This window comes from Pistacia vera, unplaced genomic scaffold, assembly GCF_008641045.1.
Source record: "Pistacia vera cultivar Batoury unplaced genomic scaffold, PisVer_v2 Contig838, whole genome shotgun sequence".
Taxonomy (NCBI): domain Eukaryota; kingdom Viridiplantae; phylum Streptophyta; class Magnoliopsida; order Sapindales; family Anacardiaceae; genus Pistacia; species Pistacia vera.
This window is the reverse complement of record NW_022196710.1, coordinates 187,847-259,597: the sequence shown is the minus strand read 5'-3', so window position 1 is coordinate 259,597 and position 71,751 is coordinate 187,847. Positions and strand designations below refer to the sequence as shown.

Sequence of the window (71,751 nt, the reverse complement as noted above, 5' to 3'; positions counted from 1 at the left end):
AGAATTAAACCTTAGTCATCTAAGAGTGTTTGGATGTGTTGCTTATGCACACACTAGTGATGGGAAATTGGAGCCCAGGTCCGTAAAGTGTATATTTTTAGGATACCATGAGGGCACTAAAGGTTACAGATTGTGGGATAGGATTGCACCAAGGGTTAAGATCATTATTAGCAGAGATGTGATTTTTAATGAAGGGGATTTCCCTTGCAAGTTTGCTAATGTTGATGCAAGTTCTCCAAGCAAAAATGTAACATAACCAAGCACTACACCAATTGAGGTGGAGGCAACCATCAGGCAACCAGAGAATACCCACACTGAAGGGGATCCTGCACCAGAAGAAGGAATAACACCTGATGAACCTGACCAAAATGAGGATGAAACAGAAGAGGCACAAGGCCCCTTGCAGGATGATTTGCAGGATTACCAACTGGCAAGGGACAGGACCGGAAGAGACATAAGGCCACCAGCAAGATACTCATTTGCAAAGCTGGTTTATACAGCCTTAATGGTAGGAACTGAAATTCTGAGGAGGGAACCAGAGTCATACTCTGAAGCAATCACCTCAAAGGAGAAGCATAAATGGTGGCAAGCAATGACAAAGGAAATGAATTCTCTACAAGTAAATGGGACTTGGTCCTTAGTCCCTAAACCTAAAAACCAGAAAATTATCTAGTGTAAATGGTTGTATAAGATTAAAGAGGGTGTAGATACTAATGAACCACCTAGATACAAAGCTAGATTGGTGGCCAAAGGGTTCACCCAAAGGGAGGGCATAGACTTCAATGAAGTATTCTCTCCCGTTTTTAAATATAAAACCATTAGAATGATGCTGTCTGTAGTAGCTCACCAAGACCTAGAGTTAGAGCAACTTGAAGTGAAAACAACATTCCTTCTTGGGGACTTAGAAGAACGAATTTACATGGCCCAACCAGTAGGTTTTGTAAACTGCCTTAGACCTGACCATGTATGCAGACTGCATAAGTCCTTGTATAGACTTAAAAAGTCACCCAGACAGTGGTATAAAAGGTTTGATACCTTTATACTTAACCTAGGATTCACTTGGAGCAAATATGATAACTGTTTTTACTTTGCCTTGAAAGATGCCATGCCTATTTACTTGTTGCTTTATGTTGATGGTATGCTATTGATTAGTAAATCAAAATCAAAGATAACTGAACTAAAATCTAGACTTAGTTCTAAATTTGATATGAAAGACCTAGGAGTGGCTAAGAAAATATTGAGAATGATGATAAACAAAGACAGAACCAGGAATACTCTAAAGGTTCATCAAACACCATATCTGCAGAAGTTAGTTACCAAATTTGGAATGTCTGATTGTAAGCCTGTAACAATGCCTCTTGCAAATCATTTTATTCTGTCTAAGTCTCAATGTCCAAAGAACTCTGCTGAAACCATTAAAATGGAGACTGTCCCTTGTTCAAATGTGATAGGGTCTGTGATGTATGCAATGATTTGCACCAGACCAGATTTAGCTTTTGCAATTTCTTTATTGAGTAGGTTCATGTCAAATCCAGGAATCACTAGATTGCACTGAAATGGGTACTCAGATATATAAACTGTACTGCATGTATAGGTTTAGAGTATTGTAAAAGAACATCTACACTTGATCTTGTGGAGTTTGTGGATTCAGACTTTGCAGGTGACAGGGATAGCAGGAAGTCAACCACTGCCTACTGCTTCACCCTTGGAGGGAATTGCATCAGCTGGAAATCACAACTCCAGCCTCTAGTTGCCTTATCAACAACTGAAGCAAAGTATATGGCACTGGCAGATGGTTTCAAGGAGGCTATATGGATGCAAGGATTATTGACAGAATCTGAATTGACTGACACCAAAGTGACTATCTTCTCAGACAGTCAAAGTGTTATACTGTTAAGTAAAATTCCTATCTACCATGAGAGAACAAAACATGTGGACATGAGATTTCACTTCATCAGAGACCTAATTACCAAAGGGCAGATTGAGTTAAAGAAGGTTCCCACTGAAGAGAATCCAACAGATATGGGAAAAAAATTGTCAGTCCAGCCAAGTTCAAGCATTGCATAAACTTGCTATTCTTGAAATAATCAAAGCATCACCAGAGCTATGAGGGAATAAGTTGAGGCAAACTACACTAAAAAAGGGGAGTCAGTAAGAGAGTTGGTTTCATGTCTTCAAGGTGGAGATTGTAAGTGTGAAGACCGAAACGGTGCTGTGTCACTTAAACCAATATGCTGTCATTTCAAGTATGAATCTGGACCATCAGTTTTGAGAAGATACAACGGCTGTGCTTAGTCCATCCTGGTCAACGATATATAAGTGAACTTTTCTTTTTAGTCTTTAGGCTTTTGATTCGATTGAAACAGGGTTAGGTTTTTGCTCTGCTAGGGTTCATCCTTTGTTCTGAAATCTTGGATCTGTGTAACGGGTTGAGTGATTGATTTGTCATTCTGTTTGAGGGGTTTTGTCTCTCGGTTGGCTGGGATTCTGAGTGTATAGTTTCCTAGGCTATTAGTTACCAGATAGGGTGATTTCGGGTTTGATTGAATCTTTGTGTCTGTAATCTGTAAACTGATTTCCAAATAGTGCAGTGAGCTTCGACATTTCCAGAGCTCAACGTGGACATAGCCTTCCCAATCTTGGAAAGGTGAACCACGGTAAAGTTGTGGTGTTCTTGATCTTTTGTGGTTGTGTGTGTTATTGGTTATAATCTGTGTTTTGTGAGTGTGTTATTACAACAATATATTTATCTCATCTCATAATGGTGACGGAGATACCAGATATGTCAAATGTGTTTAGTATTAACAAAGCAACTAATATAAAGGAAAAGAAAAATTAAAGAATATTAAAATTTAGATTCCATACAATAAAATAAACAACTTTGCCATCCCAAACCTGAACCCCCTCGTCATTCAAAAAAAAAAAAAAAAAAAATGGGATAAATTAATATTGAATCATTGAGCCCAACATCTCCCCTTACGTACTGAAATGTTATCGGATTCTTTTGTAAAATATCATTTTAATCTAATATGATAAACCAAATGATATTTAACATGATCCATACAAAATTTAAATAAAAACGTCTTTACTAAAGAATTACTCTATATCCTAAATAATTAATTATGTACATGCTCTATGAAGCTTAATTAATTTTATCACTTTTTTGATCAAGCTATTCTTTTATTATTATTATTTGTAATTAAAGAATGAGCTGCTACAGCTTTTAAATATTTAACCATAGGTCTTATATATTACTATTTTTTTTTTTTTTTGATAGAATAGAGTTAAATATACTTCAAAATAAGATGATGTACTATAAAGAAAAGCAAATTATCTTGCAATAAAAGAGGAGCAAAAAATACTTAATAAAAGAGAAGCGAATTTGCAATATAAGATTGATTTTTCCTTTCTCCTTTATTTGAAACTTCCAGATTCAAAATGCATGCCACTCCACCCTCTTTCCTAGCCAGGTTTTGATAAGAATTAAGAGATTAGTTAAACTTAATCATAGGAGATTAGCAAATTAAAATGTTATTTAAAAGAAAATTAAAATAAATAAACTTGCCAAAAACATCTCATGGTGAAAGTTGATGAACTGGTGGAGAGGAGCTTCATTTGCATTGTAAATACGATTTGTCACCGTCACTCTATTTGTTGGCCCCATGTACGACATCTCCTCCCATTCAAACGACTCAACTACCTGCCGGAACTCCTCTGGAGACAACATGTTGAATCCTCTAAACAAGATTGCATTATGGTTTTTTAATAAATCACTTAGCCATTTGTAGATGCAAAAAATGTACCTTTATAGAAATAGGGTCTGATCCCGTGAGGTTGAGGCTACCAGCAATCCACTACACCTGTACACGCAAGGAAACAAGCGTGAAGCTTATGGAAAACATCGGGGTGGTGTTTGCCGTAAGCACTTCGACACTTAAGTCAGCAAGACTGAAAGAGACGATTTAATGAGATTTGGGGAAAGAAAGATTACCAAGAGTCTTGTTGGACGTTAGGGCCACAGCGAAGGTGTAGAATTCTTGAGAGCCAGAATTTAGGAGTAAGGAGAGGTAATTTTGAGTAGTCGAGATTGATTATTGGCGATCGATCCCCTTACGAGAGGGCATGCCTCTGTTTATATAGTGAACCCAAAAGGGTTGGAATTCTAGTAAAACACTGAGTCCTATTTTTGGAGATAATCCCTATTAGGAAAGAAATAGGATTTTTGCCTTTATCAGATTAATTTTACTAGTTTGAGTAAGATTCAGAATCTCAGCAAAAGAGGAAATAGAATAGGATTCTGATTTCCTATTTATGGAATGTTGTGGGCTAATGGGCCGGAACCCAGTTTAACTTAACTTGTAAGATAGTCCAACTCATGGAATAGGTAGTTCACAAGGTGACTTTAAGCGTAGGCCCATTCGAAATTGGACTAAGGCTTGGGGCCGTGACATGTTTATTTCATTATTAGGCCTCGTCAGGCCGAAAATAATTTTTTGCCCATACAGTTAGCCTCTCACTCTCTAAGTTAAAGGGAATTTAGCTTAGAGAGTATATTTAATCAAATGAGTGCAAACTAAGCGGATCAGCACTAGTAGCTCATTAGGTCAGATGGATCGTTGTCTAGAGAAAGTTTGCTTGACCAACATGAGTTAGGAGGAGTTTACTCGACCAATCTGAGTTGGGAGGAGTTTTTTCAACCAACCTGAGTTGGGAGGTGAATGCTCAACCACCCGGAGTTGGGAGAATCATGGAGGTTCTCTCGATCAACCTGAGTTAGGAGAAATTTGCTCGACCAACCGGGGTTGGGAGAAATATGAAGACTCGCTCTGCCAACCTGGGTTGGGAGGAGTTATCGACTTGTAATAAAAAACCTAGGCGTTAGGTTATATGGTCGAGTCGGCATGACCAACTTGTAGTTGAACTCTCAAGGCATTGGGCCTTGTGACCGAGTCAGCATGACCAACTTGTGGTTGAAATTCAAGGCATTAGGCCTTATAGTCGAGTCGGCGTGACCGACATGTAGTTGAAATTCAAGGGTCAAGTTGGCATGACCAACTTGTAGTTAAAATTCAAAGCATTAGGCCTTGTGGTCGAGTCGGCATGACCGACTTGTAGTTGAAAATCAATGTATTAAACCTTGTGGCCGAGTCGGCGTGATGATTTGTAGTTGAAATTCAAAGCATTAAGCCTTGTGGCTGAGTCGGCGTGACCGACTTGTAGTTGAAAATCAACGTATTAGGCTTAATCTTGTATGAAGCTGGTCTTTGAAGCTGGAGGTTGTTCACATGAAGCTGTCGATGTTTGTTTGAAAGTGACTAAGCCGAATGGAGAAGTAATTTATGGTGTGCATCTGCAAGACCAAATGAAAATAAAACTTAGATGGAGAAATGACATGCATGTATTGCATTTATCAACAAGAAACCGAGTAAGTCAAATGGAGAATAAGTCTTAGGGAGAAATAATGTGCATGGCAGCATGACGTGCATGTGTAAGATCAAATGAAAAATAAAACTTAAATGGAGAAATGAAATGCATGTATCAAGTAATAAGCCGTATGGAGAAGTAATAAGCCAAATGAACTTATGGCTGAACAGAATGCTAATCATAAAGAGAAGTGCTAGTCTTACAAAGACAAATACAAAGGAGGCATACAAAGACAACCCCTACCCTTGATCTTCATGATTTCTCTCTCTCTCTCTCTCTTTCTCTTTTTCCATTTTTTCTTTGTTTTTTCCTTCATTTTATAGCCTTCTTTGTATAAGTCTGTGTAAGGACATCATTTTTCAACCATAAAACCGTATTTTCATTCTTACGTTGAGCTGAGTGACGACTTTTATAGTTGTTACTTGGGCGTACTTTTGTCACATGGGGTGATTGGGTATGTGTCGAATGGAGTTATTTGGACCTGTCCCAAGTATAAATAATGTGAGGGATTATATCCTTGTTGTGAGGTAGTTTGGAATCCACTTGGCTCGGCCCACTATATCGCGTGGGGAATGTGTGTTGAGTCAAATCAAGTTGACAAAGAAAACCACTTCCAATTTTTTATTTCTCTCATTCAGTTGACTAAGCCGAGTGGAGAGAGTTCTTGTTGTAGTGTGATCAAAGCCGCATGGAGACAAAATTAAGTGGGAGTTGTAAGGCCAATTGAGATGAATATTCACGTGTTGCCCGCTCGGCGGACCGAGCCGAGTGGGGCCATTGTGCATTCTGCAAAGCGAATTATATTTCTATTGAATTCCAAATAAAACTCCGATCAAAGCATGTGAGCACAAGTTTGGAATATGGGCTCATTGTACAGGAGGCCGAAAATAATAGAAAAAACTCACCTTTCTAGAATTTTGCCACATGGCGTTTTTAACCAAGGTGCATTAAATGCCATAAAATAATGCTTTGGCATTCATTCAAAACCTGTCATTTTTTTTTCTTTTTCTTCTCTTTTTGAGTTTTACTATTTCCAGCCGAAGTTGTGGGTGATTTCTCCTGATTCTTTCATTTTGTTTTTCTCTATTCTTTATGTGTTATTAAAACCTTCTATGCTACTCTTGGATGAATCTGAGGAAATTTTTGTCGACTTTTGAAGAAGAAAATTTTGGCATTCTTTTGAGCAGTTTTTTGATGGATGCTAGATAGAACACGAGATGAGCAATTTTTTAAGGACCTTTAGTATTTGGAAGTGTTTGGCTTTCGTGGTTTCGAAAGAGGATTTGGGAGGGGAATGGGATGTGGTAATTCTGAAGGGGAGTCAGACAGTCAGTATAGTTGGGCATTTCACTCTCGGTTTGACTTTGCTTCGAACGAGCTAAGTGGTATCTTGGCATTGACGGCAGGAAGTCAAAACTAGTTAGTGTATATTTTTACCACTTGCCATGGACTAAGGGGATTCAATTCAAGGTTTGTGGGATTTGGTAATTCGACATGGCTGCAACATTACCATTCTATAGATAGACGCTTGTGCCATATTGGCTCTTCAGAGCATATTCATTGTAGATGGAGGCCAAAGATGGAACTATTACAAAGATCAATGTGTAGACGTATGCACTAGTCGCAACTTGAAGGCCCAAAGCAGTTGCCCTTTTCAGGAAAAAACATAGCTTCAGATTGCGTAGCATTTTTACAGTTGTAGGATTGAAATATAGCAGCATGATGAACTGTAGATAGTTATTGATTGCATATAAAAGTGTTGGAACAGTGAGAAGAACATTGTTACGGGCTACCTGCAAAAATGTGGATATTAAGAGGAGGGGCTTTTCTCCAACTTTTTGACGCTTGGCCAGCAACAAGGAAGACATTGAGAACGCGTTGCTTTGAGGACGCCCTGTTCTTGTGTCGATCATCAGCCCTCGATACAGATTTGGTAGTGGGGGAAACCAATCTGGAATGGCAGACGTTGCATTCTATTTTCCCATTTTTACTGATTTACCCCAGAAGAATCTATTACTCTATACAAAATTGAATCAAGTTAGTAATAATGCTCCGAGATTGAGCTTTTTCGTAAATTCAAAGCTTATTGGTTCGATTTGATTTTGAACTATGGTGGTTTAAAATGTGAGTAGGAGAGAGAGAAGAAGAAGAAAAGATGCGAAGAATATGTAGACAAAGAACGAGAAGTGTGAGTTGTGTTTTGATGCTTCAAGGTATCATATTACATGTTGAATAGATATAATATGCATAAAACAGATTAGGATATGCCGAATAGATATAATATGGCATATGAACATATAAACAAATAAGGAAAAGTAAAAAAAAAAAAAAAAAAAAAAAAAATTTCTTATCACAATGGAACTTTATGATTAACGATGTCAGTCGGAGGGAGTTCTGTGCCTCCTCTCATGTTGCAAGTTGTCGTAGGCAGATGATTGTCAGGGCCTCACTGTATTGCCCACATGGAGGTACGTAATTTAATTTATGCTCTTATACCTTTAGTTGATTTTTTTGCTAAAGTTATTTTAAGAAAATGTGAAGAAAATGCCTTAAACTTGCATTAAAGGTAAAATAGTCTTTTCACTCAAAATTAGTTGAAAAAGTGGGGAGTGAAAAGAGGTAGAATTTCATGGAGAATGTATTAAAAATGAGGGCATTATGGTAATTGACTAAAGGACATAGATGAAATTTTAAAGAAAGTGCAAGGGCAAAATGGGAAAGTATGCATATTAATATGAGATATTAAGAGTTCAAGCAAAAAGACCCTATCATTCTCTGCTCCCTCTCACGCCGCTTCACTCTCAATTTCTCACATCTCTTCATCAAATTTCCAAGGGATTTTGGTTGGATTTTGGTAGAGATTTGATCCTAAGCACCCAAAGGGTTTTAGAGAAAGAACAAGTCTACCAAAGAAAGAGATATTCTAGTGGAATTACTCAAGTACAAGGTAAGTAAATCCTACCCTAAGTATGATTTAAGTTATGTTGTGTAGAGAACTTTCTTTATGCATATATATGTATTATATGTAAAATTGTTGATGGATTTGGTGTTGAATAATGATTAGAACCTATCCATGAGAAGTTGTGTTGGTGTAGTTGTTATTTGATGAATGTTTGGATGAGATTTGGAAGAATTGAAGTGAAAATTTTGAAGTGTGTATTTTGGGCAAATTTGGTGTTAATTATGGAGGAGTTTATTCCAAATTTTTGGTGGCCTAAAATAGGGATAGAAGTGTAGCCAAATTAGTGTTAATTTGTGCACATGAATTGTTTGATGAAATGCCAAAGAGAAGTGCATGTATGAGAATGATTATGTGTTACTTTGGGATGAGTTTGTAGATTGTAGAGAATGACATGTTTGCATTCCATAATGCATAATTGCATTTAAATATGTGAATTTAGAAAGAATTATAAGCATGAAACCATCAACATGCATACATATTCATAAGAGCATGAAAAAGCCCTAAAATATGTTAAAAAGAAAATAGAAAGAAGTGAGAATATTAAAGATATTCAAATTTGAATTTTTCTTTAAAGAAGTGTAAAAAAAAAAAAAGAAGAGAAGGTTGTTGCGATGGGGAGTCATGAGTGACATAGTCCCACATGCACGCCGCCTTCAGTGAGTGGCCTCAAAATTCAGAAAGAAGAATTGTAAAGTCCGTTAGAAGTGTGTGTGTATGAGGACTGTACCCAGAATTAGAGAATTCACTCACACGGCCAAGGCTTCAAATCCATGCCTCAACCGAGTCCGATCGGCAAGAATAGAAAGAAAGAATAGAAGGAAAGAATAGAAAAGAAAGAAAGAATAGTAAAGAAAGAAAGAATAGAAAGAAAGAAAAGAAAGAATGGAAAGAAAGACTAGAAAATAAATAAATAAATAAAGAAAAAGAAAAAGAAAACAGAATAAGAAAAATAGAAAAGAAAATGCATAATTTATGCATTTGTGCATTTGCATCATGAATATGCATAATACCATGCTCATTATCATGGGCAGTGAAAAAATTAGAAAACAGAGAAAGAATAAGAAAGAACAAAGAAAGAACAGAGAATACTCGGGAAATGAGTTGTAAGGAAAGAAAATTCAGGATTTAAGCAACGGAGAGAGAAGGGTAGCATAACGGGTTTACTTACTGAGCCATTAGTGCTCACTCCGTTGTTTTTAATGTTTTGCAGGTAATAGGTGAGTTGCGATCGCTCGGAACGTCACGCAGTGGAAGGGTTGGGCTACATTGTCAAGTTGCTATTTTTGAGAACATTTTGTAAATATTTGTATATAAAGAAAAATTAAATATGGGTCCATACTTTATTACTCGTATATATATGTGTATTTTCTTATATATATTTTTAATAAGTTTTAGTGATTATTTTACGAGTATACTAGCTAGAAAGAAAGCATTACACTCATAGTGGGCGCCAAACTTTAGATGCAAAAAATCTACCTTTACGGAAATAAGGTCTAATCCCGTGAGGTTGAGGCCACCAGCAATCCGCTACACCTGCACATGCGAGGAAACAAGCTTGAAATTTAGGGAAAGAAAGATTACCAGAAGTCTTGTTGGAGGTTAGGGCCACAGCGAAGGTGTAGAATTCTCAAGAGCCATAATTTAGGAGTAAGGAGAGGTCATTTTGAGTAGTCAAGATTGATTATTGGAGATCGATCCCCTTATGAGAGGGCATGCCTCTGTTTATATATTAAATTCTAGTAGGACACTGAGTCCTATTTTGGGAGATAATCCCTATCAGGAAAGAAATAGGATTTCTTGCCTTTATCAGATTAATTTTACTAGTTTGAGTAAGATTCAGAATCTCAGCAAAAGAGGAAATAGAATAAGATTATGATTTCCTATTTATGGAATGTTGTAAGCTAATGGGCCGGAACCCAGTTTAGCTTAACTTGTAGGATAGCCCAACTCATAGAGTAGGCAGTTCACAAGGTGACTTTAAGCGTAGGCCCAATCGGAATTGGACTAAGGCCTGGGGCCGTGACATGTTTATTTCGTTATTAGGCCTCGTCAGGCCCAAGACGATTTTTTGCCCATACACCATTCATATTTCTCTTTTATCATATCTACTAATAATTGAGATGTTCCATTAGGATTTGGAGGATTGAGTGTCTTTGGAAATACTAAATCCTCAAACACCTTCTCTTCTTTCAATTTTCCTTCAATAAACTCCATTATGTCTCTCTTTGCACACCATGCATCCATCCTTTATATATGTATTTCATAATCAATATATCATATTTTTAACGAGATACCATATTCCAAATTTATCACTCAGATGACAACTTTCACACTTTATATTAAATAGTCCTTCGAAGTTTGAAAATTGTATCATTAATACCTTTATATCCTAACTTTGTTATGTTGTCATTAATTTGTTGTATATGAGTGAAATGGTACGTAACTTTGGTTTTATAAGAAAGTATTGGGATAAAATGATAATGGTTAGTCTTATAAGAAAGCGTTTTGTAAGCCTAACGACAATGTAACGGAGTTAGGGCAAATGGATGTTTGTGAGAAAGTTTATAAATTTTAAGAGTTCATTTCATAAGGAAAATGAGTATTAGTGATAATTTTTCAAGCTTTGAGGTCCATTTGATAAAAAAGTTATGAAATTTATCATCCCAGTGATAAATTCAGAAACTTTATGGATATTCCATGATATTCTCCTCATTTTTAATTGAAGGAAAATAAAGTATGCTTTTAACACGACCAGCTCAAGGGGCAGGCAGGTGAGCCACATGCCTACGGCCCCACAAAAATAGGGTCAAAAAGGGCCCAATTTTTCTACAAATTTTTTTTTTTTGCATATATTACAAAAATGAAAATAGCGTATAATTTCTTATCTTGGTCGGCCCAAGGGGCCCAAAAAAAAAAAAAAAAGCAAAAAAAGCCCAAATTTATTATAAACTTTTTACATATATTCCTACCCAAAGTTTAACGAAATAGCAAGTTTGTACCTCTAGTTTCATATATTCCAATTTACACCCCTAAATTAACACATTGAATTTCTTTTAACAATGAAAGGCTAAAATGGTCGTTTAAATGCCTCAAATTACTCACCCCCAATTCAATCCCAAAATTTGACATTCACATAAATCATCTCCGCCCCTCTTTCGCCACTAGCCATTTGGAGCTGATTCCCGTCGATTTTGGTGAGAAAATCGACCAAAATCATCACTTTGGTTAGGAAACGATCAAGTCATGGCAGCAGAAAACAAAAATTATTCACAACATGGATCGTTCCTTAGAACCAAGATCATGGCACAAATTTACAGTTTATACATTATATTAGAATCTGTAGAAAAAATCAGTTTAGAGTTAAGAAATCATACGCACGTTTGGAGGCTCCTCCAACTTGTCTTTGAACGGGTTTCGCTACCGATCCAAGGGTAGGATCGAACCAACGGTAGTCCACACGAAGATAATCCCAAGGAACTAAAGAGAGATTTGACAGATCCTTTTTAGCCTTAAGAACTAAGAACAAAATCAATAATATTTTGATTCAACACAAAAGCAATCTGGCGTGGGAAGAGAGAAAAAAGGGGCTAGAATTTTTAATCTTAATGATTGAATGAAATGTTATCTTGAATTCACAAAGTGTTGCACTTATATAGTGTGCACAATGCCATATTCTGTAATAACTGCTTTCTACTAGTATACTTTAGAACATATACAATAAAAACATATATAATTAGTATATGAAAATAGTTGGGCCCAAATTTTTCTTTACTTACAAAACATAAGTCTTTACATATATCAAAATAACGAGTACAAAAACTTAGCGACAGTGGACAATAATGCCAATCCTCCTCGCTTGTCGACGTCCTTCCGACCGCTGCTCACCTATTTCCTGCAAAAATATGGAAAAACAACGGGGTGAGCATAAAAATGCTCAGTAAGTAAATTCCTTAACTCTTCTCCTTCTTAGGTTCTTTCCTTACTTAATTCCTTCTCTTTTCTTTNATATATATTGTAAAATAAGTGCATAATAGTAGTTTTATTTGCACAAATGTGTTAGAATTATAAGGATGTATTAACCATGTCCATGTCATTTATAAATTATTTGAGCTTCAAAATATCTCATTACTCGGGGGTTTCTCAATTTCTATTGAATTTTTTAGACATTTAATTCTAATATCATTTAAAACTTTCAACAAAATTTGCCAACATCAAAAGGGTCATTTTGGACATAAAATAGAAATATATTCCCGCCAAAACCAACTAACTCGACTCCCTATATAAATCTCTGCAAATTTCATCCTTTACCTCAAAATCATCCTTCAATGGCGATCAAGATTCTGACTCTCCTCACTCTCTTCACCTTCCTCTTCTTCTCAACATCCGTAACTTCCATCTCCACCCACGACCTCGACGCCCTCCTCACTCTCCTCCGCGCCAATGGTCACTCTCTCTTCGCCAACGCCATCTCCACCTCCGACCTCCTCTTCGACCTCCTCTCTCTTCCTTCTTTAACTCTTCTTGCCCCTACTAACCCTTCCCTTTTTGCCCTCGATATGACACAGACGCCGTCGTTTTATCTCTCCACTCTCCGCCTCCACGCCCTCCCTCGCCGCCTCTCTTGGTCCAGTTTCCTTCTTCTCCCCAACGGCTCGTCCCTCCCCACGCTCTTGCCCTCGCGTCAGTTACGTCTCAACCGACGCGATGGAGCCAATGTTGTTCTTGTTGTTTCTACCATCGGCGGTGGCGCCGTTCAGCTTGTCATGCCGGGGTTGTTCTACAGCAGCCACGTGGCTGTTCATGGCTTGGCCGGGATTCTCACATTTCGCTTCAAGACCGGCGGCGGCGGCGAGGGTGGTGGTTCAGGTTCTCACCCGAACCGTACAGTTTTCTTACCTCCGGTTACAAGATTTCCGTTTACTCCGCCAAGAATTCCAGAGATTTTGCCGGCTAACCGTACCAATAACCATTCCTCTCCTGTTAACTGCACCGTTCTTTCTTCTCTGGTACCGACAGATCATGTCTCTCCGGTTAACCGCACCGTTGTTTCTCCCCCGGTGCCAACAGACATCAGTAACCACACATATCATGTCTCTCCGGTTCTTAAGCACACCGTTGTTTCTCCTAGAGTTAATCATTCCACGGTCTCTCCATGGCCGAATCCTTCAGATTCCTCTCCAGCTCCGGTACCAGGTCTTGATGCTAACGGTGCGCCGAAATTGCGGAAAAATGGTGATGTGGCGACAGGAATTTCAAGTGAATTTGTAGTGTCCCCGGGAGGAGTGGAGAACCAGACAGAGTGGTAAAGTGAGGATGTTGTACGTGGAGAAATGTGAGGCGTTGGATGAAGTGTGATGATGATTGTGTGATTTGCAATGTTATGATATTGGCGTGAAATCAAGTGATCGTTTTTGTTGACTTGAATGAAATATTCAACTTTGGCAATTTTATTTGCATAATTTGCTTTTGCCACTTCCTTATTCTATTGATTGATTTGTCATTTTTATTGTAATTTATTTTTGCAGTTAATTTTAGATGGCAAAAACGGCAGATCATGGTACCATACTTTGAACCAAAACTTACACTATTTGATTTATTTTTGTATAAAAATAATTATCGAGAAAAGTAAGAATTGTATAATACAGTAATTTTGGGATATAATTTTTAATTTCATAAACTAATATTTAATTTGTAAACTTTAGGCTTAGTAACATAATCTTACCAATTGTAAGTAATCACAAAAAAACTAAATTCATGTTTGGGAAAATTTTGATGTAATTACGCGATTTGTTTGATCCCAAACATGACCTTCAATTTTAAGTAACAAAAGTAAAAAATTTTACCTTATGGCCTGTTATACCAAACTTGATTGGTCTCAGAAAAATTCGTAAGACCCCTGCTAGGATTTACACAGTAGAAACTAATATTTCTTACTTCTCATTCACAAAAGTTGTAACTTGTACCAATCTTTTCCTAGGTACTCACTTGTCAGCCTGAATTAGAGATTAATCAGCATCAAATCCTCCATCAAACGCATCACCATCTCCGTCTCCATAGTCATTATCATCCGCTTGCCCTCGTTCAGCGTCTCCCGGATTACTAAAGAGCGCATTAGTTTCATTATCGTGTTGCCTATCAACATCCATCGGTTGCGCTCCCCTATCTTCTACCTTCGGCTTTTGCTTCATAGACTCCAAATTTTCATCACTGAAAATCGAAATATATGGCTTCGAGACCTGTAAGAGCAACTTTTTTAGTCAAGACTACAGTTAATGTTATTTTCCTTCAGCATGAATAAGATGGACTTAGGTCCAATAGAACGATGAAATAATTAAGGCAAAGTTCATGTTAATTAAGAACATGTCAGTAACCATTAAATCTGATATTGTGATTACTTGCACTAGATGAAAATGACAGCCAAGAACACTACACTATTCACCTTAAATAGATTGTCTCGCTTTTCAGCACTCATCACTAGGTTCTTCCAGTGCTCATCATGCTTCAGCGTCGATGCAGAACCTACCACCTGAAGAAGCAACCGAAGGTTTGCTAATCAGAAAAGGTTAACTTCATGATTTGTCAAAATGCCATTTCGAAATACTTTCTCTTTGTTTGCTATAAAGCCATACCAGTATAGAAGACTTTGCTCTGGTAATCCCAACATTCATCCGACGAAAATCTGACACAAATCCTATGCTTTTATTTTCATTTGCCCTAACACATGAAAAGATTGCTACGTCTTTCTCCCGTCCCTGAGAAAAGGTAAAAGAAGTTTAAATGCTTAGCCAAACTGAGATATCTGTATAAAATTGCACAATCAGTAAATGATATCCTTAAAAAATTAGCCCCAGTGACAGGCTATGATTCATGGTTTTTGTGATAAAAAGGGCGGGATGGGGTGAACCAAATCTCTGACGTTTTAGGAGGTAGATAAACTTCCAAAATAGTAAATTACTATTATTTATATGAATATTTGAAACTTTTAATATGTATTTCTTTCCAACATTCTTTTAATATGTATTTCTTTCCAACATACCAGCAACACAGAGGTCTTAAAACAAGCTGAATTGTATCAAATTCTTCCAGGTGGAAAAACATGCAATAATTTTGAAATCAAAGGCCATCTGTCTCACTCTCTCACGCACAAATAATTCACTTTTTTTAGTATGGTCAATAGTGACGCAGGAGCATCCAAGTTAAATTAGGAAAGGGTTTCAGTTTTAGTTAAACTAGGAAAGAATTTCAGTTATTTTGTCAGTTTTCCTTTTTATTTAGGATTTCTATTTAATAAGAAATTGGGGATAGTTTTCAGTCTAGAATTAAGATTTGTCCTAACTAGTATAAATAGGACAACATAGTCAATTTATTGTATCTTTTTGAATCTATGAAAAAAGGTGAATTTGAGTGGTCCCATTCTGCACAAAAGCTTTGAGTGTGAAAGTGTTGATGACTGAAGCCTAGTTTTTGCACTACCAGATTTTGAAAAGTTTTTTGTTGTTGAATGTGATGCTTCACATGTGGGAATTGAGCATTTCTAGCCAAGATGGAAAGCCTCTAGAGTTTTCAGTAGAAGTTGTCTGATTTCTAGGAGAGTTTTCAACTTATGACCTAGAGTTCTACGCTTTGGTAAGATCTATTCACCATTGGCAACGCTATTAGCTTACTGAGAGTTTGTGGTTTATTCTGACCATCAAGCTTTGAGGTATTACAATCTCAGAAAAAGCTTAATGATCGACATGTTAGGTGAGTTCTTTGCTCGATAATTTAATTTCTTGCTAAAGTATAGTCTGGATAGTCTAATGTCGTGTTGATGCCTTAAGTAGGCGATCTTTACTATTATCAGTTATGACACTCAAGTCACAAGTTTTGAGGAACTAAAGAATCAGTATGGTTCTGTCTTTATTTCTGCAAGATAATAGCTATTTGCAACGTTCCTCTCAAGCTGAAAAATATCATATGATTGCATGATGATTATTTGTTCAAAGGTAACAATTATGCATTCAGAAGGGTCTTTAAGGGCAAATAATTAGAGAACTTCATGGAAATGGTTTAGGAGGACATTTCAGTAGGATAAAACTTTCGTAGTGGTTGCTGACCGTTACTATTGGCAAAAAATGTGAAGAATTGGAGAAATTGCAAGAGATGCCCAACTTGTTTTTTTAGGCAAAATAAGTGCTCAAAACATAGGTTTATATACTCCTTTACAACCAGATGCACCTGATTCATTTGAGTATGGATTTTATTCTAGGACTTCCAAAGACAACAAAAAGATTTGATTCTATCGTGGTTGTGTAGATCATTTCTAAAAATGGCACACTCTATTCCATGTTCTAAAACCCTATGCAACCATATTGCTGAATTATTTCTTCGAAGGTTGTGAGACTACATGGTGTTCCAACTTCTATTTTTTCTGACAGAGACGTTAAAGTTTATGAGCATTTTTGGAGGACTTTATGGAGAAATTGGGATGAATTAAGTGTTTCTAGTACCTACCACCCCAAACAATGTCAATGAGTTGTAAATCGTATTTTGGGAAATCTACTAAGATGCCTTATTGGGAACAAAGCTAAGTCTTGGGATTTAGCATACCTCAAGTTGAATTTGCCTATAACAATTTTGTCAATAGGCAAAGAAGACACCTTTTGGGCTGCTTATGGGTTAAAGCCTCAACATGTGCTGGATTTGTTCCCTTTGCCACAAGAAGCCAGAGTAAGAGATGAAGGAAGCATTTGCTGATCACATTCAAAAATTCATGAAGATGTTAGAGCTGTCCTAAAAGCTGCAATGAAAGCATACTCTTTTTCTTGCCAATAGCATCGCCGTACGCAAGAATTTGAAAAGCTGATCAAGTTCTTGTGCATTTGAGACCAGAACAATTTCCAAAGGACTTACCACAAGCTAAATCTACGAAGTTTGGACCTTATAGGTTGAGGAAAATCAGTTCAAATGCCTACTTAATGAACTTCACCTAAGATGCAAATTAGTCATGTCTTTAATGTTTCAGACTTGTTTCCTTTTTATGGATTCATGGGTGTTCCATCTCTATTAAGCTCAAATTCAATAGCTGCCACTTGCAAATGCGATGTTATTGAAGAAGTGTTATATGTTAAGGAATTTTGATCTAGACGAGGCAACCCATATAGACGATTCTTGGTAAAGTGGCTTGGTAACCACAAGTGAAAGCACTTGGATTTTAAAAAGAGCTGAAACGAGTTGATCCAGCCTATTTGAGGAATATTTCAAGGCTTTCCTGTAAGTCGAGTTTTTTTCTAACCCGAGGAGAAGATGCAAAGGAGATCCAAGTTAAATTACGATTTTAGTTAAATTAGGAAAGAGTTTCAGATTTAGTTAACTAGGAAAGATTCAGTTTTTCTCAGTTTTGCTTTTTATTTCGGATTCTGTTGAGTTGAAGACATGAAACGGTGCTGTTTTGGCCATAAGTGGAGTGACGTCGTTTTGGGAGCTGCTGAATTAAATCTTGGCTGTTGATCAACTGCAGATCCAATGGCTGAAAACCAACAATCTGGTCAACACTATATAAAGGAACAAATTGGGAAAAAGCTGAAGGTTTTTCTTCTTCGTGAATTTTAGAGCAATTGCTGAAGGGTTTTTTTTTCTCTTGTTACATTCAATCTGTGTAATCTTGGTGAGTGAGTGTTTAGTTTTTCATTCAAGTGAGAGGGGTTTTACTCTCAAGTTAATAGGGAATCTGATTGTGTTCTCTAGGTAGGATTACGGGAAAGGTTGTGTTGTATTCTTGAGTGAGTGATCTTTGATCTGTGGTGTAAACTCTTGATTGTAATTGATTAGTGCATCGAGCTCCTCTGATTCCGGAGCTCAACGTGGACGTAGCCTACCCAATCTTGGATAGGTGAACCACGGTAATTCTGTGTGTATTGTTGTGGTTGTTTTATCTTGATTGTGTGTTAAAGATTAGGAAGATTTACATAACAGTTCGTTTATACGATATTGAGGATGCTCGACAATACGCTTTAGCAGCTAAAAAGCGAGTTTCCTGTTATGGTGCGAGAAAACCCGTATATAGAACCAATTGGCAAAACAATTTGGTACCTAGACGTGGGTATCAAATAGGCTAATGGGAGTGGAAAGAGACTGCTACAACTAATAACCAACAAGGGTGCAACCAATGTTGAAAGGAGTGATAAAGGGAAAAGTATTGTACCTTATGGGGGAAAAAATAATTTTGGTTCACTTATAGCTAAAGGAGGTAGCAATTCTCAGGTCTGATGTTTTACTTGTGGAGAGAAGGGACATACTTCATTTGCTTGTCCACAAAGGAGGGTGAATTTAGCTGAGTTTGAGGAAGAGTTAGAGTTAGAGCCAGTTTTTTATGAATATGATGAGGAGATAGAGGAAATTGATGTTCATGTGGCTCAAGGTGAGTCTTTGGTGGTACGAAAGGTGATGACGACAACGATAAAAGCTGAAGAGGAAGATTGGAGGAGGCATAACATTTTTCGTACATGTGTTGTTTGTGGAGGTAACGTTTGTGATCTTGTCATTGATGGAGGAAGCATCGAAAATATAATATCTAAGGAGGTTGTCGACAAATTAAATCTTCCTATAATAACACATCCTCATCCATACAAAGTGGGTTGGTTAAAGAAAGGGCACAAGATACTGATAACTTCTCAATGTTTGGTGAAATTCATCATGGGGGGTAACTTGGAAGATGAAGCTTTATGTGACATTGTACCAATGGATGTGGTGCATATTCTTGTTGGAAGACCTTGGTTGTTTGATCATGAAATGGATCATAAGACAAAGCCTAATACTTACTCATTCTACAAGGATAATAAGAGGTACACTTTGCATCCTCTCAAAGAAAAGGCAAAGCAATTGGCAACTAAGAGTTCTACAACCAGCAAAACAACTAGGTATTTGAGTGTCAAAAAGTTTAATGCTGAGCATGGTGAGATGGGGATCATGTATGCTTTAATATAAAAAATAAAAAATTTTGGAGAGTGACCAAGTTGGGTAATCACCCCAATATCCCATTGAAATCCGATAGTTATTGAAGGAATACGAAGAGGTAGTCAGTGAAGATGTGCCAAAAAGCTTACCACCTTTAAGAAGCATTCAACATGCTATTGATTTGGTACCGGGAGCATCTTTACCCAATCTGTTTGCATATAGAATGCCTCCTATGCAGTGAGCTGAGATAGAAAGACATGACAATGAGTTATTAGAGAAGGGTTTGGTGCATGAAAGTAAGAGTACTTGCGCTTGCCCAGCTTTATTAGCCCCGAAGAAAGACGGTTCATGGAGAATGTGTATGGATAGTCGTGCTATAAACAAGATTACAATCAAGTATCACTTCCCTATTCCTCAATTAGAAGATATGCTTGATCAACTAGCTGATTCCAAGGTGTTTTCCAAGATTGATTTGAAGAATGGGTATCACCAAATTAGAATGAGGTGCGGAGATGAATGGAAGACAGCCTTTAAGACACCAGATGGGTTATTTGAATGGTTGGTGATGCCATTTGGCCTTTCTAATGTGTCAAGCACATTCATGAGGGTTATGACGGAGGTACTTAAGCCTTTCTTGAATTCTTTCGTTGTAGTGTACTTTGATGACATTTTGATCTATAGTCGTACTAAGGAAGAGCATTTAAAACATTTGCGACAAGTTTTGGAAGTACTTCAAAGAGAACAGTTGTATGTAAACTTAAAAAAATGCAGCTTCCTACAGTTAGAAGTAGTAGTTCTTGGGTTCATTGTGTAGGCAAAATGTTAAAAACCAGATCCGAAAAAGGTTCGTGCAATTACTTAGTGGCCAGCTCCTCAATCCTTTAAAAGTTCAAAGTTTTCATGGTTTGACATCTTTTTATAAGAGGTTCATTCGGAATTTCAGTTCTATTATGAGTCCTATAACTGAATCTATGAAAAAAGGTGAATTTGAGTGGTCCCATTCTGCACAAAAAGCCTTTGAGTGAGTGAAAGTGTTGATGACTGAAGCACTAGTTTTTGCACTACCAGATTTTGAAAAGTTTTTTGTTGTTGAATGTGATGCTTCACATGTGGGAATTGGAGCAGTTCTTAGCCAAGATGGAAAGCCTCTAGAGTTTTTCAGTAAGAAGTTGTCTGATTCTAGGAGATGTTATTCAACTTATGACCTAGAGTTCTACGCTTTGGTAAGATCTATTCACCATTGGCAACGCTATTTAGCTTACTGAGAGTTTGTGGTTTATTCTGACCATCAAGCTTTGAGGTATTTACAATCTCAGAAAAAGCTTAATGATCGACATGTTAGGTGGAGTTCTTTGCTCTATGAATTTAATTTCTTGCTAAAGTATAAGTCTGGATAGTCTAATGTCGTGGTTGATGCCTTAAGTAGGCGATCTTTACTATTATCAATTATGAGCACTCAAGTCACAAGTTTTGAGGAACTAAAGAATCAGTATGGTTCTGATCTTTATTTCTGCAAGATAATAGCTTATTTGCAACGTTCCTCTCAAGCTGAAAAATTATCATATAGATTGCATGATGATTATTTGTTCAAAGGTAACGAATTATGCATTCCAGAAGGGTCTTTAAGGGAGCAAATTATTAGAGAACTTCATGGAAATGGTTTAGGAGGACATTTCAGTAGGGATAAGACTTTCGTAGTGGTTGCTGACCGTTACTATTGGCAAAAAATGTGAAGAGATGTGGAGAAATTAGCAAAGAGATGCCCAACTTGTTTTTTAGGCAAAATAAGTGCTCAAAACATAGGTTTATATACTCCTTTACCTAAACCAGATGCACCATGGATTCATTTGAGTATGGATTTTATTCTAGGACTTCCAAAGACAACAAAAAGATTTGATTCTATCTTTGTTGTGGTAGATCATTTCTAAAAAATGGCACACTCTATTCCATGTTCTAAAACCTCTAATGCAACTCATATTGCTGAATTATTCTTTCGAGAGGTTGTGAGACTACATGGTGTTCCAACTTCTATTGTTTCTGACAGAGACGTAAAGTTTATGAAGCATTTTTGGAGGACTTTATGGAGGAAATTTGGGATGGAATTGAAGTGTTCTAGTACCTACCACCCACAAACAGATGGTCAAATGGAAGTTGTAAATCGTAGTTTGGGAAATCTACTAAGATGCCTTATTGGGAACAAAGCTAAGTCTTGGGATTTAGTCATACCTCAAGTTGAATTTGCCTATAACAATTTTGTCAATAGAAGGGCAAAGAAGACACCTTTTGAGGCTGCTTATGGGTTAAAGCCTCAACATGTGCTGGATTTGTTCCCTTTGCCACAAGAAGCCAGAGTAAGAGATGAAGGGAAGCATTTGCTGATCACATTCAAAAAATTCATGAAGATGTTAGAGCTGTCCTAAAAGCTAGCAATGAAACATACTCTTTTTCTGCCAATTAGCATCGCCGTACGCAAGAATTTGAAAAAGCTGATCAAGTTCTTGTGCATTTGAGACCAGAACAATTTCCTAAAGGAACTTACCACAAGCTGAAATCTACGAAGTTTGGACCTTATAAGGTGTTGAGGAAAATCAGTTCAAATGCCTACTTAATTGAACTTCCACCTAAGATGCAAATTAGTCATGTCTTTAATGTTTCAGACTTGTTTCCTTTTTATGGATTCGATGGTGTTCCATCTTCTATTAAAGCTCAAATTCAATAGCTGCCACTTGCAAATGCTGATGTTATTGAAGAAGTGTTATATGTTAAGGAAATTTGATCTAGACGAGGCAACCCATATAGACGATTCTTGGTAAAGTGGCTTGGTAAACCAACAAGTGAAAGCACTTGGATTTTTGAAAAAGAGCTGAAACGAGTTGATCCAGCCATATTTGAGGAATATTTCAAGGCTTACTCTCTGAAGTCGAGTTTTTTTCTAACCCGAGGAGAATGATGCAAGAGCATCCAAGTTAAATTACGATTTTAGTTAAATTAGGAAAGAGTTTCAGATTTAGTTAAACTAGGAAAGGATTTCAGTTATTTTCTCAGTTTTGCTTTTTATTTAGGATTCCTATTTAATAAGAAATTGGGAATAGTTTTTAGTCTAGAATTAGGATTTGTCCTAACTAGTATAAATAGGACAACATAGTTAGTTTATTCTATCTTTTATTTGATTCACAGTTTTAGTTCAAAGGTTTTCTTTAAACCTAGTTATTTTCTATTGTTCCAACTACAATCACCCTATCCTAACCCTAATTGTTGAAGATTTAATTGCCCTACAACTCTTCCGCTACGTCAACTAGTGACCACCATGACCACGACTCCACGAATGATGAACGGCGAAGAGTTCTCTCATCGGCGAACGACGATAATCTAGATTAATTAAACATCATGAGCCCACGAACGACGAATGGCACTTCAATTCTTCAATCCTCAACTGCTCCACGACCACTAGTACACCGCCAGTTTAGCAAGTTAAGCTGTCAGCTAATTTCAATCTCTGATTTAGCCCATTTCTTCTTTTAATTAATTTGTTATGGGAGCTGTCAACTGTGATGTTTTTGTATATAATGTTTTAGATTCAACATTATTTCGTTTGACCCATGTGCTTAGTGCTATGTATGTTTTAGATTCATTTGTTAATACTTTTTTCGTTTGGCCCATGTGCTATGTATGGAATTTGAGCTGGCCATGTTAATTAAAAATACAAGTTTTGATGGGTGTTTTGTTTTCTGGGGTGGGTATTGACTATTGTACATGGTTCTTTTTGTTTTATTTTGTCTTTCCTTTGGGAAAGTTGCAGCTGCAGTGGCTGAACTATTGTGTACCTGGGGGTCGGGGGGTTTGTTTGGGGTTGGGGTGATGGGTTGGTGTCAATGGTGTAAAGTAGAAGAGATTGAAAAGTTTGATTGAAATCAAATGAAGTAATGGGTGTTTGTTCCTATATTCAATCAAAAGCTAGATTGATATAATTCTACTTTAGTGTAGTGTCTTTGTTAATTAATATGTTTTGTTGAATATCATAAAGATGTGTCGGAGTATTCTGTTTCATTTAATCTTCAATATATAGATTGATATAATTCTACTTTAGTGCGGTGTTTTGTTTAATCTCCAACATGTAGAATGCGTATGAATTCTCAATTCTTAATTAATCATGTGTTGCCAATGTTGAAATTGATATAATTGATCATGGAATCCATGTGTCAAATGGAACAATAGGTTGTATAGAAGTTGAATAATGTTGTGAAGCAAGACAATAATATTATCATTGATGACTAAATGGTTTGTTTTGTGTTCAATTGTGAAGTGATCATTAGTTTTGTATGCTGGTTTGATTAATTAGTTTAGTATGCTGATATATATTGTGATTGATGATTAAATTGATTGTTTTGTGTGCAATTGTGGACTGATTAGTTTAGTAATTATGTACTGGTTATGTTGTGATTGGTGCATTTTCTAAAGAATAAAGCTATTTGTACAAACTCTTTATACATAGAGAGTTTGTACAAAGTAACCTGGCACATTATGTGAGTGTCATGTGACACGAGAACTCACATAACATTAACGTGATATTAAGTTACGTGGGTCTCAATGTCATTTTTCATGTTTTGTGACATACCACATCAGTTTGTACTAACTCTCGTTATATAAGAGTTTGTATAAATACCATTAACCTTTTTTAAAAGTAGAATTGTTTGTAAGTCAATTAAGAGGTTTGAATTTCTTATAAGACATGTACTACTTGCTGCTATTTTGGCACCGAAAAAGCAAACAGTTTGAGCTTATTCACTACTTAAAAGAAGAAAGAAGATACTTGTGCATATCTTCTTCAAATAAATGGGTACCCATGTTTACTTGTTAATGCAATAGATGGAGTTTGAGTACAAAAGAAAATCGATGATGAAACCTTTCATTTATAAATTTATATGATCTTGAAACTCTTGGTAAGAGAAATGTTTGAATGAAGTTAATGAAATGTTTGATCATTATTTTGCTCCTTTCATTTATAAATTTATATGAACTTTTTATTATAATGCTGAAATTTTGATCATTATTTCTTATTATTATAATGTTGAATTGTTGATCATTATTTTTCTTTTGTTCCTTATTTAGCAGCAGGTTGAAGAAGACTTGAGATCTAGTCTAAGTCTTGAGATCTGAATTTTGAAGTTAGGGGTGTTTTAAGATGGTTGAAGAAGACCTTTTTTATTTGAGAGATACAATTGTAATTTGCAAATATTTTCATTTTTTCTGCCAATGTATTTATTAATGAGAATGGATAATTGAATGTTTTATCTTTTTATTTCATATTATGGATTCAGCATTTGAAAATGGATAATTTTACAAGATAGTCACGCAAAGAATACAACAAGAATTATATATATCTGAATTTAGGGACTTAAATGTAAAATTTACAGAATTTAGGGTTGAATTGAAATCTAGTTAACCGAACCGAATATTCGGTTTGGTTCAAATTCGGTTTATGCATTAACTGGTCTGGTTTCGATTCAACTTTTTGCTTGAACCGAATAACCGGTTCGGTTCACAATTTACCCAATCCGGTTCGATTAACCAGATTTTCCCACCCCTTTAGCTAAAGGTTGTTGTGAGATCAGAAAAAGGCTTTATTAATTCCCCCAAGTTTAAGTGTTGCGTAGAGAAAGCATTTCAGGTTATACTCAAAGCTGCTTCTGAAAGGACTTGTGCTCCTCAAAACGCTAGAGATTGACACAAAAATGTCTTCATCCCCTTTAATTTGCTTCCTTAAGTTACTGTTCTATGAAATCTCTAGCTGGTTTGCTAAATATTACGTACAGATACAATGTCATTAAGAAAATGTTTCCAGTTTAACTGTGTATTAATTTTTGCTACCTACTGTCTCCTATTATGTCCTTCACTCCTAGTCTGTATTGAATTAATTATCGCAAATCAAACAGTGTTTATTCTAAGAATAATCTTATCAATATTTTGTGAAATTTTACTTGCAAAAGGTCTCTTAAATAGTTTATACAAAAATAAAGGAGTTAAATGTAATTATGTGAATTCTCTCCTGGGTCAACAAGATTGTCAAACCAAACACGGGAAAATCATAACCAATAACAAATATGTGCCTGTTACCAAACAGTCCAAATTTCAACAGTGTCTTCTCTAGGGCTTCAAGCCCCTTCCCTATAAATAACAACTTTATGTTGCGAACTGAAGAACTGTCTTAGTCTCTCCTCTTAGTCTCTCACGATTTGTTAATGAGTTTGTCTTTGATTTGTATGTAACTACGAAAATGAGGAAAGTAAAGCATGAGTGATGATTAATTTCATCTGATCAAAATCATCTCATTTCGCTACGTTCTTTCTGATTCATGTCTTTGATTACCATTTAGTTCCATTCTTTACTTTTGTTAGTTGGGTTTGTTTGATTTTGGAGAGTTTATACCAGCAAGATGATGAAAATCAGAAAATCTTAGGACACCTTCTGACACAGTTCCACCTACTGTGTATGAGAAAGATTTTCATTTCTGATACTTGATGTATTTTCTCCTTTCCTTTTCTGGGTTTTTAAATTTCATTTTGAAATTTGCTATTTCTGCATTAAATTTTTGTTAATCAAACGCAGAAGTACTAACGTAAACGACACATTGTCGCGGTAACATATCTGTTGTTACTGTTACAATCTTTGGTCCCTGTACGTTACTGGAAGGGGTGCAGGTAATTCCGATAATGTTTCAATGCATTTTGACGCTCACAAGGTGCTTGATAAAATTCCTACTTAATAATATTAATATTGTTTTTATAAAATGCACTTTTGGTTTTGAGCAAAATCGATATTTCCTATAGAATTTAAAATTGCTTCATATATAAATGATTTTCGGTAAAAAATAAAAAAGAGAAAATCCCATGCCAATGCCTGAATAGCTAATTTTGATACAGAACTTGTGGAAGACTGTTGAACTGAAGGATTGACCTACGTCACTTGGTGTTGAAAAGAAAGATTCATTTGTTTGAACATTGCTTCTTTTGGAGATGGTACTATACAAAGGAAAATGATAGAGTTACCGAAAAGTGTAGTAACAAAATCTTGATCATTGATTAATATTAACTTATAATGAATTAATGGTTAGGATTTTGTTACGTTATTCGGTGTACAAATTCGGTACACATCCGTTGGTAACGGTAGCATTACTCCTATATAAGTTACAATAATTTTAACCTCACGAATATTTCTCATTAATTCTTGTGGCAGTTCGTAATTGGTTTGGTAGATCTATTGTTCGATAGGTGAGACTCAAGCAAGCTAAGCAATTGTGAATTAGTTTGATAGATCTATTGTTGGATAGGTGAGACTCAAATAAGCTAATCAATTGTGAACTGATATAAGAGAAAGTTAGTGAGACTTTATAAATTATGAGAATACAAATCGTATAATTCATGAATTTTATGCAGATGAAGAAAAGCTAAACCGTTTTGGGATTGTAATTGGGATACTTTCCCTTGATGACCTTGACTAATTAATATGAAAATACTTATTTGGTTAAGATAGAACTATAGAACCGTGTTTTAAAACCGCGTGAAACCTGACAAAGTAGCTAGGTCCAAGGTACTGGTTTGATTGACAGGTCCAACCAATGTCTAAAAGTTTGAAATTTAACAAAAATGCCTTTGAAAATTAATAAGTTTTTATAAGTTTAAAATTTTGTAAAAACACTCCAAACACCACAATCGGCGTCGACAAATAGGACTTGTTTTTTATGACGACAACACTCTCCATCATCACGAAAACACTCCCCTTCGCCTTTTGACCAAAACTCATCTCACTCCTCCCCCGTTTGCCTCCCCAATCGTCGACAACAAGAAGTTTTTTTTAACGACATAGTTTTGAGATTTTCGGTTGATTCACTCATCAGAAATCACCATCGTTGCCACCATTACACTCACCATTCATTCCTCTTCAAAAGCTCTAACATTCCAACCTTCAATTGTTTATGGAGTGATATCCTAATTTCTAAGGTTTTCAATGAATAAGAAAATTAGTAAGTCGACTTGGTAAAGGCTTCGGTCCAGATTGAACTGGTTCAATCAGCTAAGCTAGGTCAAGTTTTAAAACACTAGATAGAATTGTATACAACATTAGCTGCCTTCTCTAAAACAAAAATATACTTTCAGTAAACTGATCAAACATGTAATCTTTATAATGATGAGCTGCATACACTAAAATATATAGTGCATAAAAAATACAATTGCTTCGAGTAGAAACATCCGATATAATTCAAGGATTTCATAATACAACTATTCTGTGTTGCAGAACAAACAAAAGACCATAGAAATCTTTATATATTATTGCAGTATATCAAATGAAGGATGGCTGCCATTCAAGTGTATTGCCTGCAAACATTGGAACGACATCTCCAAATGAAAATGAGAAAGCCTCAGGTACCTTCCACGAAGTTTTGCTCAATTTAATCTTTGTTGTGTTTCTTGGAAGCCCATAGAAGTCTGGTCCATTGAAACTTGTAAATGCCTCTAGCTTGTCAAGTGCACCCATCTAAAACAAGCAAAAACCATTTCAATCATCGACAACCGTGAGAAAATAAAAGCGAAATGCAATAGTATATACTAAGTATGAACATACTGAATCAATTTTAAGAAAATTTATTGTGAAATTTAGTAACTTAAAAAGATATTAATACCTTTTATTCAAAAAAGAAAACAAGTCGATATCATAAAAACATTTGGTAAGGATTACGTAATGAAAAAAGCTATACCTCTTCAAAAACCTTGGCATACAGTGACAATGCAACAGGGGCATTGTAAATACCAGCACATCCACAAGGACATTCTTTTTTCCTCCTCTCGTGAGGCGCACTATCAGTTCCAAGGAAAAATCTTTTACTTCCACTGGTCACAGCTGAAACGATAGCTTGTCCTAGATGGGAATCAAGAGCATGAGATCAAGGAGAAGAAATTGAAAAGGAAACAGGAAACTGATACATTCTCATACTATGCAAGAATTTATTATTCACAAACAAAGGAAGTGTACAGAATGATAATTCACCAGCCATCTTCTTTTCAGAAAAAGATTATATTTCTATTCAAAAGATGATACAAAATAGTTGGATAAACCAGTGATCATGTAGGAGATTTACAAATTAGTAAGGAAAAAAAATAAAAAATATGTGCAGAATAATTCCTATACATGATTCAGAGCTAATGTTAGTGTAATTCGTCTCCTAATTATTAACCAGCCATTAACCCATAGTACTCTGACATGGACAACCCAAAATGATATTTCACTATCAAGTTCATGTGTCAAGCAGTTGTTATTTCTGTCACTGAAACAAATTCTATCAGTACACATTGTTCTGATAACACCATGGCTGCCACCTCAGGAACACCAAAAAGATTGAAACAAGTGTGTTTGCCATTTACAATGAAACTAGGTAAACTTAAGCTGTCATAACTTTATTGTGACTTGATGGAATCTAAATCACTACACCAAAAAGTTCATTGCCCAGCAAAAGAAAACAATATATGATAAAAAGAAACTATATGGTCACTGATGCATTTATAAGAAATTGAATTAACTTGCATAGGAGACGCCAAATGGAACATACTATGTATCTCTCTTTTGAGTACTGGAAGGCAGTAATTGTGTGGCTGCAGTCCTCCTTGAAAGATAGCATTTCTATTGAGAAGAAGATGCTGAGGAGTAACAGTGGCTGCTACAGAACCTGAGAAATATAGTGAGGTGTGATGATTTTCTAGATCTAAAAAAGGCCATCAGGTGAAGGGGCATTTTCTTTAACCCAAATAAAGGAAAAAAAAAAAAAAAAAAAAAAGGAAAAGAAAGGTTGTAGACAAAACTTTTCAATGAAAATGAATTTGTGTACCCTCTTTGCAAGATTCAACAAACTTAACAGCATCCATAGTAGTTATGTGCTCCATCACAACCTTTAGCTGTGGAAGCCTTTTGATCAGAGGTTGTAAAATAGTGTCAATGAAGACCTTCTCACGATCAAATACGTCTACATTAGGATCTGTAACCTCTCCATGAACCTACAAATAGAATATGATATGCAAATGGAAGTTCATGTGGAAAACAACATCTTCTCCAAATGGGTAAAGAAAAGAAAGGGGAAAACACCAAACACAATAATACAAATACATGTCATGCTTGCATCAAGCACTCTACCAATTTATGTTTTAAGGAGAAGCTCAAGCCTCAAACTTCACAAGATAGGGGGTTAAGCAACAAACTATAGTTTGACTTTTACAGTTTTGACATTTTAACTAGAGTCCTTTTGTCTGAAAAATAAACATATTAAGGTTTTAAAGATGGGAAAGTTAATGAGAACTCTCCATCATGTTCTTATTTGTTTTCCTTGTTTCTAAGTCTTGCATCAAAACATAGCATATAGAACTACAAACCAAAACTGACAGAATCCAAGCCAAACAGTCAATAAGCTACACCAAAAAGAAAAATAGACCAATTCTCAGCCTTCTATTCGGACAAGCAATACCACAAATAAAACATATTAAAATTTATGCCTATTGAACTCTCTAAGATGGAGTCTTAGCCTGTACTCGAATACATATAGACAAAGGAGCCAAGTCAAGATTAGCTTGATATGGCAAAATTACCAACAATGGCATATTCTGCTCAGCCATCTCCTCAAGGACAGGTAGACATTTCCCAAATAGATCCGTAACACCATCTTGAGAATTAGTTGTAGCACCAGCAGGATACAACTTCACAGCAAATACAACCCCACTTCTCCCTGTTGAAGTGATCCACAACATCACTCAAACTGTAAGATTTATTTACACCCTAGAGATGAAGGGAGAAACAACTATCATGAAGCATTAATTGTATCAGAAAGCCTCTACATTACAATAACAGGTACGTATCCCTAAGCATCATCCTTGTAATGATAATTAGAAGTTTGTCCTCAACCATTGAGTTTTAAGAGATCCAGAATAAAACAAACTCAAACTGCCAACTTCAAAGGTTTTTTACATGTTAATTATGCACGGCGTTTTCACAGTCTAGAAGTGAGATTGAATTAGGAGAAAATAATTTCATAATTCTTCTTAAGCTACAAGATAATAAGAGGGCACTATCCTATCAATTTTCAACTTCAAAGCCAAGAAAAATTAAGAGAGAATATCAATTAATGCAAATAGCCTTAAAATACTTGTATCTAATCCACATTTGAGTTGAACTAAAAAATGAGTNTATTTTTATTGATGAGTATTGAGTAATGTATAATTGAATACTTTATGTTTTGATTTCATATTCTGGATTCAGCATTTGCAAATAGTTAATTTAATGTGTTTTTCACATAAAAAATATAACAACAATATCCAAATAAAATAAAAATACTGCATGAAATTATATATAAAATAATAAATATCTGAATTTAGTGACTTAAATGTATAAAATGTTGAATTTAGGGGTGAATTCAAAAATTGGTTTGAAAACCGGTTAATTAGATAATTGAACCAAATATTCGGTTTAGTTTAAATTCGGTTTATTCCATAAACTGATCTGGTTTCTGTTTACCTTTTTGCCTAAACCGAAAACCGAACTGGTTATAAAGAAAAATCCAGTTCGGTTAACTGAATAATCTCACTGGTGGTGATTCCTGAAATTTCAATCGCACAGCATGGGTTCCCCTGATTTGGGAATCAGATCGACACTTTATATTATCAGTTTTAGGTAGGAATCGTAATTGACACCCCATATATCTTTCGATTTTGGTTTTATCTTAAAAATTTGCTCATCCCTAGTTTTAGGCTTATAAAGAATTAAAACACGAATTTTAAAGGGACGATAATTTTCACATATATCAATATATATTCATAAAGGGCCACACTATTTTAACACTACTTAACTTACAATGAGACAAATTAATAAACCACCCTTCACTTTAATGTAATCCAATGGTACGAATTGGAGTCTTTGTTGGTTGAGTAATATAGTAAAAGATCGTAAATTGAATTTCTCTTAAAATAGGGAAATAATATAGTGTGGATAATATGCAATGTCTTTTTGTTCAAGTTTCTTCAACCATTATGTTAGGATAAGTTGGAAAGTGGTTAATTTGTGTCTCTTTTTAAGTTAAGAATTTGTGTTATAATAGCATAACTCATCTATTATTTATCAATAAATACTATATAAAATGGGACTTAGATGTCTGCTTGGAAAATACCTTTTTCAATAGGCATAAAAACAATTTTTAACATTAATTAACTACTAATAGAACCGTTTTTATAAATTTGGAAATTCGACGTGGATTAGAATCGAATAGGAAGTAAGCCATCAATTTCCGATCGCTTGAAGATCCATCACTTATTTAGTAGACTCTAATGTTCTCAATCAATTATTTTGTCGCTGCCCACTTCCTTACATGAAGAATTGCTTTCTCTGCCTGCAATTCCCATAAAATGAAGATTAGCTAAATTTAGTTTTACTTGTTGAAACTGAGTTTATAGTTGATAATTAATAACAAAAGAATAATTAAAATAAAATCTCAAGCTAACATAGTTATATGATCAATAATGTCGTTTCCAGAGCTGTTTCAACCATGCATATTTTTGAGCCACTGGTGCTCTCTTCGCCAATTGTCAAGTGAACTTAGATTCACAAAGGTCGAAATTTGGGTGAGTAAATTTTATTTCTTATAATGGAGAAGCACTACAGTAACTCAGGGCTCTTTGTTTACCTCTTTATGCCAGTCGCATCTTAAAGTAATTACTGCCAATATCAAGGTTTGAACTGCTGTCCCACCGAAAATCATTCCAGCCCAAATTCCCTGTTTGTGTTCAATTTCATTGAGTTTGCAAAGTCAGCAACGTAATAGCAACGTAATTCTATATTATATACATACCAAATACTTAAACGTTATATTACCACATTTAAAATACTTCTGCACTAGTACATATAAACACCTCCCGAATTTATTTCTCGCTTGAACAATATAATGATACGTGAATAAACATGCTTGAACTCATATAAGCATGACTTGACTCAAGTGTTAGCATATGATATTTCGTAGATTTCACATTCCTTTTTGTACTCTTTATAAATTGTTCTGTCTATTTTTTTATTATGAAAAAATAATAATAAAGCAAACCGGCACCAAAATGAAAACTTACATACCATAACACCATAGTGGAAGCCCCATCCCATTAAAACCCCAAGGGGAACCCCAACAAGATAATAGCAGCCCAAGTTTATGTAAGCTACAGAAGATTGCCATCCTGATCCCACAGCCACCCCTATAAGAATAAATCACATAAAAACTATGGTGACTTTTCCATTACATAGGTTAAAAATGATCTTGTATAATTTAATCTAACGAAAATAGATTAATTATCTAATAACCTGAGAGAACTGGCTGAACACTATTGAGCAGAATAGTGACTGCTAGCAGAACAGATAGCTTGCTTACTTCATTTAAAACAGGGGCACTGGAAGAGAATATCAATGCAAGCTTATTGTGGAAGATGATTATCAATAACCAAAAGAAGAGGCCAATGATAATTGATGTTATTACTGACACTGCTGTGGCAAACTTGGCTCCTTTTCCATTACCAGCCCCAAGCTCGTTTGCTACTCGAACTCTGTATTATTTCATGAAAAAAACATTAATCCCGTCTTACATAATCAATAATTTTGAAGGGAATTATAAAGTATCTAATATGTCTTTTACTAAAATAAAACTCAGATTATTGGACTATATATGTAAAAATCCGTTTTAATAAAATGTGACCTTTCAAGTTAAATCCATTTGATTAAATCCAAATTAAACGACAATTAATATACAATGTGGATCAGTGTGTTGTGTTGTAAACCACACATCCAAACAATAAGGCTTCCTCTTCATGCTTGTAAAACAAGATATTTTTGGCAAAACTCAAGATAAGCAACAGTGATATGCTGATTAAAAGATTATAAGTTTGTACTTATCCTTTCCCGTTCAATGAACTGGAAAAATAAATAACTAGCTGACGACACTATGAAGAGCATCTAAGAATTGTTTTACAAGAAAAGGAACAAGAGATCTTAAGGAGAAAGCTTTTTCACTTTCAATCGGTGGGCATAAATAGCTAATGTACAAAACTTAGATCCTAAAGTTTAGGATCCAGAATAAAAAATTTAGGAAAGCAGTAATTATCAAACAAATAATTACCCTTTGGTTATCTAGATCATATTTTGTGCATTGGATGGCATCTGAATTATTTATGTGTGCATGTCTCAGTTTCTGGTTTCTTTACCCTTTGGATTCTAAATGATCTAAAGCATATACTTTATTTTGACTAAGCATCAAAAGAATTACTCAACACAAGTACCCATTTCAATATTTTAGAAATTATAATATATTTTCGTATTTTTGTTTTAAAATTTTATTGATGAAAACACATACGTATATTTTATTTATATCGAATAATAAAACGGAAAAGTTAATTTTTTTAAAAATAAAATAAAGTGTGCTGAAACAATAAATTTTCCTTTAAATAACCGGAAAATTTATTGGATTAGATACTTTAGCTACCAAATCTGAACACGTCGAAATTCTTGGTTGATTCATTGTGGGGTTCAGATGTCCCTAACTATAGTACACATTTTAGCATTTGAATTTTAAGGATCGTGACATGCGTGTAATATCTAAATGATTAAGACAAAAGAATAATATCAAATTTTTTTGTTACGTTTGAATGCTAACCATGATTCATGAACCTGGACAATTTAAACTAATATTATCCGAATTAGAAATCACTAATTTAAGACATGAAATGATATCATCAATAAGGACAATTGAATTTATTTAAAATTATTATCATTAATATTATTTATTAGCTGTATGCGGATTATAGGTCTTAAAAAAAAATTAATAAAAAGGAAACGAGAAGTGTTACCCGGTTGCAGCGAAGAATGCTAAAGGAATCATCATCTCCCAGCCATTTATATTCATGCTGCCAAATTAGATAAACAACTGATATCAGTCAACAGATAAAAAAAAAAAGCCAAAAGTTCTTCGAAATAAAAATTTACGTGCACATGCGAAAAACGGAATCACAAACAAAACAAATAAAACATTTTCCTACGAAAGTGAAAGCCTGAAGGATACAATTATTTTAAGGTAAAATTTCATGTAAATAAATGTATAAGATAACAATGAAAAGGGTCCACAGCATATTAATGAGTATAAGACAAATACCATATGGACAAAGCATCCACTGCAATCTCTGCGTTTGGTAGATTTCCAGTCATCACTATCAATATTTTGTAATACCAATTTTCTAAGCTGTAATATAAAATAATAAAAAGATAATGATAAGTTTCAGAAAAGATGCAAAACAATGTGGCAGTTTATTAGAAACGGGTCAAATTTTTCGTGGAAATAAACAAAAATTCTCCTCTTATCTACTTTTTTTTTCCTCACGTAAAATACAAATTTATGATTAATAAATAATAATAAATAAATCTCAATCAAACAAATTTATTAATATACAATCGTCATAAGATATGTACAAACTCAAACACGAGTTTCTTGAACTTGTATATATCTCATTAGTATATTGTGTAATTGAGATTTATTTATTTATTTATTAATAATCAATTATAAAATTTATATATTTTCTTACGTAAAAAAAATGAAGAAGAAAAGATCGGACAAGATCGTGGCACAGGGAAAGAGTGGTACCAGAGCATGACACCCGAAGCCGCAGAGAGTTTAACAAATTCCCAAAGACCAGAAAATGCTTCAACTGAGAAACCAGTCCATGTATCGGGACACCCACCAGAAGAAACATAACCAAAGTAACCAAACACCAAAACCCACCAAGAAAAATTCAAAGTAACAGCAGCCCCAACTACACCAAGCTGCAACCTGTATACAAACAACCAACTCACAAAAATATGCACCACTAGAGCAGCCAAAGCCACCCATGCAATCACATAAGTCTTAAGCTGGCTTTGCAAGAATCTCTGTAATGGAAACTGAAAGGCGAAGCTGAAATGAAGTGGTATCATCCACAAAGTAACTATCCCAGTTAGCTCTGCCACTTCTGTGGGCTGACCTAATAGCTTCAAGAATGGTGAGGCAAAAAAATACAATGGCAAAAGAAGAATACAACACAAGAAAAGCACGATCCACGAGCGTTGCATGTACACACCCAACATGTAGTATTGTTTGGCCCCAAAAGCTTGTCCACACAGCGTTTCTAATGCACTTGCCATTCCCAACTGATAAAGGAAATCAATACAAATAAAGTACAACGATTGAAGTTATTGAACTGAAAATTAAGAAACGAAAACTTTGTATGATGAGATTGAGAAAGTACCAAGAGACCAAAATCAAAACCAACGACGACATTATTGGCAATAGATATTGCAGCAAGCTCAAGATCACCCAAATGACCAGCAAACGCTTGGGTGACGACCAGCATAGTGTAGGAGGCAACGCGGCCCACGATTGATGGACCAACTATATACCAAAGCTTCTTTGACTCAATCCAAAACCTTTTTCTAAAATTTTGATCTTGATCATCTTGCGGTCGGATGAGTGAGGATGAATCTTCTAATAAAGGAACCTTTGATTCTTCTGATGCACCGTCACCAAGCATGTTTTAGAGGTCTTTCTTATCTTTAGGCTTTTTCTTGGGATTTCAAAGAACCGAGAGTGGTTATGTTAGCTTAAGACTTGTATTTATGAAAGATTCTAATGTGATTGAATAGAGTTTCGTTTTAGCCGGATCTTGTCCTCATAGAATCTAGACCGACCTAAGTGGGGATGTTTTTTTCACTCTTGCCCAAAGCATGGTGGTTTCGTTACTAAGGGTAGATTTGGTGCACAACTTTATATAGTATAAAGAGAAGCATATAATACTAAATAATATTATAAACTATAATTTGGTACAAAGTTTGTATTGTGTTAGCTAGTGTAATGTACAAGTCCTATATATATACATCTTCAATCTTTTACTAATTAACACCAAATTAAAGAGTTGTATTAATTAATACCAAGTAAAAATGGTGAATTAAAGGATGTATTGTATTACTTTTATTTGCTTTGAAATTTTTTATAAGTTAATTAATTACTTTAAAATGTATAGATAATTATTAATTTAAAATAACGTGATAAAAATATATATATTTTTTTTCAATATTGTTAGTGCTAATAAACGATACTTTATTATTATTTGCAAATTTCATAATGACTGATATAAATTTAGGTAACGGTAAAAAGAATTAATTTTTTAAATGAATAATTAAATTTCAAGGAATATTTGTTAAAAATTTAAAGATAAATTAATATAATACAATGAATTAGAGGTGGGCAAGGCCTGGGCCCAGTTGGTCCCAAGCTTGGGCCCACAAGAACCAGGCCCAAATCCTCAAGGAACGGTCTTGGGCCCATGAATTTTGTTAGGGTCTGAACCGGTCCCAAGACCGGTCTTATGGGCCTGGAAAATATTAATTTAGCTCCCTAATTTTTTATATACTTGGAGGTAAATAGATATTTATGTAAGAGGGTTTATGTAATTCATCAGGGGTGATTTGTAAAATTTAATTTAATTAGTAAATAAATATAAATGAATGATTTTAATTTAGAGAGATAATTTAATCTTATCTTCGCAATGTTAAAATTTAATTTAAACTTAAACAATTAAAAAAAATATAAATTCATGGTTATAAATTTATATAATTTAATTTTAGCCTAATGTTCTTAATGTGCAAATTTAATTTAAACTTAAACAATTAAATAAATTTGTTTTTATTTAATTATAAATTACATATTCGAAATTAACATCGTCGAAATTTGTGTTTTGGAAGAGGTTGAGTAGTTCGGGATTTTGAAGGTGGTATTTTAGTCTTCTGTCTTTATGAATCCAATCTCATAAACATGTAATGACGACATCCATCTCATTGGTGAATGAACATCTTCTGTCTTCAATAATGCAGCCACTAATTGAAAATGCTGACTCGGATGCAATTATGGAAACTAGCACACAAAAAATGTCATGTGCCATTTGGGCAATAATTAATTTACGATTGATTTGTAGTATTTAACGATGACTTAAAAATAAACATGGAAGGTCTTTTAAGCATGGGAGGATACGATGTACTTCTAGAAAATTATTTATTTATCTAATCTTTTGATATTCTATCCATTTATGATTTATTATTGCAAATAAATATCAAATCTCCTATACTTATATATGAGTGACTATTAATAAAGAATTATACTATACATACAACATTTTTATACAACATGATGGGGCAAAAGATGATTGGTGAAAGTTTATTTTTAATTTAAAATCAGCCAATCATCTTTTGCAAAATCATATTGTATGAGAAATGTTGTGTGTGTAGTATTATGCATATAATTTTACCTTTCAATGAATTTATTTAAAAGGACAAATAAAGTATATCAAAATGTATATATTAACTTTTAACTGATCTCATAATTTGGGGAATCTATTATGATAAAATAATAAATAACTAAAATGGATGAAATTTGTTGGGTATGATTTTTCCATCAAGCTCGGAGAAGTCAGAATTCTACGAGGTTATCGTCTGACCTAGAATCAGTTCGGCCCAAACGATTGTCCGACCCAACATAAGCTTGTCGAGACATAGCTTGACCCAGCATAAGCTAGTCGTGACCAATCTTGACAGTTGTTCAAGCATATCACAAATAAGCTCAAATCCCAGATATTTTGGAAGGGATCAGATCAACAGCAGTAATGGCGTGATCTCGGCGCTCAATCGCGAGAATATAGGAGTTGCATTTCAATCTTAATTGTAATTCTTTTAATTTCGCTCTTTCTTTTGTACAAAACTTGTATAGAAACCCCTCCAACAATGGAAAAGGGGTTAGCAAATTACTCTAGGAATTATAGCATTTTCTTGTAAGCTCTAAAAGCAAATAAGAAAGACACTGGACGTAGGCTTAAGATCCAAACTTGTCAATCCACTTTAAAAACCTTTTGTGTCATTTACTTTATTGCTTTTATATTCACACTTTGCTAGTTATCATTAATCACGCACACACCTGTTCTGATTCCACCATGGTCAATCGGATTGCTCTAGTTGGTGGAAATTTTGCATCAACATTTTGGCGCTAGAAGGAGGGCCCTTGCCTACTTTCAAAATTTCCGACAAACAATCTCAGTGACTCGATCACTCGAGGCTTACAATGGTTCGTACCAGATTAAAAACCATTACCAGAAACCATGACAATGTGGAAGCCACCAACCAGGAGATACATTAAGATGTCGTTAGGCGTCGACCACCAGTGTCGCCAGTGCAGCAGGCCGCGAATCAGCAAAAGGTAGAGACGTCAAATTCTGAGAATGGTAAGCTAGTGGAAATGATAAGAACAATAGTTGCACAGGCGGTGCAACAGAACATGGTTGAAATAAGATATTAGCAACTAGCCCCCTAGGACCTCGACCAGTCACGCTTCACAGATGTTACCCCAACAGGTAAGAATTCAGCGGGCGACCAATCTAGTTCGTCGGCACCAAGGAGTGACTGACACCCCAGACACCATAGGGAACATTTCGCTAAAAAACGTGAGTCCTGCAAGTAAACGAACCCTGGGAGGTGACTAGACAAACAACCCATGGGGGAGAATGAAGGCAATGGTTGCCCAAAGGATGCTCGACCTACTCGACAATATCCCCAACGCCAGCGTGCCAGTTTTAACCCACACCAAAGGCAGGCTCAAACCTTGCAAGCTTGCGAGATGAGTTAGACGTGCCAATCTAGCAATGACCAACGTTTCGGTTTTAAGTAACATCGCGAGTAGTGCATTGATGAAAATGATAGCATCTACCAACCAGCCATCATGACTATACTTTGCACATTAGTGTGCACGATAGGGGAGGTTCACAAGCAACTAATCTCTGAACTCACTTGCTCGAGGTAAGGTTGAATATAGCTCGCAGCCATAGTACTCCTCAAGATGAAGACTTAGATCGGGTGCAAAAAAATGCTCAATAATCTAAGAGCCTACCAAAACAATGTAGTAGAAGAGATAGTAAGTTCTCCGTTCATGGAGGAAGTTCATTAGGCCCTGCTCCCCCAAGGATTCAGGGCACTAGAGAGTAAGTTCGATGCGAAAGGAGATCCCAGAGACCACCTCGACTCTTTTAATGATCTGATAGAGCTACATCAGGCCTATGACTTGGCAAAGTGTCGTTGTTTCGTAGTCACTTTAGTAGGGGATGCCAAGAGGTGGTACAAGAGGCTCAAGGTGAACTCAATACAGTCTTGATAACAGTTCTCCTCATTATACCTACAACAATTCCAAGTGAGGAGACAATTCGCAATGTCATTCAGCTATTTGAGCAAAATTCATTAGGAAAGAGACGAAACTCTAATCTTATATTTAATGAGGTTCCAGAATGAACAAGCGAAGGTCATAGATGCACCTGAAGAGTCGATCCGAACTTTACTAATAGCAGGAATAAGGTCGTAGACGGAGCTGTGGAAAGAGCTCTAAAGCGAAGACCATGTGAGCCTGGCCAAGTTCTATCAGATGGTCGCCAAACATCAGTGAGTAGAAAGGTCAATGGCGGCCTTAGCTAGAAGCTCACCTAGAAGAGTCCTGATAGGCAACAAGATCGCCCCATAGATAAACGGAGGGGCCCAAGACCACAATTATAAGGACTTAAGTAGGTTCCAAAAGATGGAAAGAACAGAAAACCGCGGGGAAAGACAACCTTTTTTGTGGTTTACAGAGTACAGCCCCTTGACTCAAGATATAGCTCACATCTATGAGATCCCTATGAGGCTAAGAAATTGTCTATGTCAGAAAGGATGAGGGGGGCACCTGGTAGAAGAGATCACCAAAAATACTATCGATACGACTGAGATATTGGGCGTAACACTAATCAGTGTCGGGCTCTAAAGGATACCATTGAAGATCTGATCAGATGAGGCCACTTGAAAGAATTTGTCAAGGAGGCGCTAGCTCACAAAAATCCAAGCAAGCAGAATAATCAAATCCAATAAGCTCTGGCAAACAACGAGGTACTAGTGGGCATGATCTATGAGGGACCCAACATTGCAGGGAGCTCTAGGCATTCTCACAAATAAGATACATGAGAAGTCATCCCAAGCTCAGTCCCCCGAGTAATAAGTTATGAGCAAAAGCTGCCAAAGTGGCCCAAGCAAGAAAACGAGGTGATAGGATTCACCCAGGAAGAGTGTGAAAAATCTTCTTGCCATAACCATGATGCGATTGTACTCGCAGCAAGGATTGGCAATGCCCGAAAACTCAGGGTAATGGTCGACAATGGCAGTGTGTAGTGAACATCATTTTCTTGGGAGCTTTCCTAGAAATAAGGTTCACCGAATGAGACTTGAGGGCATGTATGTCACCGCTGTATGGATTCACCAAGGATAGCTTAGTCCCCAAGGGAACAATCGACTTGCCCGTGACTCTTAGGGAAGAACTTAAGATCAAGATAATGATGGTCGAGTTCTTACTGGTCGACTGCCCGATCACCTATAATGTCATTGTCAAGAGGCTAATCTTGGACGACCTGAGCGCAGTCACCTTGGTGCGCTACCAACCAATGAGTTTCCCAACTCTTGGCGGTGTCACAACAATCAGAAGTTGTAGGAAAGATTCTCAAGAATGTTACAATTGGGCCATTTATGCTGCATAAAATAGCTGCTTCCAAGAACCATGGTTATTGCTAAGTCCGAGCCAAAGCCCGGACCACTGAAAGATACCATAGAACCTCACATCCACAAAGAAGAGCCCACCGCAGGGCCAACAAAAGAATTGTGAGAAGTACCTATCAATGAGGAAGGTCCAACTCACATGCTGAAAATTGGTAGCAGTCTGAGCGACGAGCTGGCGAATAGTTTTGTGGGGTTCCTAAAGAAAAACCTTGACGTGTTTGCTTAGGTACATGCAGACATGGTGGGGATCAACTCCGAGGTAATGTGCCATAGATTGAACGTCAACTCAGAGGCTCGACCAATAAGACAGAAGAATAGATATATGGATGCTGAGCGGTCTAGAGTGCTTAAGGATGAAGTTGATAAGCTCTTGAACATCAACTTCATTCGGGAAGTAAAGTATCCAGACTGGCTCACCAACCTGGTCTTGGTGAAGAAGTCGAATGCCAAGTGGCAGACTTGTGTCGACTTTACTAATCTAAATAAGGCTTGTCCTAAAGACAACTTTCTGCTCCACCGGATCGATCAACTAGTAGATGCGATAGCTAGGAATGCACTACTAAGCTTCAAGGATGCTTACTTGGGATATAACCAAATCTCAATATATCAGTCCGATGAAGAACACACCTCCTTTATTACTGATCGAGGTATTTATTGTTACAGAGTTATGCCATTTGGCCTAAAGAATGCTGGAGCGACCTATCGGCATCTGGTGAACCAAATATTCGCCAAGCAAATTGGCAAAACAATGGAGGTGTACATTGACGACATACTCGTCAAGTCAAAGGTCATAGAAAGCCACATTGAGCACCCTAGGGAAATGTTTGACATTCTAAAAAAATATCGAACGAGATTAAATCCTCTGAAGTGTGCTTTTGGGGTAAGCTTGGGAAAGTTTCTAGGTTTCTTGGTAAATCAGTGAGGTGTTGAAGCCAACCCAAACAAAATTCAAGCTCTCCTGAACATGAAGAGCCCGGCTAGTATAAAGCAAGTTCAGAGTTTGACAAGGTAAGTGGCCGCACTAAGTAGGTTCATATCCCGACTTATAGACAAGTGCCTACCTTTCTTCGAAACCCAGAAAGGGAATACGGGTTTCAAGTGGATAGAGCAGTGCGAGAAAGCATTCTAGGAGTTGAAGAAACACTTGGGGGAACCTTCTTTGCTATCAAAGCATGTTCTGGGCCAGCCCCTTCTATTGTATTTATTGGTATCTAAGTTTGTGATCAGCGCAGCTTTGGTACGTGAAGAAGGGGGAGTATAGTGGCCAGTGTATTATGTGAGCAAGTAGTTGCTTGATGTCAAAACAAGGTATCCCGAGATGGAGAAGCTCGCCTACGCACTTGTCATAGCTGCTTGAAAATTGTGGCCTTATTTTCAAGCGCGCCCTATACATGTCCTGACAAATTTTTCACTGAGAAAGATAATGGAAAAGCCCGAGGCATCTGGTAGATTAATTCAGTGGACTATGGAGATGATTCAGCATGACGTCAAGTATATCCCAAGAACCGTGATTAAGGAACAAGCTTTGGCTGATTTCATTTTAGAGTTCTCCTATCAGCCCGAGAGAGAAGTAAGCCCGCCAAAAGCGAGCACCTTGGAACAAAACAAGCCAGTTAAGCCGAAGCTTGATAGTCTATGGCAGTGGACCTTGTACGTAGACGGGTCCTCAAATGAAAAGAGGGTGAGCGCCAGGCTCTTGCTCAAATGTCCTAAAGGGAACCCAATCTGAGCTGTAGTCAAATTTGGGTTCATTGCCTCGAACAATGAGGTCGAGTATGAAGCTATGCTCATAGGGATCTACCTCGCCAAAGAAATGGGGGCAGAGGCAATACAGATCTACAGTGACTCCCAGCTCCTGGTCCACCAGATTTTCGAAGAATATCAGGCAAAAGAGGATAGAATGACATCTTATCTCCAGCAGGTAAAATTTGAGCTCGAGCAGTTCAAGAGTTCCACTATTTTGCAGATTCCGAGAGAGAAGAACTCAGTGGCCGATGCTCTAGCTCACCTAGCTTCAGCGATAAGCAAAGAAGCGACTAATTCTATTCTTATCAAATTTCTGCCAAGTCCCAACATCCTCGCATCATAGGAATCAATCTTGGTAATAGGATAAAGACACAGTTGGATGGATGCAATAACTACATACCTGAAGATGGGACAGTGCCCGAGGGAAGAAATAAAGCCATGACCCTTTGAGCAAAATTAGTTTGGTACACGCTTATCAAAGAAAAGTTGTATAAGCGAGGATATAACTCTCCGATCTTGCGATGTATTGATCACGAAGATGCGGAATATGTCTTGAAGGAAATCTATGAAAGTATTTGTGGAATCATGAAGGCTGTAGATCTCTAGCATACAAAGTACTCTGTCAGGGGTATTATTGGCCGACAGTCTTTGACGATGTGACAGATGAATGCAAGTGTGACAAATATCAGAGGTTTGCAAATATTTCACGATCTCCACCCCAAGAATTTACAACTCTGACAAGCCCATGGCCATTCATGATCTGGGGGATCAATCTGATAGGCCTTTTTGCCTTAAGGAAAATGAGGTCTCATGTTCGCAGTGGTCGTAGTTGAAATTCACCAAGTGGGCAAAAGCCGAACCTTTAGCCACCATCACTTCGAACAAGCTGAAGGATTTCGTCTACAAGAACATTATTTGTAGATTTGAGATCCCCTATACTATCATAACTGACAATGGGAAATAGTTCGATTGCGAAGACTTCTAATCATTCTATGAAAGGCTCAGAATCAAGAAAAACTTCTCCGCTATCTACTGGTCTTAAGCCAATGGTAAAGTAGAAGTTGTAAAGCTTGATTCTCTCAAAGGAAGATGGGCTGACAAACTAGTTGATACCCTATGGTCTTACAGAACAACTATCAGAAGCTCGACAGGAGAAACCCTATTCTCACTTTCATATAGATGCGAAGCAATAGCCTCGGTGGAAGTAGGGATTAGTTCATTTTGGAGAGAAGTTTTCAACAAAGAAATAAACGAAGATCTTCTCCCCTTAAGGTTGGATCTAATCGAGGAACACTGAGATATATCTCAACTAAGGCTCGCTTCCTATCAACAGTGAGCCGAACGATACTTCAACTCCAATGTCAAAAATAAAGACTTTAGAGTGGGTGACCTAGTCCTCAGAAAGGTCATCTCAGGCACACAAAACCCGAACTTAAGGCCTTTGGGCCCAAATGAGAAGATTTAGGATCTCAGAAAAGCTCACACCAGGAACTTGACACTTGGAACACCTCAATGGTGAAGTTGTATTGCGAACATGGACTGCGAGCATTTGCGAAGGTACTACCAATAAGTAGCTCGGGTTTCAATTATTTTTTATCTTTCTTTTATATTTAATGTAAAGTCTCTTACGACTAAATCTCATTCATTAATAAATAGGTATTACTTATAACCTTTGTTTTGTTCATTACTACTTATTTGTTGTTTCAAAATCAATACCAAAGTGATCACATCCAAAAACTCAAAGTTAAGAGTTAGAAAAACTGCAGCTTAGTTTTATAAGCCATGCCAAAATTCAACTCATCAAGGGAGAAATTTTCCGAATTGATGAAGTTAAAACTTGGGAAACACTTGAGTAAAACATGTCAAAAACAAATCAATCATAAATCGGTGACCAAAACTCGAGACAGACAACTGACCCAAACTTGACGTTGTTGCACGAAAGATTCTTTTTTTGTTTGAAAAGTTCATAAATAAGCAAGCCACGTTTAACTTGGAGCTATTTCATTCCTAAAGAAGCGCGCTATGCATAACTTGGACCAAATTCGAATTCTTATGTTAAGTTTGATCAGAACAATTAAAATTACTCTGCATAAATGAAAATGTTGCTCGACAAAAATGGGTAAAACTAATTTTCCATTACTTGTAATAGTTTAGTTACAACCTAAACTACATAAAAAAAGAAAAAAAAGAAGAGTAAAAACACAAAAAGTCTAAATAGTATGGGCAGGAGCATCGTTGCCAGCAGGATTCTGAGTTACATCTTCGGGAGCAGGAGCTGAGGCATTTTTAGGAGGCTCGGCTGAGGGAAGATTGTCAGCAACAGCTGGGAGTGATGCTAGAGGAGTTGGATCTTCAACCTCTTGTTTGACCTCGACTTCTTCCTCCTCTTCCACGATCTATTCCTGATCCTCGCTGTCAGACTCGGAGCTGTTTGAATAAACATACTTCATGCCCTGTGCCTTAGTTTTCATCCTATAGATCTCTTTTTGGTAGGCCGAAAGAAGCATGGTTGAAGGAACCCGTAAAATTGGGGTCTGCGTTTTGCACAACAAAGTCCTCAGAAACCTCAAGGACTACTTCCCCGTGAATAGCCGAGGTCACCAGGGAATCAAATAGTTAGTCTATGCTGTGGATGCTAGACGAAGACATGGTGAAGGCTCGCCTCTGAATACTTGAAACAGACAACCAAGTGTCAGAGCTTGAAAAGTCGATAATCTATCCACACTTTGCTTTCAGTTTAGGCACTTAGGGTAGCTCGTATTGACCAACAGATACAAGCAAGCTACCAAGGTTTCGACGGTCACCTCCTTAAACCCTTTTAAAGCCTAAAACCAACTCAAAAACCCTAAAAAATGCTAATATGGCCACGACAATGGCCACCCATAATAGCAAAAAAGGTTTAGAATGAGTAAAAGAGAAGAAATGAGCCTTACCGAAGTGTAAAAGTGGTGGAAACTCACTGTGAAAATGAGAGAACAACGACGGAGCAAAAGCAACAAGACAAAGCTCTGGAAATATTGCAAGTGTGTATTCTGATGAAGAATGATCGCTTTTGTAGTGGTGAGCATGGGAGACAAAGAGGCGGGATTCAATCACAACTGTCAATCTACAACAAATATTGGCCCTCCATTCGTCGACCAATCCTGATTGTTCGACGTGGCCACATGTCGATCATCTGGGAGAGACAATTAACCATCAGACTATTGTAATCATAACCGTCACCGCACGTTGCCTCGACTTTGCCTGTGGAAAAGTGTAGTTGCCCACGCACGACGAAAAGTAGCTGCAAAAGTCGACCGCATTTAATGCGACATGACCGCGTGAAAATTACTCGCATGCCCCTTGTTTCAAATTCCAAGTTTATCGAGAATGTTACAGCAGAGAAAAGGCCAAGTGTTGGTTACGTGGACTGAAGATAAGTCCAACTCATGAAGCTCAGCCAAATTTGCATTAACACACAACCTACGAAGTTCGAGCTTGACATCAAATCGAGCAATCAGTTTTCGAAGCTTGAAATGAGCACTGAACACTAAGAGGTAGATGTTGTGTGTTATTTTTCCATCAAGCTTGGAGAAGTCAGAGTTTTGCGAGGTTATAGTCTGACCCAGGATAAGCTCATCGAGACATAGCTCGACCCAGCATAAGCTAGTCGTGACCAATCTCGATTGTTGTTCAAGCAAGTCACGGATAAGCTCTGATCCCATATATTTTGGAAGGGATCAGATCAACAATAGTAATGGAGCAATCTCAGCGCTCAATCGTGAGAATATCGAAGTTGCATTTCAATCTTAATTGTAGTTCCTTTAATTTTGCTTTTTCCTTTGTATATAAACCCCTTCCAACGATGGAAAAGGGGTTAGCAAATTATTCTAGGAATTATACCATTTTCTTGTAAGCTTTCAAAGCAAATAAGAAAGATAGTGGATGTAGGCTCAAGATCCAAACTTGCCGAACCACTTTAAAAACCTTTCGTGTCATTTACTTTACTGCTTTTATATTCACACTTTGCTAGTTATCATTATCACGCATACACTCGTTCCGATTCCACCAAGGTCAATCGGATCACTTTAGTTGGTGAAAATTTTGCATCAACAAAATTGAATAATGAATAAATATAAATACTAAATTGAATAATAGATAAATTGAATAATAAATAAATATAAATAATAAATTGAATAATGGATGAAATTGAAGAGTGTTTGAGAATTGAAGTAGAGAGAATGAGAGTTGACAGTTGTTTTTTTGCACTTCCCCCATAACTGTTGTTGACTGTTGAGCAACGGTCAATTTGATTGTTGCCCAACGATCTTTTTATTTTTTATTTTTTTGCAAAATTACATTTTAACCCCTAAATTTGTTATGTCTTTCATAAATTATAGGGGATTTTGGATATTTGCCAGGAGGTTTGGTAATTGGGCAAGGGGGTTTTTGAAATTAACTAGACCCGAGCCTAGGACCGATCGGCTTGGGCCCGATCCTTCCTCCCTTGGGCCTGGTCCGTCCCTAGACCAATCCTATAAAGATTGGTCATTGGGACCAGTTTTTGGGCCTGGACTTTTTGCCTAGCTCTACAATGAATTATACAGTTTGTCTTGTACTCACTGAGAGCCGACAGTGGGTCGTGCCAACCCACGGCATGGCATGACCCAGCACGAAAATAGAATGCCACGACAAGGCACAACACAAAAAAGGCACAGTACAGCACGACACGAAAAAAATTAAAAATTAAAAAAATAATAAAAATAATAGCTATTTTTTAAAATAGCCATTGCCCCTTTTACCCCCTATGCAAGGGGGAACGACTATTTTAAAATAGCTATTACCCCCCTATGCAGGGGGTAACGACTATTTTAAAATAACTGTTACCCTCCTGCACAGGAGGTGAGAGCTATTTTAAGTTTAAAATAGGTAACTTAAAATAGCCATTAATAGCCATTACCTCCCTGCACGAGGGGTAGCTGCTATTTCATATTTTTTTATTTTTTTTCCTATAAATACCCAATTATTTCTCTAATTTTTTCACACGCAATTCCAATCTTCATTCTCCTTTCTCTCTTAACTCTCAGGCTCTCATAATCTCTCTCAAATTCTCAATTATTTTTTCATCAAATTTTTTTTAAATTTTTAGTCAAATTTCAAAATGGATCCAAATTTAAATGAATTTAATCCTTTTGATTATTTTGATAATGAGTCACCACCACAAAATCTATCACAGCCACCCCCAAAAAAGAAAAAAAAGCAAAAATCAATGGTTTGAGAGCATTTTACTCCAACACAAGAAACAGTTCGTGGTGAAATCGTGCGACGTGCAGTGTGCAAATATTGTGGTTCTTATTTGGCCAGTTTGAGTACTGGTGGCACTGGGCATCTCCGGAGGCATATAAATGAATATTGCAAAAAAATGCCATAACATTTGAAAGGGCAACAACAAATTTCATTTACAAGGGCATCTATTGCATCAGTATGTTATTCAACTAGTAGTCAATCAAATAGTGCAATAGGCGAGATTTCTAGCTTCACATATAGTCAACAAACCATGAGAGACTATATGACTAGGTACGTTGTCGCAACTAATCAACCTTTTTCATATGGTGATGATCCAATTTTAGAACAGTATATGCAAAATAGTGTACAACGTGCTTTTAGGAGAGTTCCTAGAAATACTTTACAAGCTGATATTTTTAGAATTTACAATGAAATGAAAACAAATATTAAAAATATACTTAGTAAATTTAATGGAGTTATTTTGTTTACTTCTGATTTATGGACGGCCACTAATCAAGATTTAGGATATATTTGTGCAACGGGTCATTTATTAATTTAGATTGGCAACTAGAAAAAAAAAATTCTTGCATTTCGTGTATTAGAATATCCACATACTGGCGTAATGATGCGTATTTACTACAACATGCATAAATAGCAACTGCACTAGTCGCACAAAGTAATAAAGTGATGAGTGAGTATCGTTCCCACAAGGATTGGTTGCTAAGCACTAAGTTTTCTACTGTTTCAAGTTGGAGCAATCGAATTTGTTTGGATTAATGAGAAAAAATTAAACTTAAAACTAAAACAAAAATTTCTAAATATTCAAAGCTAAATTATGCAAGCAAGATTAAAAACAAAGTAATATCAATTTAAACAAACGGGTAGGGTTTTGACTTCTTTCGGACTCTATGGTTTAAACCTACAGATTATGCTATTTCCATATTCACATGCATTTATTGTAAATCGAATTCTCTAAATTGTAAAACATACATTCTCAGGCTATGTTTTCCTACTTTTCCCTATTAAACTTCCGCACCCAACAAATTGAAGATTAATAGATCTAAGCTCATTAAGCACATAGAATCTTAGATTGATTTCATTGATTCTTAAATCTATCTTTAGCATTTAATACTATAATGGTGATTACCCAAGAAGCTTAACATGACTCATTTCTCAATCTCATCATATTCATCAATTAAAAGCAATAAATTCATAATAACCACACAATCCACACAATAGCATATGAAAATAATAAAAATCAATTGCTCAATCCATGAGAGTCCGAACTACATCAAAACCCTAACCCAAAATGGGTTAGTTCATAGCTAAATCAATTCAATAAGCAAGAAAAACAATAAACACAAAGTTCAACATAATAAAATGAGAGAAAAGACAAGAGATCTCCCCTAGTTGAAGAATCCACCAGATTCAATCCCAAATCTTCTCACTTTTCAACACAAATTCGTCAAATCTAAAACTAAGAAGATGAAAAGGCTGCTCTAGACTAAGGAAAACACGACTCCCTCTAAAATGGCAAAGTTTTGCTTTTATACCTCGCCGAAAAACCTAAGACTTTGCCTAAAAATGAAACTGTGTGTTTTAACAAAACTGAAAATTGCAGACTTTGCCGCGGCGACGAAGTAAAAGTAACTCTTGTGCGAGACTCATTTCGCCGTGGTGAAGAACAAACTTCGCCACGGTGAATCTTCATGAAGAATTATGAAATTACAAAATTGCCCTCCGCTTGCTTCTTTGCTTGAATCTTCAATCTTCGATGCTCTCCCATTGGAACAAGCTTCATAGTGCTTTACTCTGCTTCAGAACTTTCCCAACTTCTGAGATCCACTTACTTCTGAGTCCAGAAACTCCAATTCGCTCATTATTTCCTCAAAATGTCCATTTTGGCCTGAAACACAAAATATAAAAAATTAAGTAGCAATTCAGGCATAAATGAACTAAGAAGTATCTAAAATCAGGCCTGAAAGCCTAAATAAAACAGTACAATCCTCGGATTATCAAATACCCCCAAACTAGAGACATGCTCGTCCCCGAGCATCAGGTACTAAACAAAATGAAAGAAGAACAACAAACGCCCAAACAATGCAAAACAGAAAAATTAACAAAATATTAAAAAGAAAAAACATAATACTTAACTCAACACAACGAACTGCCTAGAATTTATACAAGTCTCAAAAATTGTTGAAAGATTATTACTAGAAAAATGTTCAACACTCCAAGAAGTTATAAGTTGCACCGACTATCTTTCTCTATTGGTCCCCCTAGTAGGTGATCCCCACTTTAATCTACCTTTCGACTTCCTTGATTATTTTATGCAGAAATGTAAAGTTTATCAAATGGCGGCAGACTCCATAAGCCTAAATATCGAACTACTCTCCATAAATGAGGATTAGACATCGCTAAGAATCAAAAGGTCTTTGCAAGCTTGTAACGTCAGGCTCGAGTAGTGGGCTCCAAAAGAAAAGAAAAAGATAAACAAACAAAAGAACTTGGTTTCCTTAAAGCAAACACTAAGACTTAATCCAACTCCCACTTCTTTTCTCAACCATCACTCAAAATGTCAACCATTTAACAACCTTCAACCATGAACAATTCTTATTGTTGCTATTGTAATGCAATTCTCAAACTAAAATTTTTCATTTTTTTTTTTTTTTTGAATCAATTTAGGTTAAAAACCTCTCTTATTCTTCTTGCCCATCTCATAACCCCCAAACTATTCTTTTAATTCATTCACACAACTCTTCAAGTTCCTTGTGTTTGCATTAGGTCCAAAATTCTCCTAAAGGGTATGATAAAGTGTTTAGGGTAGTTGGATTGGAGAATTTTCGGTTTGCAAGAAAATAAAAAGCAATGATAATCTCATAAGGCTCAAGTGGGTGACTAGAGAACAATTCATTCGTGGGTTGGCTGGAAAGGTTCAAACGTTACGAAAAATGCCTAAATATTTCGTCAACAATGTCTATTCCTAGAATTTCGCCTCAAGCACTTCTCTACTAGGTTCTAGAGTCCACCAACATTATCAAACTTTACCTAACCACATAAAATGAATCTAAGCATGCCGAAATAAATGAAAATGGTGGCTGAACCACTCAACAAACCTCAATCAAAATTCAGTCAATAAATAAAAACTTGAAGCAATGCTTAACATTTTTCAATAATAAAATCCCAACAACCATAATCTCATCATTGATTTATACAATTCATCATTAGCATACACAACGAAAACACAAAATTAACTAAACAAAAATGAAAAATTTCTCAAATTTTTTTCCACCCCCAAACTAAAGATGGCATTGTCCCCAATGTCACATTATGCACAAAGTAGGAATAGAAAAACAAAATCTGTAAAGGTACGAGATAGTTCCCTGATTAATCTGTGAAGTTGAAGATTCGCTAACAGTGTGCACACCCGGTCCTTGACTTTTTCATCACCAAAATCTGTAAATAGAGATGGCAATGGGCCTGACATTTTCGAGTACCGTACCCGGCCCGACCCAGCCTGGCCCGAAAGGGTCGGGCTTTACCGGGGTTAGCGGGCTTGGGCTTGGGCCTGGGCTTGATTTTAAGGCCCGACCTCGGGTACGAGCCGGGCATGAGTATATCTTTAGGCCCGACCCGTCCCGAAAATTTTAGTATTAATTTTACTAATTTACCCTTATACTATATATTTAATTACAATATTATCCTACATATATATATATATATATATATTTTTTTTTTTTTTCCCAAACCCTAACCTCCATTTTCATCCCATTCCCTAAACTAAACTACACACCCATACCCATTACAATATTTCTCCCACCATTACATCTTCATCCCGATCTCTAGATTGTCTTACCATCGCCGATCTAGCCGTCACCGGAGTATCTCACCGTCACTGATCTCGTCGTCACCAGAGATCTTGTCGTCACTCTTCCATCTCCATCTCTGGTTTGTGCTCTCTTCTTTTCTCTCTTTTTTTCTCCTTTCTCTTGGATTTGTCCTTGGTGTGTTGTGATGTCGATTGTTGGGCATTAAAGAGAACCCCCTCGTATTTACTATGATTCATCGGTTTCACTATTGTCGAGGTTTTTCTAAGATCTAAGTGCATAAGCAATTTTGATTGCTCTTTACAATCTTTTGCTCAAGAGATGTACCCATTGAAATCAGTGAAACTGTTGTGTTCTTTTGCTTTTAGCTGCATAAATTAGTATCTTTCTTTGTTCTCAGTAGGGTCCTTAGTTTGTTCTTGTTGATTGAGCTGATGAAGTTGTTGTTACTTTGTGAAGAATCGTTTAACATCAATACAAATATATATTTTTTGATCATCTCCAGGGTTGTGTATGTTTGCTAGTTTGTTCATGGTTGATAGTTGCTGTTTGGTTGTGTGTTTGTGATTCTGGAGTGGTTTCCTATCAATTACCGATCCTTTATGGGTGTATATGTTGGAATGAAGCTTCTTGAGGCAGAAGATGATTCCACTGACTTGAAGTTTATTGGTCATATATTTAATTGTATCTCAACTTTAAGATTGGATGCATATCAGACTTCGTTATGCTAAATGCATATTACTATCTTTTATAAAGAATGGAAAGAACATAAGTATGACATAGTACTAGGAAAGTGTGATACAATGTCTTCTTCTTTGAAAGAGGGTTTGCGTTGAGGTGAGCCTTTTAAGAGATGTTTGATGAATTGCCTGAAGAAAAATTTGTAATTGTGTAAATGAAAATTCATAGCCATTTTAATGAAAGCAATATATATTCCTATAAATTGAATTTTCAGCTTGCCAATTTCACAAGCGTTATGCAGTTTTTCTTTAGGTAAGTTTCTTCAAGATTAAGTATTTGTCTTATATTTTAAGGATTTCCAAATATTGGTAGTGATGTTGAAGGGTTAATAGCTTATAATAATGGGTTATAAGCAACTAGCATGTATTTGTTTTTGGGCTCCATTCATCAATTCTATGCAGTTTTGAGCATCCTTGTTTTTGGACTCAAATTCCAGTGTCCATGATTCTTGTTTTGGTGGCTGGTCCCATGTAATTGAAGGTTTAACATGTTATAATTGCCTTTAAATGAGTTAGATGGGTTTGGTTCAACTTATAAAAGTGGATTTCACCATAACATATTATGCACAGCTGAAAAGTTAGTATAATCAAATATTATGGAGTTTTAATTGCTCACTTATTGCTTAAATTATTTGCGAAAATAGCTTCAATTAATATTTAAAAACTATTTCTAAAATTAAAAATATAACAAAAATTTGAAATTTATTAATATTTAAAAATTGACATTATTAAAAAAGGTGAGCTTGGGTCGGGCCTGTGGTTATAAAAAACCTATCAGGTCGGGCTTGGGCTTTGCCTATCATACTCGTAGCAGGCTCGGGCTGGGCATGGGCCTGTGTCATGAGGTCAGGCTTAGGCCTGGGCCAAGGGGTACTCGGTCCCGGCCCGGCCCATTGCCATCACTATTTGTAAAAACAATTGAAAACTATGGTGTCCACTGTGTTAGAAAAATTCACTGACTAATATGAAAATATTACAACCCTAATCTCATCTTTACATCAACTACGAAATTAAAACAAAAATTAAACAACTAAAACAATCCAAAACACAAAGTATCTACTGAGTTCAATGTTCGAAATGAAAAACACCAACTAAAATAAAGAAAAAAAAAACAAAAACAAGTGCTCAGGTGCTCATTCTTCGGCCTCCTCGTCTCCCTTGCCGTCATCCTCTTCTGATTCGGAGCCCATCCACTCATCTGAATCCCAATCAGCCCATTGGAATGCTGCAGTATCAACATTGAGCTTGTCGAAGCTACTCTTCTACATGTCATACATCATCTGGGTCTGCTTTGCCAGCCAATCCTGACATTTTGCCATATGTCTCATCTGACCCATCATCTGCTGTATCATTTCCCTCATACTAGCTGTGGAACTGGATGATGTGGCAACACTTTGTGTGGTTCGCTGCCGTTTTGTCCCGGCTCTGGGCTGCTCACTAGGTTACTGTGCAAGATGCTTATCATAATAGGTAGTGTCGAGGACTGGGGCAGCATGGACCAGTGGTTCATTATCAGTCTTCTCAACTCCTGCTTTAAGGCACAATGTTGTAATGAGTTGTGGGAACGGGAAACTGCCTTGCATTGGTTGAGCTGCATTCTTGATACTATTCAGAATAATGTTCCCCACATCAATTTTTTTCCCTGTGGCAATGGAATAGAGAAGCAATGCCTTTTCATAAGTTACTGTGCTATAATGCGTCTCTGACATCATCCTCGCAGTCATAAAATATTGCCACAACCGAGCCATCGGAGTTAGATTTGTTCCCTTGATAGTCTTCTTTCCTTTCTTCGAAACCTCCCAAGTGGTACCCGATTTTGTTAAGACCAGAAGTATTACATCATCATCAAATTGTGTCGACTTCCACTCCGTATGCTCATCACTGGAGATTCTAGGTAATTCAAAGAATTTGTTGATCTCCTTAACATCAAAGGGTAAATCAATCTCCCTCACATAAACAAACCCTTCATTACACTCAGGGAGGTTGGCATAAAACTCTCTCATTATCGGTTCTACGGCTTCATGCTCGGGTTGACTCATAAACAACCCCCAAAGTCTCCCTTGACTCCATTCTTCAGCATGGACAATGGTCAATCCACGCTCAGCAATGAATCATTTATCCCTTCTTTGGGCTGCTCCTTCGTATCGTTGCCGAGCGTTGTCACTTATAAACCGATTGTCCACTTTCTTCCCCTTTCCTTTACCTTTGGATGGTACTTTGACCGGCATTTTTCCCATAACAAGTCAAACTCACAAATTCAATTCTAAACACCCTACGAACAACCACACTCAATCCTGCACAAGCATTACAACTTTCAAAAACTGCAAAATGACCCCCAAACTATGATTTTTCTGCAATCAACCAAATACTCCAAAAATCAAAATCCACACTCCTCAATATCACACAATGCAAAATCAACACTTCCTCCAACACAAAATTAACGCACAAAATCACCAAAATTCACAACTCAACTACAATCAATATTTTCAGATCCACAAATCTAAACTTGAAATTTTTTGATTAAAAGCTTAGGGAACTTGAAATCTTACCAAAACAATGGAGTATTCGCCACCAATTTAGCCAAAAATCACATAGATTGCAAAACCCCCAATTTCTTGAACCCACAAATTTCTTCAATTTTTCGCAAAGATCTTGGTTAGATCGAGTTGTTTTTGTGTTTGGGATGGTTTAGGAGTTAGAAGAAGTGATGGAAATTCACTGGAAAGGATCAAGATTGAAGGTGGAAAAATTTTCTCTCGAATGTGTTTGTGCGTGAAAAATGAAGAAAATAAAGTGGGCATTTATATAAAGCAGACTTCGCCGTGGCGAAGTTCATCAAGTTGAATCTAGGCGGCGAAGTTCATCAAGTCGAATCTAGGGTTCTTTAAAACCTAGTCGATGCTGCGGTGAAGAAATACAGGACCTACCACGCCGTGGCGAAATTTCCTTAGCAAAAATTCACCCTACTTGCTTCGCCGCGGCGGAAAAATACAGGAGATACTTCGCCATGGCGAAGTCTGGGACTTTTCCACTTCCATTTTGTGGTATATGTTCTTCACCCCGGCGAAGTCTGGAACATTTTTCTTTTTTCGCCTTAGTTCGAAACTTCACCTGAAACACCTAAAAGTACATAAATTAAACTTCATCAAAAATCAAAAGATAACAAAACAAATGCAAAGCAATAAACAATATAATCAATTGAAAACACTTGGGTTACCTCCCAAGGAACGCTTGTTTATAGTTGGAAAGCTCGACTCTCTCAAGTTCTAATGTCAGGATGTCAAGGCGGATGGCGACTGACTTGCAACTCATCACGCCATCAATGTACGGCTTCAATCTCTGTCCGTTGACCTTAAATGTGCCCTTCTCTTCATGGGACACCTCCACCGATCTGTATGGGTAAACCTTTGTAACTATGAAAGGTCCGGACCATCTAGACTTAAGTTTTCCAGGGAAAACCCTAATCTAGAATTAAACAATAACATTTTCTGCCCCACTTCAAAGTTCTTCTTCCTAATATGCTTATCATGCCCCTTCTTGGTTTTTTCCTTGTACATCCTAGCATTCTCATAAGCTTCATGATAGAACTTATCAAGTTCATTCAAAGTCAACATCCGTTCCTCCCCAGTAGCTCTTAAGTCCATGTTTAACTGTTTGACTGCCCAGTATGCCTTGTGCTCGAGCTCTACCGGCAAGTGACATGCCTTCCCATAAACCATCCTGAATGGAGACATACCAATCGGAGTCTTAAATGTAGTTCAGTAGGACCATAATGCATCATCCAATTTCCGTGACCAATCTTTCCTAGATGCATTAACTGTCTTTTCTAAAATTCCCTTCAGTTCTCTGTTCGACAGTTCCACTTGCCCATTGGTCTGTGGATGGTAAGGTGTTGCAACTCTATGTTTTACCCCATACTTTCCCAATAGGGCATCAAATTGCCTATTGCAAAAGTGCGATCCTCCATCACTAATGATTGCCTGTGGTACTCCAAATCTTGGAAAAATGCTCTTTCTCATGAAATTAATCACTACCCTAGCATCATTAGACGGCAATGCAACTGCTTCCACCCATTTTGATACGTAATCCACTACTGCCAAAATGTATGTGTTCCCAAAAGAATTTGGGAAGAGACCCATGAAGTCAACTCCCCACACATCAAACAGCTCAACTACAAGGATGTTGTTCAACGGCATCTCATCTCTCTTTGAAATATTACCACTCTGTTGACATTGGTCGCATTCCTGAACCACCCGAAAAGACTCCTTAAAAAGGGTGGGCCAGTAAAACCCAGATTGAAGAACCTTGGCTACTGTCCTAGCTCCTCCAAAATGGCCACCTACTTCCCTTTCATGACAATGCCTTAGAATACTTTCTATTTCCTTTTTCGGAACACACCTACGTATCATCTGATCAACACAGTGTCTATAAAGGAATGGCTCTTCCCAGAAATAGTATTTCAAATCTGAGAAAAACTTCCTCTTTTATTGGAAGGTCATGCCAATGGGGAGCACTCTCGCTGACAAGTAATTTGCAAAATTTGCATACCAAAGTGCTTCCTCTACTCTTATCAATTTCTCATCCGAGAAAGTTTCTTTGATTTGGATTTCTTCTTCATTTCCCTAAATTGGTCGTTCAATCCTTGACAAATGGTCTGCTACCACATTTTCTGACCCTTTCTTATCTCGTATCTCCAACTCAAACTCTTGTAGCAATAGGATCCATCTTATCAGCCGAGGTTTCGCTTCTTGCTTTGCCAACAGGTGCTTGAGTGCTGAATGGTCCATGTAGACTATCACCTTGGCACCTAGCAAATATGAACAAAATTTATCAAAAGCAAAAACCACAGCCAACAATTCTTTTTCAATGGTGGTGTAATTCAATTGTGCATCAGTGAGTGTTTTGCTAGCATACTGAATCACATGCAGCACTTTGTTTTTCGTTTGTCCTAACACTACTCCTAAAGCAAAATCACAAGCATCACACATCAATTCAAATGGTAATAGGTGCAGATACAAGTAATTTCTTTAGAGTTTGAAAAGCATGCATGCATTCATCATTAAAATCAAAAGCAACATCCTTAATCAATAAATTGCAAAGGGGTTTAGAGATCTTAGAAAAATCCTTGATAAACCGTCTGTAAAACCCTACATGCCCCAAGAAACTTCAAACTGCTTTAACATTTGAGGGTGGTGGTAGCTTCTCAATCACGTCCGTCTTTGCTCGATCCACTTCTATTCCGTCTTTAGAGATTCTATGACCAAGCACTATCCTTTCCTAGACCATGAAGTGGCACTTTTCCCAATTGAGCACCAAGTTCGTCTCCTGACATCGCTGCAAAACAAACGAAAGATTAGATAAACAATGATCAAAGGACGAACCAAAAACAGAGAAGTCATCCATGAAGACTTCTATAAACCTCTCCACCATATCACCAAAGATTGACATCATGCATCTCTGAAATGTGGCTGGTGCATTGCATAACCCAAAGGGCATCATTCGGTAAGCAAAGGTGCCATAGGGGCAAGTGAAGGTTGTTTTCTCTTGATCCTCAGAAGCAATGGAAATCTGATTGTACCCTGAATAACCATCTAGGAAACAGTAGTAAGCATGCCCTGCCACCCTCTCCAACATCTGATCAATGAAAGGAAGTGGAAAATGATCCTTCCTTATCGCTTCATTTAATTTTCGGTATTCAATGCACACTCTCCAGCCCGTGACCGTCCTGGTTGATATCAATTCATTGCTCTCATTCTTAATCACTATGATACCTATCTTCTTCGGAACCACTTGCACCGGGCCCACCCATGGACTATTAGAAATAGGATAAATTATGCCCGCATCTAAAAGTTTCACCACCTCATTTCTCACCACTTCCTTCATCGAAAGATTCAATCTTCGTTGTGGTTGAACTCTAAGCTTGATATCATCCTCCATGAGTATCTTATGCATGCAGAAAAATGGAGAGATGCCTCTAATATCCGAAATAGTCCATCCAATTGCTAATCGATGTTCTCTCAAAACCCGAATCAATCGCTTTTCTTCCAAATTGCTCAACTTTGAACTGATGATTACTGGGAAGGCCTCTGAATCCCCAAGATGCACATATTTGAGGTGGGAAGGTAACGGTTTCAATTCAAGCTTCGGAGGTTCTTCCTTTCTTTCCTTTTCCTTTTCCTTCTCTTTCTCAAAATCAAATTTCTCAAATTCTAAATCTTGGTTCTCATCAATCGGCTGAAGTGCTTCCAACAATCTAGCACATTCATTCTTTGTCGATTCCTCTACCTCTACTGTTCTTGATTGTGCGATACATGCTTCTAGCAGTAGTTGTGGAGTGTTCTCTTCAATGGTCTCCGTTACTAGTTTATCCACCACATCAACACTAAAACATGAATCCGTCTCGGATGGAAAGTTCATAGCCTCAAACATATTGAACGTTATTGTTTCATCCTGAACCCTCAACAGTAACTTTCCTTCTTGCACATCTATGAGTGCTCTTCCTGTGGCCAGAAATGGATGCCCAAAATAAGAGGCATTTCCTTATCCTCCTCCATGTCCAATACAACAAAATCTACCGGAAAGATAATCTTGTCCACCTTCACCAATACATCTTCAACTATACCCCGTGGATGTTTTATGAACCTATTTGCAAGTTGCAACGACATGGTCGTTCGCTTCACTTCACCAATTCCCAATCTCCTGAAAACAGAAAAAGGCATTAAATTGATGCTAGCACCTAAATCAAATAAAACTCGATCAAAAGTAATATCTCCTATAGTGCAAGGAATAGTAAAACTCCCTGGATCTTTGAGTTTCGGGGGTAGCTTCTTCTGGAGAATGGCGTTGCACTCCTCTGTAAGCATCACTGTTTCCTCATCCTCTAACTTCCTTTTGTTTGATAAAATCTCCTTGAAAAATTTCGCGTAGCTCGGCATATGTTGCAATGCATCTACAAAAGGAATGTTAATATGTAATTTTCTAAATATTTCAATGACTTTGGAAAACTACTTATCCTGATTCTTTTTCTTTAGCCTTTGAGGAAACGGCACAGGTGGAGTGTGATGTGCCAATTCTGGTGGTATCTCGAGAAATGGCTATTTCTCTTTCCTTTGTCTTTGCCTCACTTCCCGTTTTTGTTCTTCTTCCCTATAAATAGATGGTTTCTCTTCAGCAATGATCTCTTCATCTACTTCCTCATCAGATTCTTCCTTTTCATTTGGTGGCTTTTCTTCGTTCCCTGCTTGCTCCACCTTTTTCAAAACTGTCCCACTTCTTAGAGTTATTGCATTTGTTTGCTCACGTGGGTTAGTCACTGTGTTGCTCGGCAGTGAGCCCTGTGGTCTCTCATTCAACTTGTCAGCCAACTGACCCACTTGTACCTCCAAGTTCCAAATAGACGCCCCCTGATTTCTGAAATTCGTTCTCGTCTCATTCATAAAACCCGTGGTCTCTTGCATAAACTTTCCAAACATGTCCTCCAATTTTGTCACCTTTTGATCTCCTTGTTGGTTGTTCACCCCTGTTTGGTTGTTTGGAAATGCCCTTTGATTCCATTGATTGTTTTGCTGATTCTGTTAGTTTTGATTGCCCCAAGACAGGTTCGGGTGATTCCTCCAACCAGGATTATATGTGTTGGAGTACGGATTGTTCAGTTGCCTTTGATTTCCAGCCAAGTAGTTAACCTGCTCCGATGATGAAGATGCTGAGGCAAACGTGTTCCCTACTTGACATTCACTGCTCACATGATTACTTGCACAAAATTCACAAGTTAGTTGAGTTGCCTGAATGGAATTTACTTGCATACTTCCCACCTATTTCTAAATTGCTGTCAATTGGGCTGAGATGGCTATATATGCATCAACTTCATAAAGACCCATGGATTTCTTTGGTTACATCCTCTCATTAGGTCTTTGATAATTGTTGCTTGCCAGAACTTCAAGCAACTCGTGAGCTTCTTTCGGTGTCTTATTTTGTAGTGCTCCTCTCGATGCTGCATCCACCATAGTTTGCACATTCACCGTTAATCCATTATAAAATGTTTGGACTTGGATCCAAACTGGTAACCCATGATGTGGACATCTTCTCAATAATTTTTTGTATCTCTCACAAGCCTCATACAATGATTCCAACTCTTCCTGAATGAATGACGTGATATCATTTCTCAACTTTGCCGACTTTGCTGGAGGAAAGAATTTGGTCAGGAACTTCTGTGCTAAATCATTCCATGTGGTGATTCTTCCTGATGGTAGTGCCAGTAACCATCCCTTAGCTTTATCCTTCAATGAAAATGGAAATAGTCTCAATCTGATTGCATCATCTGACACTCCGTTTGACTTGAACGTATCACAAATCTCCAAAAAATTTGCAATGTGTAGATTTGGATCTTCCTTCAAATCACCCCTGAACTGAACCCACTGCTGGATCATTTGGATGATTGTCGGCTTTATCTCAAAGTTGTTGGCTTGTACTGCTGGTCTAGTAATACTTGACCCACTGCCTTCAACTGTGGGAACTGAGAATTCCCTTAGTGTTCTATTCTCTGCCATCTCTACAACTATGACTTTTGGTTCAACTCTGGCTTCTCGTTCTCTTCTCTCTTTGTTTAGTCTTCTGGTGGTTCTTTCAATCTCAGGATCAACAGGAACCACTGGCTGACGTCTTACTCTTCGCATAAACTACACAGACAAATAGAAAGAGTGAGATCACACCAACCTAAAAGACTAACAAAAATTAAACAAACAATAATTAAGTAAAAATAACACTCCAATCAAGATAACACAAGAAAATTTTAATGTTAACACAAAACTCAATCCCCGGCAACGGCGCCAAAAACTTGATGTGTATTTACTACAACATGCATAAATAACAAGTGCACTAGTCGCACAAAGTAATAAAGTGATGAGTGAGTATCGTTCCCACAAGGATTGGTTGCTAAGCACTAAGTTTTCTACTGTTTCAAGTTGGAGCAATCGAATTTGTTTGGATTAATGGGAGAAAATTAAACTTAAAACTAAAACAAAAATTTCTAAATATTCAAAGCTAAATTATGAAAGCAAGATTAAAAACAAGGTAATATCAATTTAAACAAACGGGTAGGGTTTTGACTTCTTTCAGACTCTATGGTTTAAACCTACAGATTATGCTATTTCCATATTCACATGCATTTATTGTAAATCGAATTCTCTAAATTGTAAAACATACCTTCTCAGGCTATGTTTTCCTACTTTTCCCTATTAAACTTCCGCACCCAACAAATTGAAGATTAATAGATCTAAGCTCATTAAGCACATAGAATCCTAGATTGATTTATTGATTCTTAAATTTATCTTTAGCATTTAATACTATAATGGTGATTACCCAAGAAGTTTAACATGACTCATTTCTCAATCTCATCATATTCATCAATTAAAAGCAATAAATTCAGAATAACCACACAATCCACGCAATAGCATATGAAAATAATAAAAATCAATTGCTCAATCCATGAGAGTCCTAACTACATCAAAACCCTAACCCAAAATGGGTTAGTTCATAGCTAAATCAATTCAATAAGCAAGAAAAACAATAAACACAAAGTTCAACATAATAAAATGAGAGAAAAGACAAGAGATCTCCCCTAGTTGAAGAATCCACCAGATTCAATCCCAAATCTTCTCACTTTTCAACACAAATTCGTCAAATCTAAAACTAAGAAGATGAAAAGGCTGCTCTAGACTAAGGAAAACACGACTCCCTCTAAAATGGCAAAGTTTTGCTTTTATACCTAGCCCAAAAACCTAAGACTTTGCCTAAAAATGCAACTGTGCGTTTTAACGAAACTGAAAATTGCAGACTTCGCCGCGGCGACGAAGTAAAAGTAACTCTTGTGCGTGACTCATTTCGCCGTGGTAAAGAACAAACTTCGCTGCGGCGAATCTTCATGAAGAATTATGAAATTACAAAATTGCCCTCCGCTTGCTTCTTTGCTTGAATCTTCAATCTTCGATGCTCTCCCATTGGAACAAGCTTCATAGTGCTTTACTCTACTTCAAAACTTTCCCAACTTCTGAGATCCGCTTACTTCTGAGTCCAGAAACTCCAATTCGCTCATTATTTGCTCAAAATGTCCATTTTGGCCTGAAACACAAAATGTAAAGAATTAAGTAGCAATTCAGGCATAAATGAACTAAGAAGTATCTAAAATCCGGCCTAAAAGCCTAAATGAAACAGTATAATCCTCGGATTATCACGTAACTATTTATGAAGAATTAGCTAAAATTTTTAGTGAATATGAAATAAATGATAAAAAAATTTCTCTCACATTTGACAATGCATCATCAATTGATAGAGTTATTGATTTTTTGTCAAAACAATTAAATCCACCTTATGAAGGTCAATTATTTCATATTAGATGTGTTTGTCACGCAATAAATTTAATTGCACAAGATGGAATAAAATTCAAAATGAAATATCTTTAATTAGGCATGCAATTACATTTATTTCATCATCTCCTTCATGTTTACAACAATACCACAGTATGTGTAAGCTAATGGGGTTACAAAAGAGAAAATTGAAAACTGATGTTAGGACTTGTTGGAACTCCACATATTTAATGTTAAAATCTTGTGAATCATATGAAAATGCTATTACACAATTTTTTAATACAAAACAATATGATCATTTATTGACTAGAAATCATTAGGAACTTGGCTTTTCCTTAATGAATATTTTAGAACCTTTAAATGATGCTACTGGACAGTGTTCTGGTATTTATTATCCTACAACTTGTTTAATCTTATATCATATACTATATATTAGTTATATTTTTAAAGAATATAGAGATCATGCAGTTATTGGAAATATTGCCAAAAAAAAAAAAAAAAATGGAAATAAAATTTAGAAAATATTGGGAAAAAAATGCCTATAATGTTTGCTTTAGCTACGGTAATGGATCCTATGGTAAAATTATTAGGAGTAAATAATATGATACAAGAAATTTCGGCAAATCTAGAGACCTCATTAAAAATTTCAGTTGAAGATGTTAGAACTTTATTACTTCAAATGTATTCACATTATGAAGTTAGACATGGAAACACGACAAGTATACAACCACCAATACCATCAATGTCAAGTTCCTCCAGAGGTAAAAAGAGCGTATGTGGTTCATCATCACTAAATATAAACAATCAGTAGGTACAAGCTCTTCAGATAGTGAAATTACAAATTATTTTAGCATGGATCATTTGGTTGAAAGTATGATTCAAAATGATCAATTTGATATTCTTCGATGGTGAAAAGCACATCGAAAGACTTATCCTATACTTTCCACCATTGCACGTGATTTACTAATGCCTCCTGTTTTTACTGTAGCATCAGAATCAGCTTTTAGTGTAGGTGGGCGTGTATTGGACGAGAGAAGATCAAGTTTACATCCAAGTGCTATTGAAGCCATTATGTGTATGAAAGATTGGGTGGCGGCAGATTTCAAGCTTCAAAATCATGTTGCTGAAGATATATTTGAAGATTTTAAGAATTTAGAAATTAATGAAAATGAAGATGTATACTAATTCTTAATCCTAATTTCTAAGTTTGTATTTGTAATTTATAATTATAACTTATAAGTAACAAAACGTGTTGAAATTAAATTAATATTTCAATGTCTCATTATTTTATTATATGAAGAGGTTAACTGGTATTGAGAAATTATTTTCAACATATGATGGATCTGGAATTGAATAGCAATGTGGTATTGGCGTAACATATACCAAAAGAACCATAATAGTTCTTCTGGAAATATAATATCAAGACCTGGAGGTAAACAAAAGATTTTTGAAAAGGGGTAATCTGGATGGACCCCTAACATATCATACATGGATTGACCACATTTTTCACTGCACCCTAATGAGTGTCACTAGCATCCGTCTGAAGAATGCGTTTCCCCGAAGAAGGAATCTTCAACAGCTGTGTATGGAAGGATGCGCGCTTGAGACTCTTGATTGCATTTGTCTGCTTTTCAGACCACTCTGGAGGATTCTTCTTAAGCATCTGGAAAAGTGGAGTAGTGAAACGAGAAATGTTGGGAATGAAACTATGCATGTAATTGGCAATTTATATTTTTAATTAATATAAATACAAAATGTCACTAAATATAACACATAAAATATTTTTATAATAATTATTAATATTTTTGATTTATTACCATAATTTATAATTATTAAAATTAAATATTTTTACAAAGCACGTGGGTTGGCCTATGGCACGGCCACTACACAGCCCAAGGCATGACACGATATATAACGGGCCGTGTTGTGGGCCTTCAAATTTCGTGGGTTGGCACGGCATGACAGGTAGAGGTGGAAAAGCAACCCGCCCGGCTCGCGACGGGTTGCTGTTAATGGCGGGTCGGTCCTGACCCGCCCGGTAACATTGGTGGGCCGGGTTAGGCCCACCAATATTAGGGAATTGGCTGGCCCAACCCGGACCGCCAACCCTAACCCGCTTTTTGATTTTTTTTTTTTAATTTTTAATTTTTTTTGTTTAAGTTTAAATGTTTAATTAACTTTTCAAATGAATAATTAACAATTTATAAATGAATAAATGTAATTGTGTTTAGTTAATTGTTAATTTCTTTTCAAATATCAATAACTAAATGAAATTAATTTTTTTGTTAACATTCCAAATATTAATTCAATTTAATACATTAAAATGTAATATAGAAAATTAAATTTATTCATTTATTAAAAATAAAAATAAGAAATTACAATAATTATTGCCTCGTTAAAAACCTCACCAAAAACCCAATAGACAAAAACTTGATAAGGAAAAAGAGTGCAATAATTGACAATTAATTTACAAAACAACTAATTTTGGGGTTCACTAGGACCTCCCTCATCCGTATCATCTATATTACAAAATTGAAATGATTCTATTAAAGTATCGTCGATAACCTCGTATTGACCTTGATGGCCGGCCGTTCCCAATCTCGAGACATGTGAGGCCTTCAATCATTTGTGGTGAAAGTTTAGTCCTCCTTTCATTTAATTCTTCCACTTACACTAAAGTTTGTTCGGATGAGACGGTTGAGACAGGAACAGCGAAAACATCCAAGGCAAGTCTTGATAATACCGAAAATAACATTTTCTGGCTCTCCAATAGTCTAAGAATCAATGTTGGCTCTCTGTTGTGGATCTACTGGTACATTTCAGGGGTTGCCAAATATTGTTAAGCTCATTATTCTGCGCCTGCATGGAGATAGTACATTAGTTGTTGTTGTTGGTGGAGCTTCTGAAGAGAGGTTGTGCTTTGAATTCGGGTCCTCTTCGGCCTATTCAATGCACCCCAAGAGTAGAAGTCTTCATTTGTTTCTTCTGATGCAGCTTCCCTGGATGTTTCGCCTCTTGTGGGTTCCCATACCTGTTTTCAAACTGGAAATAACTTCGAAAGTGTATTTTTTCCCTCTCCTATTTGATTGGCATATGCTTCGGTTTGTAAATTTTCACATATTTGTCAAAACCATTTTCTAAACCTGCATTTTAATTCTAGGATCAAATATAGCACCTAAACTAAAGAAAGAATGGGTTCCCAATATTTTAAAAAAAATTTCCATTGCCTTTATTGGTGCATTTAAAATTACATTGTCTTTGTTTTTTATAAATAACTCAGAAATTTTTATAATTGTTGTATTACCAATGGACTAGTAGGATAAACACACCAGAAAGTTGTAGTGGATTATTAAAAAGTTTTAAGAAAAAAATGAAATACTTGCTATTTGCCAATCATTTTCTACTAAATAATGAGACCTCTATTATTTGCACAAAATAACTAATTATATTAGCATAAGGTAACATAAATCAGCATTAATATTACTATTCCATCTAACAGGCATGTCTAATGCAAAAGTTCTAGGAGACATATTTGATTTAATAACAGTCTTGAATTCAGCATTTTTTTTTTTTATTACTACTAGTAATCCAAGTTAAACAATCTCTAATTCTATTAATATTTTTTTTAATTGTTTTCATATCACTTTTCACAATTAAATTAATAACATGGCATGCACAACGTTAGTGAAAAACTTCAATTGTTATATAAAGGATAATTACTTTGAAAATATCTATAACTTTACTATTAAAACTTGCATTATAAAGTTAAACTTATCACTTTACTAATAATATCATAATCTTCTAAAACTCACACTTTATTATAAATTTGTTCACCACTATGATCACATCCATTAATCTAAATCCTAATAAAGATTTATTTAATTTACATTCATTATCAAATAATAACTAGTCACACAAATATAATCTTGTTTAACTCTACCACTTCAATATCGACAGTTGAGCCACACTAACATGACAAGTATGTATTTTTTTTTTAATTCTAATTTCATTTTTTTTAAACAATTTATTAAATCATTTCTAGTTGTGTTTTAGAATAAATTTTAATCCTTAAAAAAATGAATTTTGAAAAAATCTTTCAAAATATTTATCTTCAGCCATATTAATAGGTTGATCAGTTGCCAATATATAAAGCTAACTGTTCCCTATATACATCAGAATTATAATGCCAATATTACCCATTTAGTATTTTGAGTTTGATGGCTTTCTCTATTTCCATGTTGATTAATATGTTTATAGCATGCGTTTTTAAAGTACTAGTACCATTACCTGAATCAGCTTTATAAATATTTCCACAGTATTTGCATCTCGCTTTCTTGACTTGAACGTCATTTTCTGTCTCGTAAAACTTGTCAAAATGCGCCCAAACGTCTGATGTGTGTCTGTCTTCGCTTTTGACGGCAGTTGATGATCCCGCCTCAGCTTGAGATGAAGTTGGACGAACACGACAATTACGAGGACGACCTTCTAGAACCACCGAGAGCTGTTGGAATCGGGGGCATATTTTGAGGTATATCGGATTCTGAGAATGGAAAAGCGGGACTTTTGAATCTCCTCATGCATTTATGTTAGTAAATCAGTGGGACTAGCAGATAGTAGTTTCCTTCATCTGTAATTGATGGGAGAGAAATATCTATCCATTGTAGTTGAAAAAAAAATTGATGTAGAAAAATAAAAATTAAGAAGAGAATTGGAATATGGAAATTGGAATTTGGAAAATTGAAAATTGGAAATATGAATTAAAAATTGCAAAAACTAATAAAATTAAAATACGAGCAAATTGATACAAAGAGATTAAGAGAATAAATGAATAATTGAGAGATTAGAGATTAGAGAATATGAGAGAATGAGAGAATTTGAGTTGTGAGAAAAATGTGAGAGTTTAGGGCCAATTTATAGGAAAAAATGGGAAGAAAAATGATGAAAAAGACCCCTCCAACGGCTATAAAACAGCTATATTTCAAGGGTAAAGGGGTAATTTGAAAAATAAAATAAAATTTTTTATTTTTATTTTTATTTTGCTGTCGGGTTAGGGTTAACCAGGACCGCCATCTTGGCGGTCTGGGTTCAACCCGCTTCTTCTCACGGGTCGGTTAGGGTTGACCTGCCAACAGCCCAAATGTTCCACCTCTAATGATAGGGCACGAAATTGTGCAGGCCTTCGCACGGCACAGTCCACGGCATGATGGGCCTTGAATTTTTAATCATGGCACGGCACGGTCCACCGTCACCTCTAATGCGATAACTTATAAAATAATCAATTTTAGATAAATGGCTCATTAACTAGTATCTAATCTTTACATGTATATGATGTTTATAGATTAAAATCCACTTCAAGATGCTCTTCCTATACATGCTCCCATAATGACAAATCATTTTATGATGAAAATTATGAAAGAATTAGTCGTGAAAGTGTAAAATCATTATAGTTCAAAAATAAAATAAAATAAATTAGGCCAACCAAAGGTGAATGATTCACCACATCTCCAAGTTTGCAAGACAGATCAGTATCCCTGTGATAAAAAGTGTACGTTTCATTTAATTTAGAATGCCAGATCATTATATAGCTAGTTTCATTTGCTTCTTTTTACTCTTTGTGTTTTGATAATATATTAGGGTGGAGCCAGGATTATCATTCAGAAAAGGCATATTAAATTATAGAATTAAAAAAATTGCAAATTTATTCTATCTGTATTTTTTTTAAATATAGTGATCAATTATTTCATTTAAAACACTATAGAAAATATATTCAGCTAAAATTCAAATATAAATCTATGATCAAGATAATTATTTAATTAGACATATGTTAATCATAAATTTGTTCACACCATATTTAAAGTATACTTTGTTTGAAAAACAAAACCTAATAAAAATTATTATATACCTGCGACACCAACTTTATAAGATAATCATAAATTTTATTTCTTATGAATTTTTCTTTTGTGACATGATATAACTTAAACCTCAATTCATAATTTCATTTAACTTTAACTTTAGAAAGGAGAAGAAGCATAAAAAATTAATATATTTTAGTTCTTGCATTTGTATAGAGAGAACTCTAAAAAAAATGAAATACATAAAAAATTTCAAGAAAATTTTTAAAAATTGGGGAAGGGCATGGGCTCCTCCTGAGCATATATTGGCTCCGCCAGTATCTATATATATTCACGTACCGTAACACTTTGTTGGAAGATCCGTAACAGCAAAAGCCCAAGGGGAACACCAATAAGATAATAGCAACCTAATTTTATGTTAGCTACACATGATTTCCATCCTGATCCCAAAGCCACTCCTATCAAAATATATAACAAAATCGTTAATCCAATTTACAAAATTACTATTAATATTGAAGTAAATAATACATTATTTTTATATAAAATAACATAAAATTCTTTTATGCACAAATAATGACAAATACAGATTAAGATCACCATTTGGATATCATGCATTAAATATTAAGAATCAGGAACTAAGAATCTCAATTATGATAATTATAATTATATTTGCAGAAAATCATCCCATGCTCTTTTTATTTATGCATTGCTTGCCTTCGAATTACATTTGTATCTATGTTCTGATAATGATCTCATAAATTTATTAGTTGACTGATTATTTTCTTGGTTCAACAATACAAATGGAACATGGATTTATGATATCAAATCCAATCAATATTAAATTTCAAATGACATTTACATCAAGGAAAAAGTAAGTAGAAACACAGTATTCCTCTACATAATCAATGTTTATGTAAGAAGTAAAACTAGCCTGGTATTGATCTCTTGGGCATCGACTCCAACACTTCTTATTTAAACCTCTATTTTGAAACCTGGTCCGGGCTGACTGGTTGAATTGGTCGAACTAAGGCCAACTTTGGTGAGGGTCGAAGGAAAAATGGCTATTGTCATTTGACTCAGATCAACCCAAAGAGTTGGACCGGTTGCACAGTATTGAATCATCGATCCAACCGGCTCGAAGAGCAAACCGGGTTTTGATTTTTCATAGGCTACAACATGTTTATAGGCCTTTTCTTTCTTGTCCTTCTCTGCAAACTATAATTGTACAATGGCTATCGATCTCAAAAAGAAACAATGGCTACCGATCTCAAAAAGAAACAATGGCTACAACATGTTATTAGGTTGGCATAAAATCTCCAGATCTGATTTGGTCGGTCTGATTTGGACCTCGTTTGGCCAGATTGCGATGGCTAGAGCCATCTTGGTTGTCAAGTGAAGTAAGTGGGAGGGGAAGGAAGAAGAAAGAGAAGAGGAGACAAAGATAAAAATGAAGGAAGAAGAAAGAGAAGAGGAGATAAAGAGAAAGAGAAGAGAAGAAAGTTGCAAAAGAGAGAGGGGAAAGTGATAGAAGAAAGAAGAAAGTTGCAAAAGAGAGAGGGGAAAGTGATAGAAGAGAGAAGAAAGTGACGAAGAGAGAGACAAAAAAAAAAAAAAAGCAGATAAGCTACAGGGGCGTGTTTGATTGATTTCAAACCTATAGGGACTAATGTGTAATTTTTAGAGGTGTGTTTGCTAGATTTCAAATCTGTAGGGATTGATGAAAATTTTCAGAGATGTGTTTGCTACACATCAGGCAGACCGATCCAATCCAACTAATCTGATCGATCAACACAAGAATGACCCTTTGACCAGGTCAAGGAACGGTTAGATTTTTAAAACATTAATTTAAATAATATATATAGAGAAAAGAAGAAGTAAATGAGAGATGTTACCCGATTCCAAATGAGACACCATCATTGTTTTAAAACCCGGCCCGGCCCGGCCGGTTGAATCGGGACCCGATAGCTTCAACGGGCTGGGTTTAACTTTTCCGATTCACCCCAAAACCCTAAGATTTGGGAGGATGATCGGCGAACAATCGACGGTTGGAAGGTTAGGGCTTTTGAAGACTAAGTTCCAGTGAATGCAATGGTGGTGACGACATTGATTTCTGGTGAGTAAATCGACCGGAAATCGAACAAACGTGGTAGCGGCAACAATGGGATTTTTTCGGCGATTGGCAAGGCTAACGGGGGTGGGGTGAGATGGGTTTTGGTTGGGAGGAACAGAGAAGTAATTCCTGGGTGATGGGGAGGTTTGTCGGCGCCGGCGTGGATGAGATCTTGCCTGGAATACCCACGCTGGCGTCAGTTAGATCTGGCCGAAATCGAACCTATTTCGGCCAGATCCTGGGTAGATTTTAATGGAAATGGGCTCAGGGGACGATTGGGGTTGCATCTGGGGTGTCACCGCTGCTGATCAGTCGCTGGTCGATTTTCATTTGGGGTGTGTTTGATAAAGTTCAAACATGTAGGGACTTGTACGTAATTTTTAGAGGTGTATTTGTTGAGTTTTAAAATTTTTTGTCAACGGGTCAACCCGGGACCCGAAAACTTTGTCGGGTTTCACCCCGGGTTGGGTTTTTAAATATTGGACATCATCTCCCAACCATTTATTGTCATGCTTCCAAATGAGACAAACAATTAACACTCGTTAACAAATCAACCTCAAGTTTCCATAAATCAAGAGTCTGTGTAGCCATGCGATCGAAAAACAAAATTACAAAACTTATGTATATGACCAGTTTTAAGCAAATGTATATCATAAAAATGTAAATTTACTGAAGTATACAATACACGTAATATACATGATTAATAATGAAGTGCACGACAATACCATACAAACAAATTGTGTGAATAATAAGCTTAGACTTATCACTTTGACCCATGGATAATCTAGCTTAATATTATAACCTTAGCCTATATTACTAGCCCAAATAAGCCC

General features: G+C 36.3%; 5 protein-coding genes and 3 non-coding genes across 8 annotated transcripts; 5 read left to right on the top strand and 3 right to left on the bottom strand.

The window, feature by feature from the left end:
- The first annotated feature begins 12,711 nt into the window (after window positions 1-12,711).
- Window positions 12,712-13,782, top strand: LOC116118101. The gene has a single exon (XM_031404073.1). The coding sequence runs from the start codon at window positions 12,712-12,714 to the stop codon at window positions 13,690-13,692; it is 981 nt and encodes a 326-aa protein (XP_031259933.1). The 3' UTR covers window positions 13,693-13,782.
- Window positions 13,783-14,148: 366 nt separating this feature from the next.
- LOC116118148 (probable helicase MAGATAMA 3) lies at window positions 14,149-15,135 on the bottom strand. The gene is made up of 3 exons (XM_031404123.1): window positions 15,016-15,135; window positions 14,826-14,912; window positions 14,149-14,622 (listed from the first exon to the last, which is right to left on the bottom strand). Exons 1-3 carry the CDS (start codon window positions 15,052-15,054, stop codon window positions 14,392-14,394), a joined length of 357 nt encoding a protein of 118 aa, XP_031259983.1. The 5' UTR covers window positions 15,055-15,135; the 3' UTR covers window positions 14,149-14,391.
- A 2,755-nt stretch (window positions 15,136-17,890) lies between these two features.
- Window positions 17,891-21,054, top strand: LOC116118114. The gene is made up of 7 exons (XM_031404083.1): window positions 17,891-17,953; window positions 18,319-18,423; window positions 18,656-19,319; window positions 19,642-19,940; window positions 20,093-20,165; window positions 20,390-20,544; window positions 20,719-21,054. Exons 1-7 carry the CDS (start codon window positions 17,891-17,893, stop codon window positions 21,052-21,054), a joined length of 1,695 nt encoding a protein of 564 aa, XP_031259943.1.
- Window positions 21,055-25,587: 4,533 nt separating this feature from the next.
- On the top strand, window positions 25,588-25,677 carry LOC116118151. The gene has a single exon (XR_004126106.1). It is a non-coding gene; the product is annotated as a small nucleolar RNA R32/R81/Z41 (small nucleolar RNA).
- A 69-nt stretch (window positions 25,678-25,746) lies between these two features.
- LOC116118156 lies at window positions 25,747-25,840 on the top strand. The gene has a single exon (XR_004126110.1). It is a non-coding gene; the product is annotated as a small nucleolar RNA snoR31/Z110/Z27 (small nucleolar RNA).
- Window positions 25,841-27,513: 1,673 nt separating this feature from the next.
- On the bottom strand, window positions 27,514-30,108 carry LOC116118112 (dihydroorotase, mitochondrial-like). Its single transcript, XM_031404082.1, has 5 exons — window positions 29,950-30,108; window positions 29,199-29,364; window positions 28,923-29,039; window positions 28,074-28,234; window positions 27,514-27,853 (listed from the first exon to the last, which is right to left on the bottom strand). Exons 1-5 carry the CDS (start codon window positions 30,106-30,108, stop codon window positions 27,659-27,661), a joined length of 798 nt encoding a protein of 265 aa, XP_031259942.1. The 3' UTR covers window positions 27,514-27,658.
- A 1,388-nt stretch (window positions 30,109-31,496) lies between these two features.
- LOC116118142 (protein DETOXIFICATION 27-like) lies at window positions 31,497-36,099 on the bottom strand. Its single transcript, XM_031404118.1, has 8 exons — window positions 35,659-36,099; window positions 35,019-35,560; window positions 34,533-34,619; window positions 34,231-34,287; window positions 32,696-32,934; window positions 32,471-32,589; window positions 32,034-32,123; window positions 31,497-31,739 (listed from the first exon to the last, which is right to left on the bottom strand). The coding sequence occupies exons 1-8, from the start codon at window positions 35,938-35,940 to the stop codon at window positions 31,692-31,694; spliced, it is 1,464 nt and encodes a 487-aa protein (XP_031259978.1). The 5' UTR covers window positions 35,941-36,099; the 3' UTR covers window positions 31,497-31,691.
- A 24,557-nt stretch (window positions 36,100-60,656) lies between these two features.
- On the top strand, window positions 60,657-60,763 carry LOC116118152. Its single transcript, XR_004126107.1, has one exon. It is a non-coding gene; the product is annotated as a small nucleolar RNA R71 (small nucleolar RNA).
- The last annotated feature ends 10,988 nt before the right edge of the window (window positions 60,764-71,751 follow it).

Excerpts from the sequence above, each read along its gene's own strand:
- LOC116118101 (XM_031404073.1), top strand. The coding sequence starts at position 12,712 with ATGGCGATCAAGATTCTGACTCTCCTCACTCTCTTCACCTTCCTCTTC.
- LOC116118112 (XM_031404082.1), bottom strand. The coding sequence starts at position 30,108 with ATGTTGTGGATCACTTCAACAGGGAGAAGTGGGGTTGTATTTGCTGTG. Across the intron at positions 29,365-29,949 it reads AGCAGAATATGCCATTGTTG|GTTCATGGAGAGGTTACAGA; the intron begins GTAATTTTGCCA and ends TTCTATTTGTAG. Across the intron at positions 28,235-28,922 it reads ACTCAAAAGAGAGATACATA|GACAAGCTATCGTTTCAGCT; the intron begins GTATGTTCCATT and ends ATTCCCATCTAG.
- LOC116118142 (XM_031404118.1), bottom strand. The coding sequence starts at position 35,940 with ATGCTTGGTGACGGTGCATCAGAAGAATCAAAGGTTCCTTTATTAGAA. Across the intron at positions 32,935-34,230 it reads GCATTCTTCGCTGCAACCGG|AGTTCGAGTAGCAAACGAGC; the intron begins GTAACACTTCTC and ends GAAATAATACAG. Across the intron at positions 31,740-32,033 it reads GATGCGACTGGCATAAAGAG|GCAGAGAAAGCAATTCTTCA; the intron begins GTAAACAAAGAG and ends TGGGAATTGCAG.
- LOC116118114 (XM_031404083.1), top strand. The coding sequence starts at position 17,891 with ATGGCTGAAAACCAACAATCTGGTCAACACTATATAAAGGAACAAATT. Across the intron at positions 17,954-18,318 it reads AAATTGGGAAAAAGCTGAAG|ATTAGGAAGATTTACATAAC; the intron begins GTTTTTCTTCTT and ends TGTGTGTTAAAG. Across the intron at positions 20,545-20,718 it reads ACCTAGAGTTCTACGCTTTG|TCTAATGTCGTGGTTGATGC; the intron begins GTAAGATCTATT and ends AAGTCTGGATAG.
- LOC116118148 (XM_031404123.1), bottom strand. The coding sequence starts at position 15,054 with ATGAATGTTGGGATTACCAGAGCAAAGTCTTCTATACTG. Across the intron at positions 14,913-15,015 it reads GAGCAAAGTCTTCTATACTG|GTGGTAGGTTCTGCATCGAC; the intron begins GTATGGCTTTAT and ends TTGCTTCTTCAG. Across the intron at positions 14,623-14,825 it reads AGCGAGACAATCTATTTAAG|GTCTCGAAGCCATATATTTC; the intron begins GTGAATAGTGTA and ends TTGCTCTTACAG.